The sequence below is a fragment of the Antechinus flavipes genome, chromosome 4 (genome assembly GCF_016432865.1).
Source record: "Antechinus flavipes isolate AdamAnt ecotype Samford, QLD, Australia chromosome 4, AdamAnt_v2, whole genome shotgun sequence".
NCBI lineage: Eukaryota > Metazoa > Chordata > Mammalia > Dasyuromorphia > Dasyuridae > Antechinus > Antechinus flavipes.
This window is the reverse complement of record NC_067401.1, coordinates 180,806,789-180,878,877: the sequence shown is the minus strand read 5'-3', so window position 1 is coordinate 180,878,877 and position 72,089 is coordinate 180,806,789. Positions and strand designations below refer to the sequence as shown.

General features: G+C 35.1%; 1 protein-coding gene and 1 long non-coding RNA gene across 2 annotated transcripts in view; one reads left to right on the top strand and one right to left on the bottom strand.

Moving 5' to 3' along the window:
• LOC127561401 (olfactory receptor 2Z1-like) overlaps positions 1 to 5,603 on the top strand; it is a 7,130-nt gene extending 1,527 nt beyond the window's left edge. Inside the window, 3 exon segments of the mRNA XM_051996658.1 lie at positions 4,703 to 4,739; positions 4,742 to 5,140; positions 5,143 to 5,603. Of these exon segments, the coding sequence (XP_051852618.1) occupies positions 4,703 to 4,739; positions 4,742 to 5,140; positions 5,143 to 5,603 (897 nt within the window).
• A 27,773-nt stretch (positions 5,604 to 33,376) lies between these two features.
• LOC127560795 (uncharacterized) lies at positions 33,377 to 56,760 on the bottom strand. Its single transcript, XR_007953407.1, has 3 exons — positions 54,696 to 56,760; positions 35,062 to 35,164; positions 33,377 to 33,857 (listed from the first exon to the last, which is right to left on the bottom strand). It is a non-coding gene; the product is annotated as an uncharacterized LOC127560795 (long non-coding RNA).
• Positions 56,761 to 72,089: the final 15,329 nt, after the last annotated feature.

Sequence of the window (72,089 nt, the reverse complement as noted above, 5' to 3'; positions counted from 1 at the left end):
CGAATATGAACTATTAGCATTTTTGTTTTTCTTGCCGGATTATTTATACTTTCTGAATCCAATTCTCCCTGTGCAACAAGAGAACTGTTCGGTTCTGCAAACATATATTGTATCTAGGATATACTGCAACATATCTAACATATATAGGACTGCTTGCCATCTAGGGGAGGGGGTGGAGAGAGGGAAGGGAAAAATCGAAATAGAAGCAAGTTCAAGGGATAATGTTGTAAAAAATTACCCTGGCATGGATTCTGTCAATATAAAGTTATTATTAAATAAAATTAAATTTAAAAAAAAAAAAAGAGAGTCCCTCTCTGCAGTTACACAGTGGATCAAGGACTGGGAGATATCTCAACACCAATCAATGTCTTGGTATCAGTCACTTTTCAATTGCTTCTCCGGGTAACCTCACTTGTGACCTCCCTGATAGGCTCTCTTACCCTATTTCTGCTAGCTCTACTGATTGCCCCTTTTTTGATTGTTTAACGATATATATTTAACCACATATATCAGGAAAAGGATCCAAGCTGTTAAATTGTTTGTCGCCAGGGTCATTAACTCTCCCCTAGCCTCTGATGAGTCCAATGGTCTCAAGAAAAGGGGGAAATGAAGTGGAAAGACACCCCAGATGGGACCATGAGAAAATAATCTTGAAACTCTTTAGTTAGAAGTTTGAAGCTTTTTAGTTAGAAGCTTTTCATGCCCTAATATAGATGGTATTTTTACACCTCCCAGATGCAGTGTCCTAAAAAACCTAAAACCTTGACAATTTGATAAACATAAAGAAATACTGTCTTATTGCCTTGTCTGGCAATGGCACCCTTAGTGTGATAATCATTGCCTTCTGTCTAGAATAGAAATTCCTTTTATTATGACAGATGTATCAAGAAACATTTTGATGTCTCTCTCTTTCTATAAATATGTGGTTCTGAGACCACTCATTAGCTGACTCTCTTGTTCTGGTGGGGCTTAGTTGCTAGCTAGCAATAAATTTTAGCTCTTAAATTTTCATTATTTTGGCTGTCCTGTATTTTCTTTCACGTGGGCACTTCAACATCTCCAGGAATGCTTCTTCCAAAAGCTCTTGTACCAATTCTAATCCTTACATTGATCATTCAACATCATATTAGCATTCTTTCCAACAATTAGAATTTAAGTCTGGATGCACAATCAATAGCCACAAAACATCAATTAATACTTTCTAGACACTGTGCTGAGTGCTGGGAATACAAATAAGAAAAAAAGAAAGACAGTTCTTTTCCTCAAGGATAATGGAAAAAGACAGCATACAAAAATAAAGCTAAAAAGTGAAGGAAAAGAGGGAAAGGTATCTTGTGTTGAGAGAGGGAGGCATAGGGAAGAATTCAAAGAAGTACAGAATAAGAGCATCAAGTAAGAAAAAATGTCTGAGGACAGGATCAGACCTGTTCCCTCTTCTTAAAAGCTGTAATTTAGCTATGACTCAATCTTTTTTTTTTTCAATTTTTTTATTATTATTTATATTTTAATAGCTTTTTATTTACAAGTTATATGCATGGGTAATTTTACAGCACTGACAATTGCCAAAGCTTTTGTTTCAATTTTTCCCCTCCTTCCCCCCACCCCTTCCCCTAGATGGCAGGATGACCAATACATGTTAAATATATTAAAGGCTAAATTAAATACAAAATAAGTAGACATGACCAAACCGTTATTTTGCTGTACAAAAAGAATGGAACTCTGAAATATTGTACAATCAGCCTGTGAAGAAAATCAAAAATGCAGGCAGGCAAAAAAATGATGAAAATTTCAAATCAGGGAAATCTGAGGTAGATACTCATCAAACTGGAAAGAGACAGAAAAAGAGGCTGAAATTTCCCTTTTCTTACATAAGAGATCACTTTTATATCACCTTTAATCAAAAAATGCCTTCAACTGGCAATAGTTTCCTGGAACTGAATGAGATTCCAATTATTCATCCACTCCAGAATTTTAAAAATCAGATTGTGAATTCCTTCTGAAAACTCACTGTCCTCTCTTTTACTGCATTTTACTCTACTGGCTAACAAGGTTATATTTTTCAATTACAAATGGACAGGTTAATGTGATATTAAAATACAATTGATTATTCAGGAATTACTATACTGTGCTAGGTGCTGGAGAAAGATATAAAGACAAAAATTAAATAGACTCTGCCCTCAAGAAACTTAAGTTTTATTGCAGGATCATGATGTGTACAGAGTTAAACAAATGTAAGGTAATTTGAGAAGGGAGACTCTTCTGGGCCTCAATGAGTGTTGAGTAAGATGATCACTAAGAATATGTTTCTGTGAGATGTTTTTAAGGACCTTAACATTTTACTGCAATTTATAGTTTGACTGAATCCTAGCCTTATTTTGTTATTAATCATGCAAATATATTTGCATGTAATATGTCTATATAAGCAACAACGGCCATAAAAGATTAAGTCAAAAATTTCTTTGATGTTCTTCTAAATGGTGGCAAACCTTTCTAAGGTTGAGTAATTTTTGTGAATGGATTGTCTTCCGTGCTCAATTCCATTCAGTGAAATGGCATTCAAGATTTCAGAGTCAAAAAGACTTGAACCTATTTTTGAACCTCAGTTTCATCATTTATACTATGAACAAGGTGTACTTGAAGCTATAAATCTAAGTTTCCTTCTAGCTCTAATGCTAAGGTCTGGGTTTCCCATGTTCTGATCATAATTTACATTGTAGCCACACTTCCACTTTACAAAGCATATTCACACCCAAAGGCAATATGTTCTCATAGAAAACATATTTCTCTTAGAAAAAGAAACTCTGGGTTTGAGTCTTGCTCTTGTCATCCTCTAATTGTATAATTTTGGACAAGTTATTTTATTCCCTCACTCTAATTTCATTATCTATAGAATGAGAGTGAAAATATTTGCACTAATAATAATAGCTAGTATTTATATAGCACTTTAAGGTTTACAAATAATTTTACATGTAATATCTTATTTCATCCTCACAACAACCCTGGGAAGTAGGTACTATTATTATCTCTGTTTTACAGATGAGGAAACAGGCTGAATGATAAGTGCTTTGTCACATAGAAAATAACTTTCTCAGAATGAATTTGAACTTTGTTTTAGTTTATGCACTCCCTAAGTTCCTAGTAAATCTTAAAAGCACCATATAAATGTGATACATTTTTATCACATGATTCTCACTGACAAAGAGGCACAAATATTATTTTTATTTTATAGATAAGGAAACCAAAACTCAGGTCCACAAAATAAATTACTCAAAGTCACACAACTAAAAAGGAGCTGAACCTGGTTTTCTTTTTACTATGCTATGTTGATCATTATTATAAATGCCTACACTACTATAAAGGCCTACAGCCTCTAGTCTAGCTTTCCCATTTTATAGATGACGGGAGGGAAGTGCTTTGGAGAACACACAAATGTTATCTGGAGGTAGAAGATCTAAGTTCAAATTCCATCTCTCATACTTCATACCTGAATAATCTTGGATAAGTTATTAACCTCTCTGGATATCATTTCCTTATCTGTAAAATGAGAAGATTGTAATTGATGACCACTAAGATCCTTTCCAGTAACAAATCTCATAGTCTATAAACAGGTATAAAATATTAGCTTGCCCAAAGTCATACAAGTACCAAATGGCAGAAATCAAACTTGAATCTAGGACCTCAAATATTATTGTATTTTCTACTGAATTTTTTGTTTCTCCCATTGACTCTTGATAACTGCCATTTGTCAAATATCTGAATCAGACTTTAAAAGCTGACTTTCCTCTGATAGTTACTGTTTGAGCTATTTTGGGGGGGAAATGTTTTACACAAGAATTTTAAACCTCTTGCTATTTTCTTGCCAATATACACTGGTTATTTATTGCCTTGCTATATGTTCCACAAGCATTTGGTTCACTTAATTTAAATAGTATCCTAATTCATTGTCAAGATAATTCATTTATTGATAGTTCATATGATAGTCCACATTTAACTTAAATCTACCTTAAGTAAACACAATGTCTGATACATTGTTGTTGCTTAATAAATGCTTATGGACTGACTGATTTGTACAACTTAATTTACAAGATTATTTTGATGGATTGGCATAATGTTTATAAAGCATTCTGTAATCTGATACGCAATGTTAAGATTTCTGAGCTTTGTGATCTCTCTATCAGTCTATTTTATTTTTCCTATTTATTTTCAGTGAGAGTAAAACTATCTATGAATAAACAAACACAGTCTTGAATTTATGAAAGAAAAGAAAAAAGGCATGTGTACTAGGTCTAGGAATGCCCCTGGAATGTAAAGAGCAACTAAAACACAATTCCCACGTCCAGGCAATCATAATTATGGCCAGACAGAGAAAAGGACAAAGAGAAAAAAGAAAAAAAGAACACTTGCCTCAAGCAGAGTAAGTGTTAGGGTATTGTTAATGTTCAGCCATCTTCCTGACTTCATTAGCTTATAGGTGGAAATTGTGGAGAGGGGGAACTTGGGAAACAGAAATGAATTTTATTACTATTGATTTAGTTGTCAACCTTAAACCAATAGATTAAGTAGAGATATTTTATGGAGCATAAATTAAATCCCTTGTATAACTGTTTTTATTTTACATGTTAAGATCTGGAATATAAACACAACCAGAGATCTCTCTTTGACTAATAATAAAATGTCCTGCTTTTCTTTTTTTTAACCATAGAAGGAAGCAGTTGCAGACCATTGGAACTATTCCTTCACATCTTTGTGCTCATAAGCCTTTTTAACCACACTCCAATGCATCTATTCTTCTTCAGTACTGTTGTGTTGATCTATGTTCTTGGTATGACTGGCAATGTAGCAATGGTCTTTCTGATCTGGGTGGACTTAAGGCTCCATGCACCTATGTATTTTCTGCTCAGGCAACTCTCCTTCCTAGATATTTTCTTCACCTCAGTCACAGTCCCCAAAATGATTGTGGGCTTCCTCTATGGCTGGACAAGCATTTCTTATGGGGATTGTGGAGCCCAGATGTTCTTTTTCATGTTCTTGGGAGCAGCTGAATGCCTGCTCTTAGCCCTCATGGCCTATGACCGCTATGTTGCCATTTGTAACCCACTTCAGGTCTGCTGCCTCATGATGATCACCTCATGGCGTGGTGGATCCAGACAATTCTGATCTTACATTTTCCCTACTGTGGCTCAAAAAAGATTGCTCACTTCTTCTGTGAGGTGCCCTCCCTGCTGCAACTTGCTGCTGTCTATGAAAAGGTGCTATTTGTTACAAGGGTGATAGTGCTGCTGGTGCCCATTGCTTTTATCAGTACCTCTTATGCCCTGGTCCTGACTACTGTGCTTTGAATGAAGTCAATTGAGGGGCGCCACAAGGCACTGACTACATGCTCCTCCCACCTGACCATGGTCAACCTTTTTTATGGGTCACTCATCTATACCTACATGTTACCAGCCTCCTATCATTCACCAGGACAGGATGATGTAGTATCTGTCTTTTACATAGTTTTCACACCTATGCTTAATCCTATCATCTACAGTCTGAGAAATAAGGAGGAATCAGGAGCAATGAAGAAGGTGATAAAGAAGTATATGGTCACTAGAAATGTGTGAGAATTCAAAGAGAGGAGAATATTTTATTTATTGGGACCCATTAATCATCTATACTGGCAAAGAACTGATCCAGATTGTATTTTAAGGTTCTTTCCAACTCTGTGATTATAAAATTCTAATTTGAGATTTTAATATTTTATTCTAGATTTCTATCTGTGATATTAAAATCCTATCCTATGATAATATTCCCCTGGGAGGAAAATTCAGTCTTATCCCTAAATTCCAGATAAATAAACCTGGTTTTCAGTTTTATATAAGAGCAGTCATCTTTGGGTGAATTCAAAATGTTTCATACCACAATTTCATTAAATCACCTGTTTTGATGTCTAACAGACTTGAAGACCTGGAAATTTTTCCTTTAGGTGTAAAGTACTTCTGTTTCTCTGAAGTTGAAATCTGTCTTCTATAGTTTGGTCTTCAGCAGAAATGAAAAATGACAAAAACAAGTCTAGTCCCATCATAACAGTTCCTCAAATTTCTCTATTCTCAAAGGACAACACAAAAATAAAATTCTTATATCAAAGTAAATTCTCTTCTATAAGATTGTATTCAATTAAATAAGCTCCTATGTACAGAAATTGGAGGGAAAAACAATGTTTAGATAATTCACATTTATGTAAAATTTCTGAATCACAGGATCATAGGGACCCCAGAAGCCATCTAATTCAAATTCTCCATTTTATAGATAAGGAAACAAAAGCCCAGGCAAGTTAAAGTCTTAACCTTAACTTAAAGTTAAGGTCTTAATCTTAACTTAAAGACTTAAACTTAGGTTCTCTACACATAGAATTAGATCTTTCCAATGTACTTCGCCACCTTCTTTAAGATTTACCAAGCACTTTCCTCATAAAAACCCTTTTAAATAGATAGATAATAATTATAATTATATATATATATATCATAGAAATGAGAAAACTGAGGCCTGAGAAAGGTGAAATGAGTTGTCTGAGGTCACAAAGCAATTAAGTATTAGTACTGGGACTTAAAAAAAATTGCTTTCTCCCCACATATACCCTGAAAGAAATAATGCTTACTGCTATAAAGTTCTGATGTTTCATTCAATCAATAAATATTAAGTGGGGACTATGATGAGCATTGTACTCCTCCTATAGTACTCAGTATTCTACCTGCTCCATGATCATCTTAACTTCTTCCTCATTGAGCCCACACTGGGGAAATTCTCATTCATTTCCCCAAACCTCACAATATGGAAAAAAAAAATCTTGAATTTTATAGTGAACATCAATGTGACAAATACATGCTTTACAGATATTCTCTTTACAATCAAGTGAATTAAAAAGGTATTTTTCCCTATGTAGTGAGGTTTTAGAGCATGTCCACATTACCTAACATGGAGATACTCTACTTCTCTGAATTCCCCTGGCACATAGATGAAAGTATTTTCCTTCCAATGTCTCTATAGTCAGAAGAGGCTGTATCTTTAAAAATTGTCAGACTGGAATTCTAGGTCATGAGATAACATAGTGGAGGACTGGACATTTGAATGATCTCCTAAATATCTCCGATTTTTTCAAAACTGTAATTATGTGGCAAAGATAAAGCTTCCTCTGCTATCACCATGGATCCCTGGAATCCAAAACAAGGTTTTAAAAAAAGTCATCTATGAATGGACCCCACCACCAGTGAGACTGTACTGGCTGACCCAAAGGACCCACACATGTTTTGCTTGATCTCTCCTCCCTCTGCCCAGTGCCATAAAGATGATGGTTTAGTTTAGACTAAGGCTGTAGTTTAGACCAAGACAGTCAGCCAGCACAATGGTAATGAATGGGTCAGGCTGCAAAAGCTTGCCACCATGGATGCATTGTCTACTGCCAAAGATTTCTGTAGGACACCTAAGGAACAGTGGGGAAAGCACAGGGCACATATCCAGGTTTGAAGTTGAACTCAACCGCTATACTTTACAACCCCTCTTCCCAGAAACTTGGAGACCCAAATTATGCAAATAAGCCTGTAAGCACCAGCAATGCCAAAGCAAGGAATTATCAAAGACAGTAGAAAAACAGGAATGGGTCACTTTGGGGGGGGGAAGAAAAGCGGGGAGGTAGAGAAGGGAAGGAAGGGCGAGGGAGGAGAGGAGGAGGTTTTGTTGTAAGGGAAAAGATCTAGCTTTCCGTGGTTGAAGTATCATTCTCTCAAAAGTTACTTGTTACAGAGATCTAGGATAGTGAACCATTAAGTACCCAGTGTGGGAAAAGGCAGGGACACTTTGGGATTCAGTAGAAAGAAATATAGTCTCCAGGAACACAAACTAACACTTGATGAGACAGAGGAGCCTATAGAATTTGGAGAAAACATGGAACTGTGACATATTCCTGGTTTAAAAAAGAAACAAAAATAATGACAACAGAATTTATGGCCTAGTCAGCAAAAATAATGAGTCAATTTAAAAAAATGTAATCTATAATGTAAGACTCACCAAAGAAATGGCTTCACAATGCAAGTATACAAAAGTGAAAGACAACAAAAAAGAATAAAAAAAAAACATTAAAACTATGCATACTGATTTTGAAGACAGAATGTATAGACAACAGAATTATAGATCTCTAGAAAGATGATAGAACAAAAAAACCTGAATACCATAATGCAAGAAATAATACAAGAGAATTCTCCAGAACTTCTAAACACAGATAATGAAATACCAAAGAATTCATAGATCAGCTCCAGAAAAAAAAGGCTTCAAATTTCCAAGATAAATAGTGATTAAATTTAAAAATTTATTTCAGAAACAATTTCTATAAACAATTAGGAAAAAAGATATTCAAATAAAAAGGAAAGGAAATTTGAATAACACAGGACTATTCTGCAATCACCATTAAAAAAAAAAAACAGGAATAATGCAGTATTTTGTAAGGTGGAAAACATAAAATAAGGTGGAAACCCAGAGAAAAACTCCTGGTTTGATTAAAAATACAAAAACATAAAACACTGAAAACTTGAAAACAACCTGACAGAAATTTGGCATAAATCAAGACATTACACCATACTCCACAATGTATTCTAAATGGATATATGAACTTAATGTTAAAGATCGTTCTGTTTTTTAAAAAAATAGAAGAGAAACAGATTACATATCTTTAATAGTTATAGATAAGATATATATTCTTAACCAACAGATAGAGGCAATTAAAAAAGATAAAACAGGTAAGTCTGATAACTAGAAACTGAAAAGTTTCTATATAACATTAATATATCTAGAGAAAAAAGGAAATGGCCTAAGGAGGGGGAAAAACTACTATCAGACTTCTCTGATAAGTAATTGGTATCCAAGATATATTAACAATTGACATATGTGTGTATATATAATGTATATATATGTGTGTGTGTGTGTGTGTGTGTGTACATTTATATATGTGTGTATATAATATATACATATATTAATCATATACACATATGACTAATAACCATTCCCCAATAAATCAGCAAAAGATATGAACAATTTTCAAAAGAATTGCAAATTATTGACAATGACATGAAAAAAATACTCTGAATCACTAATAATATGAGAAATACAAATCAAAATAATCATGAGGTTTATCTCATATCTGCAAATAGGAAAAAAATAACAAAAATTATAACAATCAATGCTGGAGGGCTTGTGGAAGGATGGACAAAGCAATACATTGCTGGTGGAGCTATGAAATGGTACAATGATTTGGGAAATCAATTTGGAATTGTGTAAAGTGACTAAAATATTCATATCTTTTGAACCAGAGACTTCAATCTTGGGTTTATACCCCAAGGAAGCTATTAAATGTTTATTTTCACTTTACTTTTTTTAATGTGCTCTTTATTTTTTCCAGTTAACAGTATTTTTTCAATTATATGTAAATATAGTTTTCAACATTCACATTTATAATATTTTGAGTTCCGAATTTTCTTTCTTCCTTCCCTCCTTCCCAAGAGAGCAAACAATCTGATATAGATTATACAAGTATAATCATATTAGTCATATTTCCACATTAGTCTTATGATGAAAGAAAAATCAGAACAAAAGGCAAAAACCATGAGAAAGAAAAAAAAAGTGAAAATAATATGCTTCAATTTCCATTTAGATTTGATAGTTCTTTCACTGGATATAGAATAATATTTTCCATCATGAGTCTTTTGGAATTGTCATTGTATTGCTGAGAACAGCTAAGTCGATTGACTTATAGGTGATCATCAAACAATGTTGCTATTGTTCTGTTTTGTTCACTTTATTCAGCATCAGTTCGTGTAAATCTTCCAAGGAAGCTATTATTAAGAAGACAGTCCCCATAAATACTCACATTTTTCTAGTAGCATTTTTGTATTAGCAAAGAATTGGAAACAAAATATTATTTATCATTAATTTGGAAGTAGCTGAATGAATTGTGGTACATGAATGTAATGAATGTGCTGTGAGAAATGATGTGGACAAAGCACAGAAAGATGAATGTGAAGTGATTCAGAGTAAAGTAAATAGAGCCAAGAAAACAATAAGTATAATAACTACAGCAATGGAAACAGAAAGAACAACCAAATACCAACAATTCAAAAATAAGTGTAACAAAATTTGATCAAATTTGAATAAAAAGATATGAGAAGATATGCCCAATTACTCAATTTGTGAAGGTGGGAAGTTCATAGTTATTAAATATTGCATGTTTTTGAACTTTTCCAAAGTATTGATTTTTTCCAAAGATTGATTTTTCCCTCTTTAAAATCTATTTGTTATATGAGATTCCTCTGGGAGGAAGAGGAAGGACTATATATAACTATGATGATGTAAGAAACAGAAGACATTCATTAAAATAATCCATTTTTAAAACTGCCATGCTTAGATGATATCTCTTTCCTGTGTACTTTTATGTGCAGAATCCTGAAAGTGAAAATCATATATAATTCAGTAACAATGCAGGTTCCATGAAGGATTACCTTCCCATCTTTCTGTCTTTTTAGACCCCATAGCCTTGGAGGTTTTTATTTCTGTTGGAGTTCATTTATCCTTCTCTATTTCATGTGCCAGCAGAGATCCCCACCAGATTAGGGAGATTAAGCCATGAAGACTTTAGAGTCTGGCAGGATTTCAGGTAAAATTTTATAGCCAGTCAGACTATCAGAGAAGCCCTGAGAAGCCAGTGTAACTAGAATTTGAACCTGAGTTGAGTTTTGAACTCAAACTTGGAACTCTATAGGAAATGAGTAAAAGCATAAACCTAATCTTCCCCTTCCAAAGACATTAGGAATATAGAAGGGGATTAAGGTCCATATATTTAAGGTAATAGGTTAGTATTTTGTTATTATTCCTTTTGAAGCAAATATTCCTTTGTAAAGGCTAGATCAAGTATTAGTGGTTAAATGGAACTAGGGTACAAGGGATCTACCCTTATATTTAAGTCACTACCACTGGTGGAAGATAATCAAATTATATAGAGATAGATTCTATATACTATCTCTATATGTATTTATAATTATATGTTTATATCCATACACATGTATATTATTTTAGTTTCAGACTTACTGAACTTATGAAAAATAAAGTTTATATATATACACACAGATATATGGTATATATGGTACATGTACATATATATATGTGTATACACACACACACATATGGTACATGTACATATACATATACATACTATCCAAGAACAGAATAGATGCCTTGGGAGGTCATGAGTCTTCAGTAAGACTTCTTGAAACTTTAAATGAAACCTAGATGAGCTACTCATCAGAGATCTTGTAAAGAAAAAAAGAAGGGAAAGAACTAAATATTAAGCGCCAGGGACTATGCTAAATATTTTGTAAATATTCTCTTATTTGATCCTCACAACCTTGAAAGGTAGGTGCTATTATTATCATCCTCATTTACATTTAAGAAAACTGAGTTTAAGTGACTTGCCCAGGATCACACAGCTAGTAAGTATCTGAATCCAGATTTGAACTCATGTCATCCTCTCCAAGCCAACATTCTCCATTGAATCACCTAGGTGTTGCATACTTCATATATGGATTGGGTGAAACAATCACTGAAGTCCCTTCCAAATTTGGAATCTATGATTTGGTAATTCAGAGATTTTTAATTTGTATTACCCAACCTGTACCTTAATTCATCTTTTTATTCCAAAGGACCACAGCTACAACAACTGTTATTGTTTTCTATTTATTTTTTTTTAATTTTTACATTCATTTGTAATCTGTCTCTTCCATCGCTTCCCTGCCACCTCAATTAGTAACTGAATGTAAAGAACAATGATAAAATAATTCTCATCATAAAAACAAATTCCTACACTGGCCATAATTTAAAATGTAGACATCTCTGCCTTTTATCACCTTTATGTCTAAAAAAGGATGTATGTTTCATCATCAGTTTTCGATACTCATGTTTTGTCATTGCATTAATCAGAATTCCAAAGATTTCAGATATATTTTTCTCTACAATGTTCTAGTCATCACATAAATTATTCTGCATCTGATTACTTAATTCTTCATCAGTTCAGAAAAGTATTCCATTTCCTCTGAAATGTTCTATGTAGTAATTTTGATGTTGTAATTTCTTATGGCAAAACAATAATCTATTACATTCATATAGCTAATTATTTTAGCCATTCTTCAATAAAACTCTACTCCTTAGTTTTCAATTTTTAGCTACTAAGGAAAACATTGAATATATTTCTCTAATTATTAGTAATTTAGAACACTTCTCAGAGAGAAGGCACCAATTTTAAGCAGGATGAACAAAGGCTTTTTACAGCAAGTGGGACTTTATTAGAAGGAATCTATGAAATCTAGGGGGTAGGGTAGAGGTGAGAAGGGGAAAAGTTCTAAACACTAGGTCAGAAATGTAGCGTGTTGGGAGGAGTGTCATGTTCAAGTGCCAGATCATTTAACATTAAGTATGTGAAAAGGGCTAAAAATATAGAAATGGGACAGTTTACAAAATAAAGGCAGATATAGGAATTTTTTTTACTTGATCCTAACGATGATAAGAACTTACAGGAGTTTCTTCAGGTAGCAGATAACATGATCAGATACACACACTTTAGGAAGATAAATCAGTCAGCTGCGTAGAGAAGGGCCTAGAACAGGGAAATATTTGAAGAAAGAAGACCAACTAGCAGATTATCATAAAGGAGTTGAAGGAGTTGGGAGAGAGGGGAGAGAGAGCGAGAGAGAGAGAGAGAGAGAAGGAGGAGGAGAAGGAGAAGAAAAAGGAGGAAGAGGAGGAGGAGAAGGAGGAGAAGGAGGAGGAGGAAGAGGAGGAGGAGAAGGAGGAGGAAGAACAGGAAGAGGAGGAGGAGGAAGAGGAGAAAGAGGACGAGGAGAAGGAGGAGGAGGAAGAGGAGGAAGAACAGGAAGAGGAGAGGAGGAAGAGGAGAAAGAGGACGAGGAGGAGGAGGAGGAGGAAGAGGAGGAAGAACAGGAAGAGGAGGAGGAGGAAGAGGAGAAAGAGGACGAGGAGGAGGAGGAGGAGGAAGAGGAGGAAGAACAGGAAGAGGAGGAGAGGAGGAGGAGGAGGAGAAGGAGGAGGAAGAACAGGAAGAGAGGAGGAGGAGGAGAGGAGGAGGAGGAGGAGGAAAAGGGGGAGAAGAAGAAGAAGAAGAAGAAGAAGAAGAAGAAGAAGATGACGACATACAGAAGCATATGACTCAGGGACAGAGGAATAGGAATAAGGCAGGCATTATAAGAAAGAGGATGGAGCTGGAATGAGTCACTTATATAACTGGTTTGGAGCTGGGATCACTTAAGCAGGATGGACACTTAGGAAATGAGTGCTCTGGTGGAAGAAGTGTGAAGCCTCATTTTTGTAGGTATTTTGTTGTTGATGATTTTACTTGTTTGGTTTTTTTGGGGGGGAGGGGGAAGAAGAGCAACTTCTATCTTGAGTAACTTTAGGATTAGTTCATCAACACATCCAAATCATATCAAAGATATTGGTAAAACTCCAGTCATTATCCCAAAGTTGTGAAGCACCTTTCTGATGTTCTATTGTTAGGGAGTTAGATTGTTATCCTTTATCTAAAAAATCATGGAATCAAAAGTTCTTATGTAGAACTTTGGAAAAGCAAAAAACTGAAAATAAATATAATAAATTATATTTGTTGATTAGGAAATAGATATGCACACTTTGGTACATTGGTGTAATGGAATTTTATTCTATCATAAGAAAAAATGCTTATGAAGAATATGCAAAGTGAAAAGAATCAGAAAAACAACATATGCAATGACTACAACAGGATTTAGTATATGCTTCAAGATATTTTTGTTTCATTCTGAGTTGATTTCATTGAATCAGATAGAGACAAGAAGCAATTACATGCTGCTTGTATTATTTATCTTGTAAGTAGAGTATTTATAATTTTAGCTATTAATAAAAATTTTCCTATAAGGAAATAAAATTTGAATCATTACATTAAAATGCTAAAAGATAAGATAATAGAAAGTCTGAGTTCGCATTTCTGATGTATTATTTACTAGCTCTACAATACCAAGAAAACTGTTTGACATCTCTCCATATCAGTGTATTTATCTTTGAAATGAGGATAATAATATTTGCATTAAATAAAATCATTTATGTAAAGGTATTCTATGAATTTTAAACTTCAAATAATAAAGTAAATAAACATTAGATAATAGGAAATGAGACAGCATGATCAACAAGTCAACAATTTTTTAGATACTTAAAGAACACTAGAAATGTTATTAGACAGATTTGAATCTTATCTTTGCACTTTATTAACTCTCTGTAAAATTAATATGATGACACTTGTATTACCTCGGAAGTCACATTAGAGAGCATACAATCCCATGTTTACTTCATAGATTCCAGGTCAGTAAGCATCATTTGCTTCTAGTTGTTTCATTGGTTTTATACTTAGGCTAGGTCTGCATTGTATTTAAAATGACCAGAAAAATATATTTTTAAAATATCAGTTATTAGTGTGGAAAAATGATGTAAACTCAATTATGTAAATGCATTTTAAAATCTTAAATATGAATTATCGTTAATGATTATGTTAGAAAAGAGCTTTCTAAGAAAGGAAGACTATATCTTAATCCATATTAGTGAGTTTCCATGTAGTACAAAAGACATGAATTTAAAAATAAATTCTACTAGTGCTTGTGTGATATCGGGTAATCATTTAACACTTTGTAGATATCAATTTCATTATCTGTAGTTATCAAGGTTGAATATGATGGTTTCTAAAGCTTTGGGATTTTATGAAAAAAATCCCTGAACTTTTAAGTTTAAAGATCAAAGTTCAAATTCCAACTTTCATACTTGCTGTATGAACCCTCCCCTCTCTTCTCCATAGAAAAAGACATTTCATCTCTCAGAATCTGCTGTTTTCTTAACCATAAAATGGGAGTATATTATATTACCCATTCCACAAGGCTTATATAAAGAAAATCATTTTGTAAAACTTAAAGTGTAATATAATTATGAACTAATTTTAATTTTCTAAAAATAAGTCAATCTATCTTACTGATAATGAATGATTAGTCAACAAATCATCTGGATGGAAATACTTCTAATTTCCCTAATTAGCAATTAGCTTTATATTATATCTCTTTCTTTCTTCTTATCTGCCTTTAGCGGCATGAGTAACACATTTCTACCTCTTTGGAACAAGATATGGAGAAAAAGAAAGTTGGTAATTGATCATGAAAAAGACCTCTGAGTAAGGAAGATGAAAAAAATTACTAGAGGTGAGAGAATGGAGGGAATGAGAAATGGAAGTTATATCAGAAGTTGTGATAGTCAGGAAAAGGAAAATAAGAGTATAGCTCAAAGACAGAATGGATTTGATAAGGAAGAGAATAGAGACTGTAATGTCAAAGACTGAAAATGAATGTGAGTGAAATGGGCAATATGAAGCTAAAAGAAGGTAGGTATATATTAATGAGTGAGAAAGTCAACAAGTGGTGAGAAAAAGGATAGGGGTGTCAAAAGGGAAACTCTAATTCCTTCCCAGATACCTTTCCATTGGTCTTTTGCTAATGCTTAAAATTCTATTTGTGATTCATGCTTTTGGTTTAAGCCTTTGTTCTCTATTATGTTACAAATACTCTTTAAAAAATTAAAGGTCCAGAATGAAAAATAAATTAGATATAAGCAAAGTGTTGGTTTGCTTTTTTTAAGTAAAGGCTATTGCCACAATAAAGTGTATGATAAGAATTAAAGTGTAATAAACCATAAAAGAAAATTTGGAGTCAGGTGGTAAAGGGCTTCAAATGACATGGAAGTTTTCATTAGATTTCAGAGCAACAGTGAATCGTTTGAACTTACTGAAAACGATGACATAGAGATCTATGCATTAAAATTATCTCTTTGGCACATCTGTGGAGGATTGAATGGATAGCAGAGAGTCTGACTGTGTGATTGATAAGAAGCTTTATAAAGAATTCCACTGAACTGGCCTGGGCAAGAGGACTTGAACTTGAGTGGTAGTCTTTCCTTTGTAAGTGAAGAGAAGATAGATATGAAAGACATTGTGGAAGTAGAAATGACATAACTTACCAATGGATGAGATATGTCATATGAAGAAGAAGGAAAGATGCAAGGATAATTACAAAGTTGTCAACCTATATGACTGGAAAGTGCTATCTCCAAAAGAAACAGGGGAATTTGTAAAAATTTGGAAGGCTTATTTGGAATGATGGTCATCTTCTGATAGCTGGAAGTTATACCTCAATTAATGTAGCTCGAGATTTGCTTTGCCTGCTGATTCACTATTGAGCTTGAAGCCCACAAAACCCTAAATATTTTTGAGATAACTAATTAAGATGTCTCCTCCATAGCCAGATGACTACCCCCACTTCCATTTCTAGTCATAGATCTTTAATCTTAGAATTTCAAAGTTTTAAGGGAGTCCAATGGTCATCCTGTCCAACACATAACAAAGGAAAAAAAACTCTTTATAATACATCTAAAACATTGTCTGAAAACACCTGAGGGAGTCTTTGCTTTTGTTTTTGTCATTCAATTGATCCAACTCTTCATGAGCCCATTTGGAGTTTTTTTTCCGCAAAAAGGCTAATGTTGCTTATCTTTTTTTTTTTTCTTCAGATCTTACAATGAGGAAACTGAATCAAACAGGATTAAGTGACTTGCTGAGGGTCATACAGAGAGAAGCTTATCTGAGGCCACATTTAAATACATGAGATGAATATTCTTGATTCCAAGACCAGTGTTTTATTCATTGTGCCACCTAATTGCACTTGCTTGTCAAAAATAGGTACTTAATAAATGTTTATTTATTCCCTGACTACTAATAGCTCAAATTTACATATGATATTATTAATAATAGAGTACTCTAACTCACAATAACCATGTGAAATAGGAAATACAAGTATTATCATCCCTATTCTATAGAAGAGAAACTAGACTCAGAAAAATTCATTTGTCTAGGGTCACATATAAATGTTGGTAAGATTAGAAACAAAATTTAAAGTCAAACCTCCAAACTAGAAGTCTAGGGCTTTTTTTGCTATATCATGCTGCCCAAACAACTTGATTGGATGGGAGAGTTATTGAAACAAAGATGCCTGAATTTTTAATACTTCATAAACAGCTAATAATATGAATGAAAAAGTGATGGGAAATGCATATTTTAGGTTACTAGCTACAACTTAGTTTTTTAAAACTTAGTTACTTAGTTTTCAAAACAGAAGGGGAGAGAGAGGAAGCCTGTTTTGGTGGATAGAGACCTGGCCTTGTAACTAACAAAACCTGAGTTCAAGTCCTATCTTTGACATATTGGCTATATGATTTTGGGCAAGTCCTCTGAGCAACTCTGATAAAACTGAAGTTGCAGAGAAGTTACTGAATTGTAGTAGCAGAGGAGTTTCATCATTTGAAGAGATCCTTGTACCAAGGAAATTACAGGTCAAAACAAACAAACAAACAAAACCAAAGAAAAATCAAGAAAACAATGCCAAAAATTTGAAATAGGGATAGTAAATTTCTCAGCGTTGAATGTCAAGTTTTAAACTTCTTTACTTTTTACAGACTAACAAAAAAAAGAACTGATTAAGTTGATCTCTGATCTATGAGGCAGGTGTAGACATGAAGAATATTTGAGAAACCCCATGTCATTTACTAATTCTACCAATCAGAAAGTTGAACTCAGGTTGGCCCCTAACACTTGTAGCTAGTGACGGCTCTTTCATTTAATAAATTGCATGTCAATATGAACCACTACATAGAATTGCAATCCCTCTATTTTTGTCTGCATGCATTTTTTATTTCCTTCACAGACTAATTATATACTATTTCAAAGTCCAATTCTTTTTGTACAGCAAAATAACTATTTGGACATGTATATATATATATATATATATATATATATATAGTATTTAACTTATACTTCAACATATTTAACATGTATTAGTCAACCTGGTATCTGGGGGAAGGGGTGGGGGGAAGGAGGAGAAAAGTTGGAACAAAAGGTCTTGCAATTGTCAATGCTGAAAAATTACCCATGCATATATCTTGTAGATAAAAAACTATAACAAAAAAATAAAATATTTAAAAAAAGAAATTGCATGTCAAACAAAATGAGCCTATATACCATCTTTGGCACACATGACATTTGTACATTCCAGTAGTACAGATAACAAATATCTGTGACATAAAAAGATATTTTATACAGTTATACAGTTTATATAGTTGTACAGCTGAGATTGCTGCCAATGTTACACCCACTCATACCCTAGATCATTCCTCTTCTTTTGGTACCCTACAAAGAATATCCAGCTCTCATATAATTATTTAATTTGATTAACTAGCCAGCTAGAGATTAGTATAATGTTTGGCCAATAAATAACTCTAAGTTTAGGCTATTAAACCAGTAACTAATTTAAAGGGTGATCAAAGAAGTATAATGACTTTTCCTAATAGCTGAGCATCCTTCACTGTTCACCAAAAGATGATGACATCCTGACTCTAGATAGGTTAATCACTTTCCCTTTACTCTCAGGTCAGCGTTCTATGCAGATCTAAAGATGAGAATGAAATATATCCCCAAATGACCAAAACAATAGGAAAAATCTCTCAGCTCTTTAATCTCCAATTACTGATCCAAAATACTGATTTCAGTACCAACTTCATTCAGAATAGAATTTATTTTTAATGGTCATATGATTTACTGAGGTAAGTTAACAAAAATAAAGCAAATCATAAAGAACTTTCAGACAGCCATGTACAATGTAATTGATGTACAAAATCAATTGCCCTTTCTCCCCACAGTTCTCCAGAAGCAATCCCAAACATTACTAGAACAGTGAGTGGTTTGGTCTGATTAGAAGACAGAGAAAGTGAAAAAGAGTAACAAATGAGAAAAGTTAAGATGATGCCAGATTGTGGAGAACATTGAATATGTTGCTGACCTCTTTCCTAGAGAAGAGAAAGAGAGAAATTGGGAAGTTGGACTAACAGTTCAATAACATTTCATCAGACTTCATACTTTTGGTTTGCTTCTGCCATATTTTTCTTCAGCTTGATCAGTTAGAGACATGGAAAGAAGGAATGAGACACTGAACACTGATTTCATTCTTCTTGGACTCTTCCCAGGCAGAAACATGTCATCTTTCTTGTTTTTGTCATCCTTATGATATACATTGTGGCTCTCACTACAAACACTGGCTTGATTCTCTTGATCTGGCTAGATCCCCAACTCCATACTCCCATGTACTTCCTGCTAAGTCACTTGCAATAATGGATTTGAATCTAATCTCTAGCACTGTCCCAAAGATGGCCAATGACTTTTTTCTCCAGAAGGACAAATATCTCACATGTTGCTTGAAATACTCAGATCTTTTTCTTCCTAAAATTAGGAATTGCTGAATGTATCCTTCTCACCCTCATGGCCTATGACCACTATGTGGCTATCTATAACCCACTGAGATACCCACCCCACCATCATAAGCCAGAGGATCTGCATAGAGATGATTTGTGCCTCCTGGCTTGGAGGTACCCTCACTTCCCTTGTTCACACAACCTATGTCATGCATTTTTTCACCTATGGCTCCAAGAAAATTCCCCATTTCTTCTGTGAGGTCATGGCTATTGAAAACTCACCTGTGAAAATACTTCAGCCTATGAGAAGACAGTGGTAATAACAAGCATTGTGGTGTTCTTTCTCCCATTGTCACTCATCCTCTCTTCTTATACCTTCATTTTCCTCAATGTCCTCCATGTGAATTCACCTAAAGGGAGAAACAAAGCCCTAGCCACCTGTTCCTCCCATTTATCTCCCATCTACCATAGTTCAGCCACTGTAGTCTATATGACCACAGATCCCAAAATAGACCAGATTCTTTTTGTTATTCTAATTCCTATGATGAATCCTCTCATTTACAGTCTGAGAAACAAATAAGTTGTGAAAGCACTGAAGAAAATTCTGGGATAGGTCCTAACTACAAATTAAAATTGAAATGCATACTAATCATCATATCAAGGATTATTCACCACATTAGAATGTCACAAGATCTAGAGTTTAAAGAAATGTGAAAGGTGAAAACTGAACCTAAGAGAAATTTAGTGGACAATGTGGACTTGAAGTCAAGAAAATCTGGATTTAGCGCATACCTTATATGTTTCCTCGCTGTATAACCATAGGCAAGTTGTTTAACTTTTCTAACTTTCAGTTTCTCCATCTATAAAACAGCACATACTTCCCAGGATTGTTGTGAAACTCAAATGAGATAACATATGTAAAGAGTTTGTCGAACCTTAAAGTCATTATTGTCATGTCTCAATCTCTCCTCAGTAAGATGGGAATTATACATCATAGTTCTTTTTTTTTAATATTTTATTTTATTAATAATAACTTTATATTGACAGAATCCATGCCAGGGTAATTTTTTTACAACATTATCCCTTGCACTCATTTCTGTTCCGATTTTTCCCCTCCCTCCCTCCACCCCCTCCCCTAGATGGCAAGCAGTCCTATATATGTTAGATATGTTACAGTATATCGTAGATACAATATATGTTTTTTTTATATTTTTATTTAATAATTACTTTATATTGACAGAATCCATGCCAGGGTAATTTTTTTTTTTACAACATTATCCTTTGCACTCATTTCTGTTCCAATTTTTTTCCCCTCCCTCCCTCCACCCCCTCCCCTAAATGGCAAGCAGTCCTTTATATGTTTGATATGTTGCAGTATATCCTAGATACAATATATGTTTGCAGAACCAAACAGTTCTCTTGTTGCATAGGGAGAATTGGATTCAGAAGGTATAAATAACCCGGGAAGAAAAACAAAAATGCAGATAGTTCACATTCGTTTCCCAGTGTTCTTTCTTTGGGTGTAGCTGCTTTTGTCCATCATTTATCAATTGAAATTGAGTTAGGTCTCTTTGTCAAAGAAATCCACTTCCATCAGAATACATCCTCATACAATATCGTTGTCGAAGTGTAACGTGATCTCCTGGTTCTGCTCATTTCAATTAGCATCAGTTCATGTAAGTCTCGCCAGTCCTCTCTATATTCATCTTGCTGGTCATTTCTTACAGAACAATAATATTCCATAACATTCATATACCACAATTTACCCAGCTATTCTCCAATTGATGGGCATCCATTCATTTTCCAGTTTCTAGCCACTACTAGGGCTGCTACAAACATTTTGGCACATACAGGTCCCTTTCCCTTCTTTAGTATCTCTTTGGGATATAAGCCCAGTAGAAACACTGCTGGATCAAAGGGTATGCACAATTTGATAATTTTTGGGGCATAATTCCAGATTGCTCTCCAGAATGGTTGGATTCGTTTACAACTCCACCAACAATGCATCAGTGTCCCAGTTTTCCCGCATCCCCTCCAACATTCATCCTTATTTTTTCCTGTCATCTTAGCCAATCTGACAGGTGGGTAGTGGTATCTCAGAGTTGTCTTAATTTGCATTTCTCTGATCAATAATGATTTGGAACACTCTTTCATATGAGTGGTAATAGTTTCAATTTCATCATCTGAAAATTGTCTGTTCATATCCTTTGACCATTTATCAATTGGAGAATGGCTTGATTTCTTATAAATTTGAGTCAGTTCTCTCTATATTTTGGAAATGAGACCTTTATCAGAACCTTTAACTGTGAAGATGTTTTCCCAGTTTGTTGCTTCCCTTCTAATCTTGTTTGCATTAGTTTTGTTTGTACAAAGGCTTTTTAATTTGATGTAATCAAAATTTTCTATTTTGTGATCAGTAATGGTCTCTAGTTCATCTTTGGTCACAAATTTCTTCTCCTCCACAAGTCTGAAAGATAAACTATCCTATGTTCCTCTAATTTTTTTATAATCTCATTCTTTATGCCTAGGTCATGGACCCATTTTGATTTTATCTTGGTATATGGTGTTAAGTGTGGGTCCATGCCTAGTTTCTGCCATACTAATTTCCAGTTATCCCAGCAATTTTTATCAAATAATGAATTCTTATCCCAAAAGTTAGGATCTTTGGGTTTGTCAAACACTAGATTGCTATAGTTGACTATTCTGTCTTGTGAACCTAACCTTTTCCACTGATCCACTAATCTATTTCTTAGCCAATACCAAATGGTTTTGGTGACTGCTGCTTTATAATATAATTTTAGATCAGGTACAGCTAGGCCACCTTCTTTTGATTTTTTTTTCATTAATTCCATTGAGATTCTTGACTTTTTATTGTTCCATATGAATTTTGTTGTTATTTTTTTCTAGATCATTAAATATTTTCTTGGAAGTCTGATTGGTATAGCACTAAATAAATAGATTAGTTTAGGGAGTATTGTCATCTTTATTATATTTGCTCGGCCTATCCAAGAGCACTTAATACTTTTTCAATTATTTAAGTCTGATTTTATTTGTGTGGAGACTTTTTTGTAATTTTGCTCATATAATTCCTGACTTTCCTTTGGTAGAAAGATTCCCAAATATTTTATGCTATTAACAGTTATTCTGAATGGAATTTCTCTTTGTATCTCTTGCTGTTAGGTTTTGTTGGTGATGTAGAAACATGTTGAGGATTTCTGGGGATTTATTTTGTATCCAGCTACTTTGCTAAAATTATGAATTATTTCTAATAGCTTTTTAGTAGAATCTCTGGGATTCTCTAGGTATACCATCATATCATCTGCAAAGAGTGATAGTTTGGTTTCCTCATTGCCTACTCTAATTCCTTTAATCTCTCGACTCTTATTGCAGAGGCTAGTTTTTCTAATAAGATATTAAATAATAATGGTGATACTGGGCAACCTTGCTTCACTCCAGATCTTATTGGGAAAGGTTCCAGTTTTTCCCCATTGCATATGATGCTTACTGATGGTTTTAAGTATATGCTCCTGACTATTTTAAGGAAAAGTCCATTTATTCCTATGCTCTCAAGTGTTTTTATTAGGAATGGATGTTGGATTTTATCAAATGCTTTTTCTGCATCTATTGAGATGATCATATGGTTTTTGTTTGTTTGGTTATTGATATAGTCAATTATGCTAATAGTTTTCCTAATATTGAACCAGCCCTGCATTCCTGGTATAAATCCTACTTGGTCATAGTGTATTATCCTGGGGATGATTTTTTTGTAATCTTTTTGCTAATATTTTATTTAAGATTTTAGCATCAATATTCATTAGGGAAATTGGTCTATAATTTTCTTTCTCTGTTTTCAGCCTACCTGGTTTAGGTATCACTGTCTGTGTCATAAAAGGAGTTTGGTAAGACTCCTTCAATCCCTATTTTTTCAAATAGTTTATTTAGCATTGGAGTTAATTGTTTTTTAAATGTTTGATAGAATTCACATGTAAATCCATCTGTTCCTGGGGATTTTTTCTTAGGGAATTGATTGATAGTTTGTTCTATTTCTTTTTCTGAGATGGGACTGTTTAGGATATTTACTTCTTCCTCTGTTAGTTTGGGCAAGCTATATTTTTGGAGGTATTCTTCTATTTCATTTAAGTTGTCGAATTTATTGGCATAAAGTTGGGCAAAGTAACTCCTAATTATTGTTCTAATTTCCTCTTCATTAGTGGCGAGTTCTCCCTTTTCATTTTTAAGACTAACAATTTGATTTTCCTCTTTCCTTTTTTTAATCAGATTTACTAAGGGTTTGTCTATTTTGTTGGTTTTTTCATAGAACCAACTCTTAGTTTTATTAATTAATTCAATAGTTTTTTTTTACTTTCAATTTTATTGATCTCTCCTTTTATTTTTAGAATTTCAAGTTTAGTGTTTGATTGGGGGTTTTTAATTTGTTCCTTTTCTAGCATTTTTAGTTGCAAGCCCAATTCATTGACCTTCTCTTTCTCTATTTTATACAAATAGGCCTCTAGAGATAGGAAATTTCCCCTTATTACCATTTTGGCTGCGTCCCATACATTTTGGTATGATGTCTCATTATTATCGTTTTCTTGGGTGAAGTTATTAATTATGTCTATGATTTGCTGTTTCACCCAATCATTCTTTAGTATGAGATTATTTAGTTTCCAATTATTTTTTGGTCTACTTTCCCGTGGCTTTTTGTTGAATGTAATTTTCATTGCATCATGGTCTGAAAAGGATGCATTTACTATTTCTGCCTTACTGCATTTGAGTTTGAGGTTTTTATGTCCTAATATATGGTCAGTTTTTGTATAGGTTCCATGAACTGCTGAAAAGAAAGTGTACTCCTTTCTGTCTCCATTACATTTTCTCCAGAGATCTATCATATCTAACTTTTCTAATATTCTATTTACCTCTTTGACTTCTTTCTTATTTATTTTGTGGTTTGATTTATCTAATTCTGAGAGTACAAGGTTAAGATCTTCCAGTATTATAGTTTTACTGTCTATTTCTTCTTGCAGCTCTCTTAATTTCTCTTTTAAGAATTTAGATGCTACACCACTTGGCGCGTATATGTTTAATAGTGATATTTCTTCATTATCCATGCTACCCTTTAGCAAGATATAATGCCCTTCCTTATCTCTTTTAATTAGATCAATTTTTGCTTTAGCTTGATCTGAGATCAGGATGGCTACCCCTGCTTTTTTGACTTCACCTGAAGCATAGTAGATTTTGCTCCAACCTTTTACCTTTAACCTGCATGTATCTCCCCGCTTCAGGTGTGTTTCCTGTAAACAACATATTGTAGGATTCTGGTTTTTAATCCATTCTGCTAACCGCTTCCTCTTTTTGGGGGCAGTTTACCCCATTCACAATTTATGGTTAAAATGACCAATTCAGTATTACTTGCCATCTTGTTAACCCCGGTTTATGCTTTTCTCCCTTCTTTCCCCTTACCCCTCTTCCCAGTATTAAGCTTGTGAGCACCACTTGCTTCTCACAGCCTTCCCTTTTTAGTATTCCTCCCCCCGCCTTAGAGTTCCTCCCCCTATCTTACCCCTTTCCCTCCCAGTTTTGGTACTCCCTTCCACTTAGCTTATTCCTTCTCTTTTCACTTTTCCCTTCTCACTTTTCAATGAGGTGGGAGAAGTTTCACCATAGATTGAATATGTCTAAAATTTTTCTCTTAAAGCCAATTCTGAAGGCAGTAAGATACCCACTATATTCATCCCCCTCCATTCTTTCTCTCAGATATAATAGGTTTCCTTTGCCTCTTCATGAGATATAGTACCCCCACTTTACCCCTTTTCTGGTACAATGTCCTTTCCACATCTAGTTTCTAGAACAAGGTATACATGTATTCTTTATACATCTTTATAGCTGAAATATAGTTCCCAAGATTAATCTTTACCTTTTTAGATTTCTCTTGAGTTTTATATTTGTAGATCAAACTTTTTGTTAAGTTCTGGCTTTTTCATCAAAAATAGGTGAAATTCGCTTACTTCGTTGAATGTCCATCTTCTTCCCTGGAAAAAGATGCTCATTCTAGCTAGGTAAGTTATTTTTGATTGCATACCAAGTTCCTTAGCCTTTTGGAATATCATATTCCAGGCCCTTCGATCCTTTAATGTGGATGTTGCCAGATCCTGGGTGATCCTTATTGTGGCTCCTTGATACTTGAATTGGGTTTTTCTAGCCGCTTGCAATATTTTTTCCTTCATCTGAGGGTTCTGGCATTTGGCCACTATATTCCTTGGTGTTTTGATTTTAGGATCCTTTTCAGTAGGTGATTGATGAATTCTTTCAATGTCTACTTTACCCTCTGTTTCTATGACTTCTGGGCAGTTCTTGTTGATAATTTCCTGGAAAATAGTGTCCAGGCTCTTTTTTTCATCATGCTTTTCTGGGAGTCCAATGATTCTCAGGTTGTCTCTCCTGGATCTGTTTTCCAGGTCTGTTTTCTTCCCCAGAAGGTATTTCACATTCTTTTCCATTGTTTGATTTTTTTTGGATTTGCTTGACTGATTCTTCTTGTCTCCTCAAGTCATTCAATTCCAATTGTTCAATTCTGATTTTCAATGAAGTATTTTTTTCACTCACTTTTTTAAAATCTTTTTCTAATTGTCCAATTGAGTTCTTTTGTTCTGTGGAATTTTTTTCCATTTTGCCAATTTTGTTTTTTAGAGAGCTGTTTTCTGTTTCCAGTTCACTAATCCTATTTTTCAAGGATTTTATTTCTTTATCCAGTCTCTCTTTAAATGAGTGGGATTACTTCTCCAGGCTCTTTTGCCAAGCCTCCCTCTCCTTTTCCCATTTTTCTTCTAGCTCTCTTGTGAGAGCCTTTTTAATTTCCTCCATGAGATTCATCTGTGCTGAGGAACAGGTGATCTCCTCCTTTGGGGATTCACCTGGAGATAGTCTGTTTTTAGTTTCCTCAGGATTTAGAGTCTGCTCTCTGTCTGTATAGAAGCTGTCAAGAGTTAAAGTCCTCTTCAATTTTTTGCTCATTTTGTCAAAGAATCAAAGACAAACTAGCAAAGAAACAAAAGAAAAAAACCCTAAATGGAGACTGCTTTCTTTGGGGGAGGGGCTGGGTGGTGTTACCGAGCATCCTCTACAGACTGTGGGGGCAGCAGTAAGGCACTAGCAGGACTGTGCTGCGCCTGTGCTCTGAGACGTCGAGTGCATGCTGAGACACTGTGGGGGAGGGGTGGCCAGGTCCAGCTGTTTGGGATTGTATTCTTCACCACCCCCTCACTCCCCCCACCCCCCCCCCCCCACCCCCTGGTGTTTTTAGCTTTTCTGCTGGGCTGCTGACTTGCTACCAGGGCAAAGTATCCAATCCTGTAGCAAAGCTCTCCCCCGCAGAGATGGCTGCAATCACACCCCACCCCCTCTCCAGTCTGCTCCCGTGCTCTCACTGGCGCTGCCCTCAGCCTGCGCCCGATCTAAAACCATCCCAGCCCTCCAGTAAAGACAGACCTTTCCTGGTGAATCTCAAGGATGGCTTCTCTTGGTAACTATTTATGGGTTTTTTTCAGTCAAGCATTAATTCAGAGGCTTGTAATGAAATGGATAGTGAGAGAAAACGTGGAGCTTACACAGCTGTGTGCCTCCTCTCCGCCATCTTGGCTGGAAGTCCCTACATCATAGTTCTTGTGAGATTTAAATGAAATAATGTATGCAAAATGCTTTGCAAACTTTGAAGTGGTATGTAATAGCCAATTATTATTGTTTTGCTCAAAATCATATAGGCATTAAAATCTATTATATGATTCTTGCACACAAAATTGCTGTGGGATCATGGGAAAGTCATTTGATTTTTCTGGGTCTCAGATTATGATAAAAATAATACTTTTATCCTCTCATTCTCCTAGGAATGTTAGGATCATAGCCTCTACTATGAACTTTGAGGGAGTAAGTGTTTTATAACCATCATGAGTCAATACTTTGTTTAACCAATGAGCAGCTGTTGTTGTTGTTGTTAAAGCTTTTTGTTTTCCTAACTCAGTTTCAATTGACCAACGATGGACAGAAGCAGCTACACCCAAAGAAAGAACACTGGGAAATGAATGTAAACTGTTTGCATTTTTGTTTTTCTTCTTGGGTTATTTCTACCCTCTGAATCCAAATCTCCCTGTGCAACAAGAAAACTGTTCAGTTCTGCACACATATATTGTATCTAGGATATATTGCGACATATTTAACATATGTAGGACTGCTTGCCATCTAGGGGAGGGGGTGGAGGGAGAGAGGGGAAAAGTTGGAACAGAAGTGAGTGCAAGGGATAATATTGTAAAAAAATTACCTTGGCATGGGTTCTGTCAATAAAAAGTTGTTGTGATTTTTTTAAAAAGCTTTTTGTTTTCAAGACATATGCATGAATAATTTTTCAATACTGACCCTTGCAAAACCTTGTATTCCAAAATTTCCCCTTTCCCTAGATGGTAGTACAATATATGTTAAACATGTTTAAAATACATGTTAAATCCAATAAATGTATACATATTTATACAATTATTTTGCTGTCCAAGAATAATCAAATCAAAAAGGAGAAAATGAGAAAAAATGCAAGCAAACAAAAACAAAGAATGAAAATGTTATATTGTGATCCACACTTAGTTCCCACAGTCCTCTCTCTGGGTGTTGATGGCTCTCTTTATCACAAGATCATTGGAACTTGTTATGTCCTGTTTTCTAGAGCCCCAAGTCAGGGTGATTAAAATATTGAGTCCTGCTTTCTAGAGCCCCCAAGATGGGGTGACAAAATATACCATTGCTTTCTAGATCCCCCATACCAGGGTGATTAAATATACCTTCCTAGTAGAAAAGTAATGCGGCCAAATTCCCGGGGATGGTGGGAGAATGGAGTCCATTTATTTCAAGGGCTTTCCCCATTTTATAATGTAACAAAAACAACTCTGAGCACATAGGACCATATAAACAACTTGTTATTGTAGTTTGCCACCTGGTATCACTCTTCCACTTGCTATCACTCTGCTTCAATCTCAACACAGGTTGTCACCACCTCCTGACTTCTCAGGAAGGCCAAGAGCACTTAGGGGAGATTGGGAGCCAAACCAGACATTGTTAGCAGGTTCCCTCTGAGCTGTAGGGTCTTATATACCTTACCCAGAGTTTCTCCACTGACTGTGACCCTCTACAGGAATTGGCCTAAATCATCTCAATGTTGAAAAGAACCACATCCATCAGAACTGATCATTGTATAATCTTCTTGTTGTGGTTATAATGATCTCCTACTTCTGCTCATTTCACTTACCATCAGTTCATGTAAGTCTCTCCAGGCCTCTCTGAAATCATTCTGCTGATCGTTTCTTATACAACAATAATATTCCACATTCATATAACATAACTTAGTCAGCTATTCTCCAACTGATAGGCATCTACTTAGTTTCCAGTTTCCAGTTAGCCACTACAAAAAAGGGCTGCCATATACAGTTTTACACATGTGGATCCCTTTCCCTTCTTTAAGATTTCTTTTGGATATAAGCCCAGTAGAAACACTGCTGGTTCAAAGCATATGCACGTATTGATTGTCCTTTGATAGTTCCAAACTGCTGTATGACATATTGAAATAGTCCTACCTAGAAGATATATGCATTCTGATTCAAAGCTAACAAGAAAGACATTTTGGGCTAAACATATATAGGGTTTTTAAATAGGGACTGGTGTGCCATTAATACAAGATTTCCATTTAATCAATGAAGCCAGAGAGTAGACTAATCTGGAATCACTGAAATCAGGGTATTCTCTGAATTGCCTTAATAAGGGATGAAGGAAGTTTAATTCTAATTGTGCTACTTGTGAGCAAATGGCTAAGGAGGGGGTCAGTGGCCAACCTTTGGGCCTGTTAAGCCTTAGCACCAATCCTGGAGGGAGAGAGGAAAGGAGGGAGAGGAGAGACAAAGACAGAGACAGAGACAGAAAGGATTTATTACATACATCTTATTAGCCAAACATTATGCAAACAAGATAGTGTAAATCAGGAGAGGAAGTGTTAGGAGTCATGTGATTGGCAAGGGGAAAGAGAAATCCAGGGAGCAATTGAATCAAAGTGTGAGTAAGGGGAACTAAAAATTGGGGCATTTCTTGAAAAGGAATGCCATTGACAGAGTTACCAGTTAGGAGAACTAGGGTAAAGGTTTGTTCAGAGGAAGAGATGGCTGGGGAGGAGTAGGAGAAGAAATGTGGAAAGTGAGTCAAGTTATGAATTAAGTAAATAAACATATTTATAGTCTCTCAGGTCTTTTGTAATTTATAAATTCTATAATTTATGTAATTTAATAGTTATTGGTGAAGACGGACAGAAAGGAATGAAGGAAAAGAAATGAAATGAAAGAAGAATCTTTAGTCAGGCCTTTTTGAAAAATATCAGATTCATTGTACAGATAAATAGGCAAAGGGTATTAGTAAATAGTGAAGATGACCAAAATTCTGTTTTGGTTCAGCACAAAAAGGAATGGAAAAGCCATCCAAAATACTCAGGAAGAAGTTTTTGATCAGATGAAATGAATAGTTTTTCCTATTTTATTGGTAAGGAAACAAATTCCCTAGTGAAAGATGTATTTTTTCCAGAGCTTTTCTCTAGGTGATGAGGTTAGAAAATCCAAAATTCTAAAAATGAAGTTAGCTCCTTTAGAAGAAAGATGATGAAGAAATAGAATTGAGGAAAACGCATTACTATGTGATTCTATAGGTCTCCCTGTATAACAATTTTTTTTTTGGTCTGAAGCATGAATACAAACATCAATAGGGATTTCTGTAGGTCTCTATTCTACAGCAAGCACAAAAATGTGAAATATGTCATCTTCCATGCATGAAAAAATGTACATAGCAGACTATTGTTTCATGAACTTTTGCAAAATTGAGTTACATAATTTGGACCACACAGTATGAAAAGAATATTGGATTAAGAAATTAGAAACCTAGATATAAACCCATTTTTGCTACTAAGCAGCTATATTACTTTGGCCAATTCTTTTAAATCAACTTTGACAAACAAAAAACGTTCTCATAAGCTTTATCCTTATTAATTTCTACTATATGTATCACATTGCCTCTTGTAGGGCATTCAATAAATATGTATTAATGTCAACTTGAAAGGAATCAAATTAAATAAAATCATACATATCAAGGGACCTACTCTACTGTAAATAAATTTACAATTTACATTATAACATTTTTCATTTTTATATTCAAATACTATAAACATCTTAAGAAGCTAGCAGGGCTGAGATGAAGGTTTTTCATTTAGTAGGCTTAAATATTGATTTATTTATTGAAATGTTTATTACATACTTCCTATGTATATATAAAAGTACATATAGCCAAGTTCTTGCCTTTATAGAGTTTGCAGTTCAGTAAAAGAGCATGAGATTTATAGAAATAACTAGCCATTCCACATACAAGAGCCTTAGTTTCTTCACTTGTATATTTTATAGATAAAGAATAGGCTTGATTTGAAGTCCCTTCTATTTCAGGTATTTAGGGTTAAGAAGTAATCAAACATTTAGCCGTATTAAAAGTCAATTTATAAGGTTGTTTGTAGCATCTCTTAATGCTACCCTAACCTTGTAGCTCCCCTTTAAGCTACTCTTAATGCCCGTCCGTTGACGGCATGACTGGGCCTCACTTACTTCAGACACTAATCTGGATGACATAGAGACAGACTACCAGGAGGTAGGGGTGAAGCGAAAGAGAACTTTATTCTTAGATAACACATATTTATACTCCCCTGAAGATCTGGGGGAAGGGGGAGGTCCTCTAGGAACCTGGCATAATGGGATGGCCCTGAGAAGAGGGAGGGAGGTGTGCTAGGCTTTGAGAGCACTAAAGAGGGAGACATGGTACCTGAGGTCAGACACCGCCTCCTGGGGCTATGCCCCACCTACACACACGTAGGACTCCCCGTGCCTCAGTACCTCTCATCCCTCAGGTCCTCCCACATGCCTTGAGCCACATTCCTTGCTTCTAGGGGCTTTTTAACCCTAGTAGTTGTTAAGCATCATACAGTATTACCCGGCCCACAGATTAAAAATTAGTGACATGAAGCTATGTGTAGAAGTCTACTGCAGTTTTATTTGAAGTTCCAAGAATTCAACTGAATATTGTTGCCTACCACCAGCACAGAAATCAGGTCGGGCAATAAACCTTGCTAGAGGTTCTTACTAGTTTGCTGAAGACAAAAGAATCTTAAATAGAGGAGAGAGAAAATTATAAGAGATAGCAGAAAATCAAATGTTAAATTATGTGGCAATGTGTACATATGTGCTAGGGATTATCAGGGAGGGAATGAGTCAGTGTGGCTAGAAGTTTTCCAGAAAAAAATTTCAGAGGCTTGAACTGTTTTGTTTTTGTTCTGGAATTCTTTACATGTTTTGTATATATAGTAGGTGCTCAATTAATGTTTGCTGAATTGACATTGAGATTTGAACTTGACCTTAAATTGACTATTTACCTTAATGGAATATTTGCTGAATAGTTAATTCCACCAAAATGGTATTTGTTTATGTAGAATCTGACAAATCATAAATTTAAAGGTTATGTAAATTCAGATATAAAAAATGTCAAATGACAGAAATATTACATAGCAGAATTTGATCATATTTTATCTGTGGAAGTATGGAGTAAAAGCGCGTGCTTGCGTGTGTGTGTGTGTGTGTGTGTGTGTGTGTGTGCACGCAATGCAAGTAGATAATTGAAATTACCTAAAAAGAAAAAAATCTATAGTTGACACATTTGTGGGGCTTTTTGATTTGAAACCAAGGAATTTCCATGACACAAAAAAGAATACTTATCTCCATCTTAGAATCTCTAGTCCCAATTTCATAAATAGGTCAAAACTAGTACCCTGGCAAAAAAAAAAAAATTAGATGTAGTAAATACTTTTATTCTGGATCTCCTTTTATCTTAAAAATTGTGTCATCTGAGAGAATCCTTAGTCTTCAGGATAAATAATAATAATAATAATAATAATAATAATAATAATGGCAAGAAAGAGCTGCTATTCTTTCAAAGAGCCAGCACTAATTCCAATTTGTGATGAAAAGAGCTAATAACATCCAGAAAGAGACCTATGGAGACTGAATGTGGATCATCTTTTTTTTTCATCTTTTTGTTGTTGGTTGTTTGTTGTTATTTTTATTTGCTTGGTTTTTTCCTTTCATTTTTTGATCTGACCTTTCTTGAGTAGCATGATGAATATGGCTATATTTAGAAAAACAGCACATATTTAACCTATATTGGATTGCTAGCTGTCTATAAGAGGGGGGAGAGAGGGAGAAAAATTTGGAACACAAGACTTTGCAAAAGTGAGTTTTAAAAACGTTTTTGCATGTATTTGGAAAAATAAAAAGCTATTAAAATGTAAAAAGCAGAGAGCTAGCACTAAATCCCTATAATTCTCCTAATAAAATGAAGTAGAGAGGAGTGAATTTATTGCCCCTAGTTGTGGCAGTAACTATAATATCTAATTATTCTACTGAGACCAAGGGTTTTGCCCTTATCTGCTTCCTCATATAGAAACAAACCAGTGTGAGAAATATCTCTTAAAGATTTACCCAGGACAAGATCTAATCAGACAATAAAAGAAAGCTGAAATTTGGGCTAATAGGGATCATTGATGCTTATTATGTTTGCTCAGATAGACTGGGAAAATATTGATTCTCCCTTTTGTCAGACAGGTGATATGAAAACTGATATCTTTTTTACTAAGATTTGGGTGACCTAAGTCAAATACCCCAAGGCCCTCAATTTAATATAGCCTAAATTCACATTGTATTAATTAGTCAGAGGTAATTAGTACCTCTCAGGAACACCTACTTTTAGAAGGCTATATAAACTCTGAGCCCATTATCATGACTGGGCTTTGGTTCAAGGGAGTCAGCCAGATGACCATTCTTTTATTAGTAAACATGCTGGTTCTATTAATAAAATGATTAAGTTAACCAGAAACTGTCTCTCAATTTTTTATTGTCTCAATTTTTATAGGAAGAAACTAAGTATAATACAAAGAATTGATCTCACATTTCTACAATGAAGGTCATACAGAGTCTTTTGCTTTAAGAGAATGAAATGGAAAAAAAACTGAGTAAATAATTTCTAGAACACGAAACAGAAAATCAAAACTGTCAGTGAAAATGGTAGATGTTAATTTTTTTAAAAAGATGATATTCTCATTAAAAAATGCTGGTTCTGGCTGACTGGCTAGAGAGGGAAATGATCTGTCATAAGTTTACTAAGAAAAGCCAACATCCATGGAAGGATGACCAGTAGAGCTGGAATGGAGAGTAAAATTGGACCTCTGGATTCCTCAAGGGCTTTAGCATTCACACAGATCTTCTCCTTAATCAAGAAGGGAAAACCATATAAAGTTTTAATTTCTCCTTGACAATCTTCTTCAGTGCCACATCTCTTCATTATTATGTCATAGTAAGAATCACCTGCAAAAAAACAGAAATGAGTTATATTTTTATATCCCTAATTTCATTTAAGTCATTCTGTGAAACTTTGTTATTTCCCATATCCTCAGAGACTCTGAGGATCTTGAGGTCTCTGTTTATTTTAAGCTTCTCCAAGGAACAAGTTTCGTAGCTTGCTAAAAGAAGTTTAAGTTTCTGACTCTAGAATTTAATAGCCCTGCCCTATCTCATACTATTCCTATTCACATTTTCTACATCCCAGCTGAACTGAACTATTCCTTTTATAAGACTAATTTTAGTTACAATAATCTTGCACACAAGAATAGTCTTGTATGAGAATGAAATAGACTTTTATCCATTTCATTCTATAGGAGATCACAACTTTATAGTCACATAATTAACTAGAAGATACAAGGAACACAACATCCCACTATTTGTGCAACTGGGTTTTTTACCATAGAATAAAAGAGAACCTTAAAGATTCACCTTCAAGATATCTTCATGCATGTGTTAGTCATGCAAGATTCCTTGAAAGATGTAACAGAAATAACTTTTTCCCATGACCTTCTGCATCATATAAAGTAAAACATAAACATATGAACAAATGTTTACCAAGTGTATTTGGCATTCTGTTAGACATTCTCCATAATGAAGTTCTAATTGAAAAAGTATTACCTCTAAGTAGTGAGACAGTTTAAATACCATTTGTAACAGCATTAGACTGCTAGCACTAATCCCCAGAATACTACAAAGCTAAATAAAATACATAATCACCCAAAAGAGTTTAAGCCTAATTATGTACATAAAAAACCAAATGGTTGAAGAATGCCTATTGTCAAGACTATGATATGCAGCTGAATCCATCAAGCAAGTCTAGTGGCACCATTTTTTGCAATTTCAAGTACTAATACAGTGTGTCTCATTTTTGGTAACTCTTACAATATATCAAACTTCTTTACTATTATATCTACTATGATGTTCTCTGATCAGTGATCTTTGATATTATTATAACTGTTTTGGGGTGACATGAACCACACCCATAAAAAATGGCAAATTTAATCAAAACTGTTATATATGTTCTGACTGCTCCACCAATAAGCCTTTCCCCATCTCTTCATGCCTCCTTATACCCTCAGACACAACAATTTTGAAATTAATCCAATTAATAATGCTATAAGGCCTCTAAGTGTTCAAGTGAAAGGAAGAATCAATCAATGAGCCAAACCTCATTGTTGTCTTATTTTAAAAATTGTCACAGCTATCCCAGCCTTCAGCAACCACCACTCTAACCAGTCGGTAGCCATCAACATCATGTCAAGATCCTCCACCTGCAAAAAGATTATTGCTTGCTGAAGGCTCAGGCGATGATTTTTTAGCAATAAAGTATTTTTTAATAAAAGTATGTACATTTTAGATATATACTACTGCACACTTAATAAGCTATGGTAATAGTGTAAATATAACTTGTTTATGTATTGAAAAACAAAAAAAACTTTTTTGCATCATTCACTTTATTGTGGTGATCTGAAACTAGACTGGAAGTATTTCCAAGTATCTTTAGTAGATGCCACAAATAGGCAAAATGAACTAGTCCTGAAATGTAATGAGATTAAAAGTATAGGCTATGATGCATTTAGAAAATTGTATAAAGCTTTTCATATTAGTAATAATAATAATTGTCAACACATATTAGAGCTTTAAAGTTTACAAAATTCCTATTATTCTCATTTAATCCTTACAACAGCACTGTTAAGGATCCCAAACATTTCCCTGAAACAGAGGCCTCTCTTTTTAGCTTCCAGGCATGCTATATGGCTTCAAATCATGAAATACCAGTCTTCAAAGTATTAAAGTTTCATATCAATGAAAGGATAAGATAAACAATGAATATAAATTTAATCTAGCATGCCATCAATGAAAAAATGCAGCATAAAAATTGTCATCAATATTATTTAACCAAAGTGAGGGGAGGATCAGGTCATAAAAAAAGATCAAGAAACAAATATAATTAAAACTTCAAACTATAGTAAAACTATAAATGAAGACTTCAAAACTGTTATCAAATTGAAAATTGAAAAATCTAAGCCACAATAGATTAAAGTCTATTGCTTTCATGTTGTGTTTGCTATTATTTAATCTTTTTCCAATCTTGTTTGATTCTTCATGACCACTTTTGGAGTTCTTGGCAAAGATATTGAAGTGGTCTGCCAATTTCTTCTCTAGCTCATTTTCAAAATGAGGCAAACAGGGTTAAGTGATGTTTTCAGGATCATACATCTAGTAAGTGTCTAAGGCTAGATTTGAACCCAGGAAGAGAGGTCTTCTTGAATCAGACCCTCTACTCCAGACCCAACCTCCTAGCTAGCCACTGTTTTCATGCTATCAGGAATTTAGAAAGAATCAAAAGTTGTTTGTACTGAGAATATGATAAGAAATGACTCATTTCAGAACATTTGCAACTTTTCAGATCTCACTGGGGCAAACCAGTGGGGCAACTTCAGCAAACTTGCACAATAAAAAATGAACTTAAAAAGTAAGCATTTCTATATGGTCCAACAAAATCCAGCAGGAAGATACAGGGGAATAAATTCCATTTAAATAATTGAAAACAACATAAAATACTTGGGAGTCTACCTGCCAAGAAACACACAAGATTATATAAACACAAATATAAAACACTTTTTACACAAATAAAAATCATTTAAACAACTGGAGAAATAATAATTACTCATGGGTAGGTTGAATCAATATAATTAAAGTGACAATATTACCTAAATTAATTTACTTATTCAGTATTATACCCAAACTACCAAAGAATTATTTTATAGAGTTAGAGAAAAATAATAATAAAATTCATCTGGCAGAACGACAGGTCAAGAATAAAAAAAAAAAAAAAAAAAGAATCAAAGGAAAGAAAACAAGCTTAGCAGTACCAGATCTCAAACTACATGACAAAGCAGTAATATTAAAATAACATGGCACTGAAAAAGATAAAGATTTGTTGATCAGTGGAATAGATTAAGTACATAAGGTACAGAAGTTATTAACCCTGGTAACTTACTTTTTAAAAACACAAAGGTTCAAGCTTGGGGGCAAGGACTCATTATTCAATAAAAACTGCTGGGAAAACTAGAAAGCAGTCTGGCATAAACGAGGCACAGACTAACATCTCAAATCATATACCAAGAAAAGGTAAAAACAGGCACATGACAAGAGAGATAAAAAGAATGATATCCTAAGCAAATTAAGATAGTACGGGAAAAAATGGTTAGATTTCTGGATAGGTGAAGAGTTCATGACTAAATAAGTGATAGAAAAGATCATGGGAATTATATAAAGTGGTTAATTTTTATTATATTAAGTTAGTTTTTGCTCAAACAAAACCAATGCAGCCAAATTTTGAAAGAAAGCAGGAACCTAGGAGGGTAGAATATTTTTATAGCAGATCTCTTTCTTTAATTAGATAAAGGTCTAATTTCATAAATATATAAGGAACTGAGCCAAATTTATAAAAATAAGAGCTACTCATCAATTGATAAATAGTCAAAGAATATAAAGTTTTGAGAAGAAATTAAATTACCAATAATTATAATTTTAAATGCTCTAAAACACTAATAATTAGAGAAATTAAAATTTAAATAACTCTTGAGTACTATCCTACAACCATCAGATTGGCTTACATGACAGAAAAGGAAAATGACAACTGTTGAAGACCTAAAGAGAAATAAGCAAAACTAAGAGAACATCATTCACACTAATAGCCATATTGTAATGATAATTAACTGTGGAAAACTTAGCTACTCTGATTAATACAATGATCTAAGGCAATTCCAAAGGATTCAGATTGAAAAATGCTATCCACCTCCAAAGAGGAAATTGATGAACTGAGTACAGACTGAAGCATGTTTTTTTCACTTTATTTTTCTTGTTTTGTTTTAGGGGTTTTTGCAATATGGATAACATGGAAATATGTTTTACATGACTTCACATGTATAAATAGTATATTGCTTACTTTTGTAATACTTTTGCAATTGTGGGAAATGGCTAGGAGGAGGAAAAGAACTTGGAACAGAATTTTTTTTTAAAGGTGTCACTGGGCAGCCTTGAGATTACATTTTATGTATTACACTGTGTAAGGAATTCAGAATTTCATCAACATAATCACAGAATAGAGAGCAAATACAAAGTTGTTTAACTATAAAAAGTAGCCAAGTCATGTGGTCCCTATGAGGAACAAATAAGTCTACAGAGTAACTCAGAAAAGAAAACTGTATTTTATCACTACAGAACATATCCTCTGGATAACATTTTTAAGAGTAAGCAATGAGCCTAGGAAAAAGCTTCAAAGAGAACATCCATCTTCTGATGGAATGAAGAGAAAATGCATTAAACTGAAGAAAGTTAAACTATAAGAAGCCATGTAAAGCTGGAAAAGTAGAAGTACATCCAGAGATTACTACCAAAGGTAACCACAAACAAAGAAGATAACACTTTATTTGGAATCAGAGGTTATGCTTCTAGAAATACATTTACCATCCCAAGATTGTCCTCCTAAATTTGAATTCTTCACTGTAGCCTGAAGTCTTTTCCTCTAAGTGTTTTACACATTTAGTTTATCTTGATAATGAGTCTTAACTACCACATCTGTTAGTCAGGATATGTTTACTGGAAACAGAGTTGGACAGAGACCCGTGAGGCCAGGAAGAGACATAGATCTAATATTGAGGGATTAGGCTAGAATCACTCTCTGACAAAGGACTCTGAGAAAAAGGCCTTTAACTATTTCTCAGGGAGGAGGAAGGCTTGTACTGGGAAACCTATCTGAGCAACAAATCAATAGCTATATGAAAAACAAATAGAAATGTTTGAACAACACTGATCACTACATCATAACACACACACACCATCACTACTATAAGAAGGGTCACTGAACTTGTTTCCCTGAGATGAAACAATTCTGTTCCTATCTGCAAGTTTTGACATGTATATACTGAATCTAAAATAACTACCTGGATTTATTGTGAGAATACCATATTTAAAAGCCACCAGATCATATCTGCTATCTAAATATCTCCCCTCTCTCCCTCTGCCTCTGCCTCTCCGCCTCTGCCTCTCCTTCTCCCTCTCTCTCCCCCAGCTTCTCTGCCTCTGTGTCTCTCTCACTATTACATAATAATGCTATGTAGTAGCATTATTATGTCAGATGCTTAAGGATACCATTCTACTTGCAATTGCATAATTATGATGATAATTGCAAGATTATACCTTTAATTCTAATAGACTGACTACATGATGCTGAGATTTTTGTTTCTTCACCAGGATAACTGGGGCAGCTAGAGAGCATAGTGGATAGAGTATTGGCCCTGAATTCAAATCTGGCCTCCCAACACTTAATACTTCCTATCCACTTGACCCTGGGCAAGTCACTTAACTCCAATTACCTAAACAAAACAAACAAACAAAAAACAAGGGTAATTAATAGAAAGCCAGTATGTTTCTTTGTTACCTACACAGTGTCAAGAGATTTATGTATAAAATAGAAAAAGTCTCTTCAGTTATTGGGCAGGTAGGTGGCACAGGGAAAGACTCCCAGTCCTGGCATCAGGAAGACCTGAGTTCAAATCCTACATCAGATTCTTGTTAACAGATACTTATTAGCTCCGTGACCCTCAGCAAGTCACTTAACCCTGTTTGCCTCAGTTTCCTCATCTGTAAAATGAGCTGGAGAGAAAATAGTTAAACACTCCAAGCTGTATCTCTGCCAAGAAATCCCCAAATTTGGATCACAAAGAGACTAAATAATAATAATCTTGAATATTGGTGGGGTACCTGTGAATATGTCACAATATATTATCCTTGAAAGTAGGGAAGGAAATAAATATTTATATATGCTTTCTAAACACCAGACATTGTGCTAAGCATTTTACAAATGTTATCTCACTTTATCAAAATAACCCTGGGAAGAAGGTGTTATTATTGTCCACATTTTACAATTGAGACATTAAATGACTTGCCCAGTGTCTAGTAAGTGTGTGAGGTCAAATTTGAATTCAGTTCTTCAGACGCCAGTCTCAGTGCTCTATCTGTGATACTATCTAAGCTGACCCAGAAGGGAGATTCTTTATCAATAATATTACTGATCCATCAAAATACTGAAATTGTTTTCTGTCTTAAATCATTATCTAAATACAATGTTTTTAAAGGCTAACCTTAAACTATCACTTTCAATTCTAGTGCCATACAAACAATAATAATTCTGTCACTCATTTTTACAGGGCTTTCTACTTTCCAAAGTACTTTCATAGTGTTCTATATCAAATTAATTCAATTCCTTTGATTATGTAGAGTGGCTCACCAGGCACCGTGACCTAGTGATTTGTTTTATGAAACAAATTACCACTCTGTTTATGAGTCATAATCATACTCCAGTTTATCGGTTAGCTGGGGGTTGCATTTTTTGTAGTAAATTTTCCTAACTTAAGTCAGAGACAAAGTGGTAGTATTGAAAGAACAATGCATCTGGAATCAGAGAATCTCACTTTGTATCCAAGCAGTACTTCCGAGTTGTGACCTTGAATAAGTCACTCAATTTCTCTGCCTCATTTTTCTAATCTATAAAATGGCAGATTTGGTTGCTAGAACCTGAATTCAAATCCAGCCTGAGAAATTTAAGTGTTTCTTACACCTCTAAATGGTATGATCCGTCTGAAAACAAACATTATTTCATCTCAATGGGGCCACAGGTCAACTATGTCATAAGCCCTATATTCTTATTTCCTGCCCTCTAAAACTCCATAAGTTTTATCTGGCACATGATTTCAAATAAGGGAAAATCAAACCTAAAATATTTGTTTGGGAAAATGCTTTGAAAATGAAATAAGAGAAATGAAAATTAAGAGAAAGATTGGGCTCAATGGTAAAAGCACTGGTCCAAAATTCAAGAGACTTAGGTTCAAGGGTTCAACTAAATGAGTTTGGGCATGGCTCTCAAGCCTATGATTACCTCTTCTATATTGCTTCTTTCCCTGAGGATAGGTGACCCAATAAGAACCTTAAGATGGACTGAAAAGGATATCTTCAGTCTTGAAGGCAACTTTGTGAGCTTGAGGGTTTGAGAGCTATTGAGTCCCTCCAGTCAGTACCAGCTGCACCAAAGAAGGCATACCATCTGTTTATTACAGTGTTATTGCAGGAAAAAATTATCACAGACAGAAAAAGGAGCTCAGTCTCTGACATTGCTTACCAGAAGATATGGACCTTGAGAAATATAAGACAGAACAAAGATGATGGTGAAATTGATTTAAATGTCTCGTATTTTGACATTTTTTAATATCAGCTTCACAAAAAGTACGTTACTGCTTCTTTTGAAAGTTTGCTTTGTCAATGTGCCTTTGTGAGCTTCTTGTCATCAAAAAATCAAAAATTTATCAATATGCTAGAACTTTGAACTGTATCTGATCAAGTGAAAATTAATAGAAATAAATATAAAATCCCATAAAAAACAAAAATCAACTGCATAAACACAGCAGGATGAGGCCCACATGGACAAATTTCTATGGAAAAGAAATGAAGTATTGTTATGCCACAGTTCTCTTTAACTGTTCTGACTCAGTTTCCTTGTACAAGTTTCCCTTGTCTCAGTCTCCCTAATTACTCCCCTAAGCTGTAAATCTCCCTCTGGTCCATGAAGGCTGAGGACCAATTACTCTAAGGTTATAAATTGTTAGCCCAAATAAGATAAACAAGAGAATAGACCTCCTGATTATCTTCTGTCCTCAAGAATTTATTATATCCCTTTAAAATATTCCAAGATATTTCACTGACATCTTTATCTCTGGGTATTCAGACATCATGTCTCTGGGTTTTTTTTTTTTTGGTTTATAGCCTTTTCCAGCTGGACAGGGACTTTCCCGCACTTCTCATCCCTTCCTTTGTTCAGAGAAAAGGTATTTAAGAAGTTGGGGTTCCTCCATTCATTTGCTGGAGTATGGCGGCTGGCAGTTATATGCTGGACTCCTCCAGCCCTGGGACCAACATGAATTCCTTGGTCCCAGTATATCTTTATCTCTGTCTGACTGGATAATTTGAGACGAGAGTCCTGTCCAGTCAATCTTACTCTCCCATTAATAAAATATTAAAAACTCTCTAATCTCTCTCCTGCCTCAGTTTCTCTGGCATTACAGTATGACATAGATGCCAAAAAAATTAATAAAATCAAGCAATATTAAAAAAGGCAAAATGTCCCAAAGTAGAGAGCAAATGGGAGATGGGAAGGATATGAGATCTAACTTCAAGGATATTAAAGAGAAATTAAATTTATTCTTTTCAGTCTCAGAGGAGCAATAGGTAAAAGTTGCAGAAAAATAGAGTTCCCTCAATGTTAAGAAACATTTTAAAATAAAAATATCTAAATGTGATGTGCCCGGGAGAGAGGAAGGAGAAAGGGATTAAGCAAGGAGAGGGAAAATCTCAGTGGGTTCTCCCTAACTAGAGATATTCAAGGAGAAATTACACAGCTATTTAAGAGAGATATCTAGCAGTGATTCTTGCTCAGGTAGGATTGATCTTGATCATTTCTGAAGGTGCTTCCAACTCTTATGTTCTATTTCTATGTATTCCTTAACAATAAAGTGAAGATCAGATTTCTGGGAATTCAGCAATGTTTGTCTTTCTGCCATGGTCAAGTAACTGTTATTATCTATGCTGAAAGAATAAATTGGTCTTCCTTCTTCAACGGAAGGCAAAAAAAGATAAGGTGGCACAAGGGATAAAGCACCTGTCCTGAAGAAACTCAAAAAGGACCTGAGTTCAAAACTATACTTACTAGCTGTGTGACCCTGACAAGTCATTTAAACCCAACTGCCTACATTTTAAAGTAAAGAAAAAGAAAAACAGAAGGAAAAGCAAAGGTTGAGGGCAGAAGAATTCCACAGCTCATCAGGGAGAATTGAGTTTCCCTTTAAAAATACCAAAGAGTAACTTCAAAGTAAGAGCAAAGGAAAAAATATCTGAAGAGACAGAGAGGAATACTGACTTGTGGAAGGAGTTTAGAATATTGAAAAATGTGACAAAACCAACTACTATTTGACAAATAACTCCAAAGCAGTAATAAGAGAAAAATCAAATTAAAACAAGTATGTTTTTTTTTTTTTTTCTGAGAAGCCATTAGGAAGATGAATTCAAATCCTGTCTCAGACTGGATAAATCACTTTCAGATTTAGTAATAGCACCTACTTCACAGGGTTGTGAGGAAAAAATGTAAATCATTTTGTAAAGCCCTCAAATAAACAAATCTTATAAGAGCTAAATAAGTTTAGTTATTATCTATTATTTTCACAACTATCAAACTCGTGAAGATGACAAAAAATTTGAAACAGTCAAGATGGGGGTGCTCAGGGAAGACAGACATTCTAATACAAATAATAATAATAATATAGGCAGAGATCTGGATTGTTTCATTTATCTTGGAAGAAATTATAATATTGCTTGATTATTATTGAAATTAGAGTAGCAATGAAAAAAGTAGGGGCTCTACAACCTAGAAGTAACAAATTGTGGTATCTGATAACCAAATGGTAACCAAATATTTTGTTGTATGAAATGGTGAATATAAGGGATTCAGAGAAACATGGAAAAATCTAAGTAAAATTCTGTAATGTGAAGTAAATGGATACAAATATTTGCAAAGATAACAATTTTTAAGAGTACAAAAAATAGCCAAATTCCAAGAATTTGTAATGGCCAATCTTGATCACATAGAATATACAATGAAAAATAGCATCCTTCTCTTGGAAGAGAATAAGGGGATCATGGGAACAGAATTTTGCTCACTTTCTCAGGAAAGAGCCTAGAAAGTATTCCTGAAGATTATGAAATTCTAGATTTAAAAAAATTTTTTAAGGTTATGTTTTCATAGGTTTTCATAGGTTGTATTCTCATCACTGCTGCTTATTAAAGAAGAGAAATTAAGAAAATAAAAGAAAATTAGTGAAATTAAGAAGATGGAGTTTGAGAACAGGATTTGGATTTCTGTATCACAGCTTAAAATAAATAAATGGCAAATTTAAAGTCAGGGATGAAGTATATCTAACAAAGATTAATAAGGTTGTATGATTAATAAGATTGTATTTCTCTTCTTGAAACCAAAATGAAACTCAATATAAAGGACATAGTAAGAGAGCAACTGAATGCTCTTCATGAATTCCAATTATCTCATCTATATGAATTATATAGGTTATTAAATGAACTGGAAATATGATCCCTGAAGCCAGTCAGTGATCCTTGAAGATTGCTGAAAATAAGACAGATGTCATAAGACTTCAGAAAGGCAAATGTCCCTTTTTTAAGGGTAAAGGGGGGGTCTGCAAACTATAGCAAGTAACTTCTATTTCCAGAGAAAAGAAAGATAGCTAGAAAGATAGACAGAAGGAGAGGAGAGGAAAGGAAGGGGAAAGGAAGGGAGAAAGTAAGGAGGAAAGTAAGGGGGAAAGGAAAGGGGAAGGAAGGAGAGAGGGAGGGAGGGAATAAGAGAAGGAAGAAAAAAGGCTTAAAATGCATTAATAAAGAGAAGTATATGGTGTAGTGGATAAAAAGCCACCCTTGAAGCCAAAAAGATTTATATTCAATTCCTACTTCTGATATATACAGTCTTTGTGACCTTTGGAAAGTAACTTAGCTTCTGAGTGTACTAGACTACTCTTGAAAACTAACAATTTCCTCATTTTCTTATGCCAATGAAATCACAGGTCAAACCCCTATAACTATCATTATAGAAATGATTACTGAATATCCAGGAAAGGAAGTAGTGATCAAAAGTTAACATGGCTTCATTATGAATAGACCAGGTCAAACTAACCTCATTTTCTTCTTTGAAAGAATTATTCATACTATGACAGTATGACATAGTATTGAAATTATAGTTAACTACATTTCCAAGTGTTTGCTAATATCTCCTAAGCCTTCCTGGGGATATGTGGGCTACTTCTAGGTTGAATATAGCTATGTAGAATATAATGGCTGTATGATTAGATTTGTCATTAATGACTTTCTGTCAATTTGAAAAATCTTGAGTGGAAAGTGTCTAAAATAGAAATAATTGTCCCTAATGCTGTTTAACATTTTTTCAGTGATTGGAATAAAATGGTGAAGTGGCTAAATGGCAATTCATATGAAAGAGACCTGGGGTTTTAGTGAACTATAAGCTAAATTATATTACATGGTAACCAAAAAAGCCAATATGTGTAAGCTACATTGAGAAAGATCCAGTCAGAAACCAGGGAAGCCATAGATCTATAATTCTGCTCTGGTCAAAAAACTACTGTGTTTAGTGCTGAATGTCACATTTTAGGTAGAGTGCCTACCTAAGGCACTCTTAAGTGCCTTTAAGAAGAAAATGGTTGGGAGATCATGACATATAAGGATTAATTGAGGGCCAGGTCAGTTTATAACAAATTAAGAGTGAAGAGATAGATGCATCATTTACATTTAGATATTAGATAGGCTCATATAGAAAAGGAATTAGATTTATTCTATTTGGTTCCAGAAGACAAAACTAGGGGTAGATTTTGGTTTAACGTAAGAAAAAGCTGGGGGCAAAAGCAAGATGGCACATTCTTCTTTTTGATCTTTTTTATGACCAACAACAAATTAGAAAATTCAGCCTTTGAATTGGTTTTGAACTGGCAGAATCCACAAATATTGGGAGTACAGCAAATTATTTAAAAAGATAATTTTGAAGATCACCAGAAAAGATCTGTTTTAGTGAGGCACAGAGGGAGGTGGCCAGGTTCAGGCAGGGAGGCAAAACATGAAGGCTGGCACACACACTGTGCAGACCCCAGGCAGGGTGAGGTCTCCACAGGGCAGTGCAAACTGCACACAAGAGAGAAACTACAGGGAGGAATCTACACCAGTGTTAGCTACTCTGCCCTGGCTGCAAGCCAGTAGATCAGCAAAGAAGTTATAAAACATCCAACACAAACACAAAAGGCAAATAGTAAACCCTGAAGGGCTAGAGTCTCACTGAATCTGGCCACACCTACCTAGCTCTGAGAGTGAATCAGCACAATCCCAACTCAGCTGCAGCAGCTTGGCAGCCACTTGTAGAAGAAACTTGGAAAACCTCCCTTGCCTAAAAAGCAGATCCCAACTTTAAAAAAAAAAAAAAATGAGTAAAAAATCAAAGAGAATTCTAACCATAGATAGTTTTTGTGGTGAAAGAGAAGAACAGATTTCAAACCCTGAGGAGACTAAAAGCAGATCATGTCCAGATGAAGCTCCAAAAAGTGATATAACCTGGTTCCCATTACACAAGACTCTCCTAGAAGAAAGTTAAAAGGATCTCAAAAGAGAGCTAGAAGAAAAATGGGGAAAGGAAAGGGAAATTCTGAAAGAGGGTTTGAAAAAGGTATATAACGCATTAAAAGATAGATTTGATAAAAAGGAAAAATAAAACAACTCCCTGAAAAACAGAATTTGTGAAATGGAAAAGGTAAATAACTCCCAAGAAAACAGAATTTGTGAAATGAAAATGGTAAATAATTTCCAGAAAAACAGAAATTGTGGAATAGAAAAAGAAAATAACTCCATAAAAAACAGAATTTATGAAATGGAAAAAAATTCCATAGAACTAAACAACTCATTTCAAAACTCAATTGGACAAATACAAAAAGAAGTAAGAAAAAAAAAAGTAAATGAAGAAAATAATTCGCTAAAATTCAGAACTGAACAAGTGGAAATGAATGACATCAAGAATCAGTCAAGCAAAACCAAAAAAAAGAAAAAAAGAAAAAAATAGAAAAATATGTAAAATACCTATACTTGGGGGAAAAAAAACTGACCTGAAAAATAGATCTAGAAGAGGCAATCTAAGGATTATTGGACTCTCTGAAAACCATGATGAAAAAAGAGCCTAGCCACTATTTTTCAGGAAATCATCAAAGAAAACTGCCCTGATGTCATAGATTCAGGAGGTAAAATAGCCATTGAAAGAATTCACCGAACACCTCCTAAAAGAGACACCAAAATTAAAACTCCCAAGAATACTGTGGCTAAATTTAAGAACTATAAGACTAAGGAAAAAATATTACAAGCAGCCAGAAAGAAACAATTCAAATACCAAGGAGCCACAATAAGTATTACCCACGATCTACCAGTTTCTATCTTAAAGGATGGAAGGGCCTGGAATCTGATATTCCAAAAGGCAAAGAACTTGGAATTCAGTCAAGAACAAACTACCCCACTAAAATGAGCATTTTCTTCCAGGGAAGAAGATGGGCATTCAATGAAATTGGTGAATTCCATTTATTTCAAATGAAAAGACTAGAGCTAAACAATAAAATTTTACCTCCAAATATAGAACTCAAGAGAAGTATAAAACAGTAAAAGAACTCTTGAGAACTGTATTTCTGTTATGGGTACACTTAGAGAATGCATGTATAATTTGATTTTACCTTTATAATATAAAAAAAGGAATTAGAAATAAAAAGGGAATGGTACCAGAATAAGGGAAGAGTGAAGATAAAATGAGGACAATTATATTTCACAAAAAGGCAAAGGAAACTTATTACATGTGAGGGAAAAAATGGAGAGGGATGAACATTGTTTGAATCTTACTCTCATCAGATTTGACTCAAAGAAAAATATCAGATGTATTTGGTTTATAGAGAACCTGCTCTCTATTTAAAAGTAGGAGAGGAAAGGCAAAAAGGTAAGGAGTAGGCTAAATAGAAGGGAAAACAGAAGTAGTAGGGAAAAGGTATAAGAAAGAGGGAGGAACTTTAAAGAGATTTTAAAGGGAGGTGGACTGCTTGAGATAAGTGGTGCTCATAAATTAGATACTGGGGAGGAGAGAAAGGGGGAAAGGAAAGAGAAAGGTATAATCTGGGGATAATAAGATGACGTAAATACAGAATTAGTTAGTTTTAACCATAAATGTGAATGGGGTGAACTCTCCCATAAAGTGGAAGTGGATAGCAGACTTGAGTAAAAGTCAGAATCCTAAAATATATTGTTTACAAAAAACACATTTAAAGCAGAGTGATACATACAGAGTAAAGGTAAAAAACTGGAGTAGAATCTATTATGCTTCAGGTGAAGTAAAAAAAAACAGGGGTAGCCATCCTCATCTCAGATCAAGCAAAAGCAAAAATTGATCTAATTAAAAGAGATAAGGCAGGAAACTATATCTTGCTAACAGGTACCATAGATAATGAAGCAATATCAATACTAAATATATATGCACCAAGTGGTATAGCATGGAAATTCCTAAAGGAGAAGTTAAGAGAGCTGCAAGAAGCAATAGATAGCAAAACTATACTAGTGGGAGATCTCAATCTTGCTCTCTCAGAACTAGATAAATCAAACCACAAGATAAATAAAAAATATATTAAAAAGGTAAATAGAATACTATAGAAGTTAGGTATGATAGATCTTTGGAGAAAATTGAATGAAACACTAAAAAGTAAATTTTCTTATCAGCAGTTCATGGAACCTATACAAAAATTGATCATATATGAGGACATAAAGACCTCAAAATTAAATGCAGAAAGGCAGAAATAGTAAATGCATTTTTTTCAGATCAAAATGCAACAAAAATTGCATTCAATAAAAACCCAGAGGAAAACAGACCAAAAAGTAATTGGAAACTAAACAATCTCATCCTAAAGAATGAATAGGTGAAATCTCCCTAATGAATATTGATGCTAAAATCTTAAATAAGATATTAGCAAAAAGACTACAGAAAATCATCCCCAGGATAATACACCATGATCAAGTAGGATTTATACTAGGAATGCAGGGCTGGTTCAATATTAGGAAAACTATCAGTATAATTGGCCATATTAATAATCAAATTAACAAAAACCATATGATCATCTCAATAGATGCAGAAAAAACATTTGATAAAATCCAACATCCATTCCTATTAAAAACTCTTGAGAGTATAGGAATAAATGGACTTTTCCTTAAAATAATCAGTAGCATCTATTTAAAACCAACAGTAAGCATCATATGTAATGGGGACAAACTACAATCATTCCCAATAAGATCAGGAGTGAAACAAGGTTGCCTACTATCATCATTACTATTTAATATTGTATTAGAAATGCTAGCTTTGGCAATAAGAGTTGAGAAAGAGATTAAAGGAATAAGAATAGGCAATGAGGAAACCAAATTATCACTCTTTGCTGATATGATGGTATACTTAGAGAACCCCAAAGACTCTACTAAAAAGTTATTAGAAACACTCCACACCTTCAGCAAAGTTGCAGGGTATAAAATAAACCCACATAAGTCATCAGCATTCTTATATGTCACTAACAAAACCCAACAGTTAGAGATACAAAAAGAAATCCCATTTAAAGTAACTACTGATTGTATAAAATATTTAGGAATCTATCTGCCAAGGGAAAATCAGAAACTTTATGAGCAAAACTACAAAACACTTTCCACACAAATTAAGTCTGATCTAACCAACTGGAAAAATATAAATGCTCTTGGATTGGGCGAGCAAATATAATAAAAATGACAATACTACCTAAATTAATCTATTTATTTAGCGCTATACCAATCAGACTCCCAAAAAACTACTTTGATGAACTAGAAAAAATAACAACAAAGTTCATATGGAAAAACAAAAGGTCAAGAATTTCAAGGGAATTAATGAAAAAGAATGAATAGGTGAAACAGCAATAATTTCATCCAAGAGAATGACAATAATTAGACAACATACCAAAATTTATGGGATGCAGCCAAAGTGGTAATAAGGGGAAATTTTATATCTGTAGATTCTTACTTGCATAAAATAGAGAAAGAGAATATCAATGAATTGGACTGCCATCTAAAAAAGTTAGAAAAAGAGCAAATTAAATACCCCCAATCAAATACCAAACTTGAAATTCTAAAAATAAAAGGAGAGATTAATAAAATTGAAAATAAAAAAAAACTATTGACTTAATAAATAAAACTAAGAGTTGGTTTTATGAAAAAACCAACAAAATAGATAAACTTTTAGTTAATTTGATTTAAAAAAGGAAAGAGGAAAATCATATTATTCATCTTAAAAATGAAAAGGGAGAACTTTCCACCAAGAGGAAATTAGAACAATAATTAGGAATTACTTTATCCAACTTTATGCCAATAAATTTGATAACCTAAGTGAAATGGAGGAATGCCTACAAAATATAGATTGCTCAGATTTAGGAGAAGAAGTAAATTATTTAAATAGTCCCATTTTAGAAAAAGAAATAGAATAAGCTATTAATTAACTCCCTAAGAAAAATCCCCAGAACCAAATGGATTTACATGTGAATTCTGCCAAACATTTAAAGAACAATTAACTCCATTACTACATAAACTGTTTGAAAAAATAGGAATTGAAGGAGTCCTACCAAATTCCTTTTTGGATACAGACATGGTACTGATACCTAAACCAAGTGGGTTGAAAATTGAGAAAGAAAATTATAGACCAATCTCCCTAATGAATATTGATGCTAAAATCTTAAATAAAATATTAGCAAAAAGATTAGATAAAATCATCCCCAGGATAATACACCATGACCAAGTAGGACTTGTATCAGGAATGCAGGGCTGGTTCAATATTAGGAAAACTATTAGCATAATTGACTATATCAATAACCAAATTAACAAAAACCATATGATTATCTCAATAGATACAGCAAAAGCATTTGATAAAATCCAACAGCCATTCCAAACACTAGAGAGTATAAGAATAAATGAACTTTTCCTTAAAATAGGCAGTAGCATCTATTTAAAACCAAAACTGTCACCAAGCATCATATGTAATGGGGATAAACTGGAACCATTTCCAGTAAGATCAGGAGTGAAACAAGGTTGCCCATTATCATCATTACTATTCAATACTGTATTAGAAATGCTAGCTTTGGCAACAAGATAAGAAAGAGATTAAAGGAATTAGAGCAGATAATGAGGAAATCAAATTATCACTCTTTGCAGATGACATGATGGTATACTTAGAGAGAGAATCAATTAAAAAGATATTAGAAATAATCCACAACTTTAGCAAAGTTGCAGGATACAAAATAAATGCACATAAATCATCAGCGTTTTTATACATCATTAACAAAATCCAACAGCAAGAGATACAAAGAGAAATTCCATTTAAAATAACTGCTGATAGTATAAAATATTTGGGAATCTGTCTGCCAAGGGAAAGTCAGGAACTATATGAGCAAAACTACAAAACACTTTCCACACAAATAAAGTCAGATCTAAACAACTGGAAAAATATCAAGACTTGGATAGGTTGAGTAAATATAATAAAGATGACAATACTACTTAAACTAATCTATTTATTTAGTGCTATACCAATCAATCAAACTCCCAAGAAACTATTTTACTGACCTAGAAAAAAATAACAACAAAATTCATATGGAAGAACAAAAGGTCAAGAATTTCAAGGGAACTAATGAAAAAAAAAAAAAAATCAAATGAAGGCAGCCTAGCTGTACCAGATCTAAAATTATATTATAAAGCAGCGGTCATCAAAACCATTTGATACTGGCTAAGAAATAGACTAGTTAATCAGTGAAATAGGTTAGGTTCAAAGGACAAAATAGTAAATAACTATAGCAATCTAATGTTTGACAAACCCAAAGATCTCATCTTTTGGGATAGGAATTCACTATTTGACAAAAACTATTGGGAAAATTGGAAACTAGTCTGGCAGAAACTAAGCATTGACCCACACCTAACACTGTATACCAAGATAAGGTCAAAATAGGTTCATGATCTAGACATAAAGAATGATATTATAAACAAATTAGAAGAACATAGGATAGTTTACCGCTCAGATTTGTGGAGAAGGGAGGAATTTGTGTCCAAAAAAACTGGAATTAATAACTGAAAACCAAATAGATAATTTTGATTATATTAAGTTAAAAGGGGTTTGGACAAACAAAACTAATGCAGACAAGAATAAAAAGGAAGCAATCAACTGGGAAAGCATTGTTACATCCAAAGGTTCTGATAAAGGCCTCATTTCCAAAATATATAGAAATTTGACTCAAATTTATAAGAAATCAAGCCATTCTCCAATTGATAAATGGTCAAAGGATATGAACAGAAATATGAATTTCAGAGAAAGAAATTGCAGCTATTACTAGCCATTTGAAAAGGTGTTCCAAATGACTATTGATCAGAGAAATATAAATTAAGACAACTCTGAGATACCTACATACCTGTCAGATTGGCTAAGATGTCAGGAAAAGATAATGACGAATGTTGGTGGGAGTGTGGAAAAACTGGGACAATGGGACACATTGTTGGTGGAACTGTGAATGGAGCCAACCATTCTGGAGAACAATTTAGAACTATGCTCAAAAAGTTATCAAACTGTGCATACCCTTTGACCCAACAGTGTTTCTACTGGGCTTATCTGCTAAAGAGTTCTTAAAGGAGGGAAATGGACCCATATGTGCAGAAATGTTTGTGGCAGCCTTTTTTATAGTGGCTAGAAACTGGAAATTGAATGGATTTCCATCAATTAGAGAATGGCTGAATAAGTTGTGGTATATGAATATTATGGAATAGTATTGTTCTGTAAGAAATGACCAACAAACTACTAGGCTTATATCCCAAAGAGATTTTAAAGAAGGGAAAGGGGCCTGTATGTGCAAGAATGTTTGTGGCAGCCCTCTTTGTAGTGGCCAGAAACTGGAAACTGAGTGGATGCCCATCAATTGGAGAATGGCTGAATAAATTGTGATATATGTATATTATGGAATATTATCATTCTGTAAGAAATGACCAGCAGGATGATTTCAGAAAGGCCTGAAGAGACTTACATGAACTGATGCTGAGTGAAATGAGCAGGACCAGAAGATTATTATATACTTCAACAATACTACTATATGATGATCAATTCTGATGGATGTAGCCCTCTTCAACAATAAAGATGAATTAAATCAGTTCCAACAGAGCAGTAATGAACTGAACCAGCTACACTCAAGGAAAATCTCTGGGAGATGACTATGAACCACTACATAGAATTCCCAATCCCTCTATTTTTGTCTGCCTGCATTTTTTATTTCCTTCACAGGCTAATTGTACACTATTTCAAAGTCCAACTCTTTTTATACAGCAAATTAACTGTTTGGACATGTATACATATATTGTATTTAACTTATACTTTAACATATATAACATGTATTAGTCAACCTGCCATCTGGGGGAAGGGGTGAGAGGAAGGAGGGAAAAAGTTGGAACAAAAGGATTTGCAACTGTCAATGCTCAAAAATTACCTATGCATATATCTTGTAAATAAAAAGCTATTAAAAAAAAGAAGAAGAAATGACCAACAAGATGATTTCAGAGAGGCCTGGAGAGACATGAATTGATGCTAAGTGAAATGAGCAGAACCAGGAGATCATTATACACAGCAACAAGAAGACTATACGATGATCAATTCTGATGGATGTGGCCCTTTTCAACAAGGACATGATTCAAACCACTTCCAATTGTTCATTAATGAAGAAAGCCATCTACACCCCGAGGGCGGACTATGGGAACTGAGTATGGACCACAACATAGCATTTTTACTCTGTTATTTGCTTGCATTTTTGTTTTCCTTCACCAGTTTTTTTTTCCTAGATCCGATTTTTCTTGTGCAGCAAGATAACTGTATAAATACGTATACATATATTGCATTTAACATATATTTTAACATATTTAACATGTATTGGACTACCTGCCATCTAGGGAAAAGGGAGGAAGAAGGGAAAAATTTGGAACAGAAGATTTTGCAAGGGTTATTGTTGAAAAAATTACCAATGCATATGTTTTGTAAATAAAAAGCTATAATAAAAAAAGACATATATTGGAATACTTGCCATCTGGGGGAGGGAGTAGAAGAATGGAAGGATAAAATTTGGTACACAAGGTTTTGCAAAGGTGAAATTGAAATATTTTGAAAATAAAAAGCCTTATAAAAAAATATAAGAAAAAGCTTGCTAATAATTAGAACTATCCAAATGTCAAATGAGTTGCTTCTCAAGATAGTGTGTTCTCCATCATTATTGGATACATGTTAGAGATATCATATACACTAATTTTCTATCAGGCGTGTTCTGAATTGTGTGACTTCTAAGTTTCCTTCTAATTCAGACAATAGTTCTGATTAAAATTCTCCATCCTAGGAAGCTTAATTCAGAGTCATTATCAGAATTTTTCTAACATAAGCCTCATAATCCTTCTGGTCTCTCTAATAAACCAAGTATCAATAGGATTGTTCTCAAATCACCAACTATGGTGCTGAAATGATTGTTCTTCTGGACAAAGGCAGAAAAGCATAGGTATTAATTACCCAAAAGTCAGTTTTTCTCAGTTCTCTTTTGGGAGTTTGGTTTTTAAAATCAACACGCCCCCCCCCAAAAAAAAAAAAACTCAACTGTTTCTTCCCATCCTTGTTCAAACCCAGAAAAGATTCCCATGTTGCCAGAATGAAAGAAACTGAAAAGCTTAAGTTTATATCTGCAAGTTCTCTATAATATACTCTCTAAAGCAGTTAAGTACATACCCAGGAAGTCAGAAAATTGACCTAGGTATAAGATCTCAGACCACTACTGTTACTTCCCCACCCTCCCTACTTTCTACCTTCTCCAAAGGTACTATTATCACTATCCCATTTCCTTCTCTTATTCAGCTTTCCTCTTTCTATTCTGCTTTATTCTTCCAGCCCAACTTTTTCTATCCTACTCTCTTGCCCCTATCAGCACATACCTAAATTTCCTCCCCTTTATCTATCCACAAACTATTCATTCCCCCATGGGTAAGCTTCTCCCCAGGAGTGGCCCAAAGAAGTGTAAGGATTGAAAGAAATACCCATTTTTGTGTTCCCGTAGATAGTGAGGCAACTCTTGTTCTTGTGGGTACACCATTTGAATTCTTTGTTGCAGATTCGCTGAGTTCCTAGTGCATTGCAAGATGGGCAGAATAGGCCGTTGGAATCATTTTGGGGGATTATTTCCTCCTCTAATACAATGGGTGATAACGGTCTGTTCCATTCCTCTTTCAAGTCTTGCCATGAAAATGGTGGCACCAAATGATGCTGCTGCGAAAGGTTGGATACAAGAAGTTCATCTATCTTTCCTTCAGCATTTCTTTTTGCTTTGTCTTCATTCCTGGCTTTTACACATGATAGGCAACTCAGATTACTAGAGCTGTTATTTTGAACTTCTCTATGTACCCTCTTAGGTCCTTCAAAGAGAAAGAAATAGAAAGGAAAATGACTAAAATATCTCTTTTTCCTTATGTCCACAATGAACCATATTTAGAAATTTTTTAGCCTTTAGTAAGATTGAATCTCTATCCACATAAAAACCAATTCTACCTCAGCCCCTAATTAATACCATTTAAGAATCACGACACCTTTCATTTTTATATAGTGCTTTATTACCTCCCCAGTCTTTTCACAAATACTATTGTATTCCATCTAAACAATCTTGTGAGGAAGGATGTAAAAGTAAGATCTCCATTTTACAGATAGGGACTCTGAGGTCCAGAGAGATTTTAAAAATTGTTAAATATCACAGAATTATCCAATGTCAGAGATAGAATGCCATTTAGTCCCATCTATCTCTGAACAGGGATCCCTTCTACAATATATCTGACAAGTATTTATTCGATACCCCCTTAAAAACCTGAAGTGATAGGGGACTTGGTACCTCTCAAGGCAGTCTACTCTTAGCTCTAAGTTCCAGAATGTTTTTCCTTATATTCAACTAAAACTGGCTTCTCTGTCACTTGCATTCAATGCATTTCAGGGATTTTGCTACCTTGGACAAGACATTTAACTTCTCTGGGTCTTTAAATTCCTCAATTGTTTAAAAAAAAAAAAGAAGAAGAAGTTTAATTCATTGTCTTTGAGGCTTCATCCAGCTCTAAATCTATGAACCTGTCATCCTGAGAAAGATAAGAGAGGGAAAGAGATTATATAAAATATTTTGGTTTGTTTTTACCTATTTATTCCCAAAAGTACAATGAAGAATCAGACCCTATCCCACCTCAAAACTCACTGCTTAATCCCTTTCTTCCATAAACAAACAATTCTAACAACGTCAAAAGCAGTGATAGCTGGGGAGAATGGGAAGTATGATATTTACAGGTCTTTCTTGTTCCCCTTCAATACCCACAATAATGAAGGAGATATTCTCCTTAAGCTAAAATTCAGAGTAAGTAGGAATCTTAGCATGGCATGAGTATCATCTTAGCATGAGTCTCAATTGGGATAGAAGAAGACCATTGGTCAAGGATGGTTACTTCCTTTTAGTCTATCTAATGAAAAGACTTGGGTCTTTTACTATTTAACCAGATGTTCTACTTCCTACTGGTCAGGTTCAGGAGCATATGAATGAATCCCAGATGCATCTGGACTTCTCCCTGCTTTTTCTTTGTACCTGAAGATGTCTCTGATTGGTTAATTTAGGAAAGGGGTTCTAGCAATGCCCACACAACATAAAAAAGCAGGTTGGACTAGATAATCTCTAAATTCCGTTCTAGTTCTAACAGCTCTTTGAGGGTAGAAACCACTTAAAGTGTTAAAATTTCTAGTACCTTGCACATAGTAAGCTTTAAATGAATATCTTTTTAAGTTGAATTGACTTCTGAGATTCTGGGCAAAAATCATGTAGTTAATTATAAGATTTTACATTAGAGAAAGTTGAGTTTAGAGTTAGATAGAGCTACCTACTATGATTATAGGGAAAAGGGAATTCTTTTAACCTGCCCTCTGATGCCCTCAATGTCAGTCAAAAAAGCTTAATTTAATGATCTTTTAGCTACTAAAGTAACTTAAAGTTAACTTCCCCTGGAAAAGAAAGTCTTAAGTTCTATATTACTGATACCTAAAGTAGGAATAGTTCCCTTTCTTCATCATAAGATTCCTGAAGAGGAAGAGATGAGAAAGAAGATTAGTCCCTCGAATGGCTCCCAGCTCATAGGCCTGGGAAAACCCTGAAAATGCCTCAGAAGGCTAAATAAAAGGGAACTCTGAACTCCGAATCTTTGTAGACATTCTAACAGAACCTTGCCTACTGCTGAAGATCTTTTCTTTGAGTAACCCACCTTTGCTATATGTGTTGCCCACTAAGAAGTCTGTCTTCCTGGCAAGCTGGCTTCTTAGTGTAATTAAATACCATTCTCTGCCATAAACCTTGTTCCTATGTTCACTGGGATTTGCGAATTCTTTCACAAAGCCTGCCACCAGCCAAGGGGATCCCATTGCTGTTAGGGGATCTCTTTCTATTCTCGCATGTAGAGGGCTGAAACTCTGAAAAAGGTATGCTTGAATCAGACAAAAGAGCACTTAAGGCTAATTACATATTTGATGTAAGATAATGGCTCTATAAGCATATATTTAGATGATGAAATTGCTTCTGCTGCTATCAAAGCATTCAACAAGCCCCCAGTCCTCATGATTGGGGCTTGCTGAATGCTTGGTGGTGAGGTAATCATATGCAAGAATTAGAGTGCTGAGGGAGAGAAGTCAGGATTATTTGGTGGCAGGACAAGGAGGAGAGAGGACTGGAGACTGGACTCCAGAATCCAGGATACATCTTTGACAACTTGCCTGCCTCCTTCACTTCTCCCCCCAAAGACCAAGGACTTTGAATAATCCTGACTCTGACTGATCCCAAGGCCCTCCAGGAAGCTAATCCATACTTTAACTCGCATCTCATCATTTGCACCTCATCAGAAGGAGAGATAATGCACAGGTGCCATAGTGGGGAAAGTTCCTTCTGCTCAACATCCTGTTGGCATTACTTTATTGGCTGATTTCTATATTATATTTAAACCAAATAGTGTGGTCACAGTGAATGTTGACTTGCTTGTTGCTTTAGTGAGGTCCATGATTAAGGATTTCTATGAGGTTTGGAGCTGGGGGGCAACAATTAGAATCCCATCAAAGAGACTTTTGGGTGGAAATATTCTACCAGAAAGAAGGAAAAACTTAAAGAAGGATTGTATGGAACAGAGGGATGGGAAAATAAAAACTCTCCTTAATTTTAAAAAAATTTTTGGAAGGTGGGTATAGATCTGTGATTTCATTGGTGTGGGGTAATAATCAGTATGTAAATTTCTATCATGAATCTCTAACACTTCATAGTAACTAATAATCTTAGAGAGTTTCCTTGGGACATTAAGAGGTTAAGTGGATTAGAGGACTTGCCTAGAATCACACAACTAGTAAGTATCTAAGATAGAACTGTGTTGAGGTGTGAGAACTGAGGGATTAGAGATCCTCCCACAGCAATGGGATCTCCTTTGGCCAGTCTCAGGCTTTGTGAAAGAATTCGCAAAACCCAATGAATACTCGAGGTTTGTGGCAAGAATGAGTTTATTTATTTACAAACACACACACACACACACACACACACACACACACACACACACAGCTTTCTTAGTGAAAAAACTCCTGATTAGGAATTAGCAGAAATGGATTGATAGGCCTTCAGTTTTATCGGGTTTGCCCTGGCCCCAAGCTGGGAGCAGTTGGAGGAACCAATCTTCAACTCAATAGTGAGGCCTTGGCTATGCCTCAGGCTGAGATTTCCAATTGAATGAGATTACTTATCTGGGAGTTTCCCTCATTAATGGGTGGGCCCCTCGTACAGGCCAGGAGGGTTTGAGAGTCAGAAGTACCCTTCCCCCAAGATTCCTTTCCCACCCTTCCCCCAAAGATTAAAGGGAACACAGTTTATATCAACTGGAAGCAGGTATTTCTAACTTCAAGACCAGCTCTCTAATCATTATGCTAGATAACCCTCATCAGAATTAAAGCCACATAATTTTAAAGTTATAATGGATGTTAGACATCATCACATTCAGATCCCCTTATATTATGAGAAACTGAGATCAAGAAAAAGGAAACACCTTATCCAAAGTCAAGTAGTTAATAATTTTTAGTGCTTGACTCCACTTTCAGAATTCTGATTGTAAATTCCATGAGGACAGGTACTTTATTGTATTCATCATTGTATCCTCAGAGATTAACAGTACCTTGTTCATAGTAAATATATGATGAATGAATAAATGGATTATAATTAATATGAATGAATAGTATAAATATGATAATATAAATAAATAAATTTAAATTTATGATTTGCATTTAATTTCTCTCTATACTTCTCCCATTCCTCAACCAGAATAAATAATGAAATAATGTTGATCTTTTCTTTTGTTCATTGAGGGGCCCTGAAATTTGTTTCCTAATTCTTCTTTCCTTTTGGTGAGGTATGAGAATAGAGAGAAAGAGATTCCCTAACAGCAGTGGGATCCCCTTGGCTGGTGGTAGGCTTTGCAAAAAAATTTGCAAACCCCAATGAATACAGCCATGAGGTTTGTGGCACAGAATAGTATTTAATTACACTAAGAAGCCAGCTTGCTAGGAAGACAGACAAGTGGGCAAGGGATATAGCAAAGGTGGGTTATACTGAGAAGAAAATATCTTCAACAGTGGGCAAGGTCCTTCTAAGACATCTGCAAAGATTCAGGGTTCAGAGTTCCCTTTTATTTAACCTTCTGAGATTTTTTCAGGGTTTTCCCAGGCCCATGAGCTGAGAGCCATTCAAGGAACTAATCTCCAGTTCAATAGAGGGTGGTGATTATGTCTCTGACCAAGATCTCCAATTGAATGAGACCACTTAACTTGGAAAGGCTGTAATCTGGGAAAGTTGTGCTTTTTCCAGGGGAGAGCTTGAGACCTCCAATCACCCTTCATCCACAGATTAAAAGGGACACAGTCTCAGGGCCCTTTCCCCCCCATCAATTCAGACCAAAATTTACTTGGGGTAATGGGATGAAGGTCTCATCTTCAGTAGTTATTTCAAACTGACAAGGGTTGTAGAGCTGTCCCTACTTTCACTGGGGAACGGCCAGGAAGGGAAGTGTGAGATCTGAAGACAGTAGCAGCAGCATCTAAGGGATGTTGTGTGTCCCAGTCAATTATCCCATGATCTCCAGACTGAAGGAGCAGTTAGAGATTTGTAGCTTAAAGCCTAAAAGAACCAAATCTCAGAGCAAATTAAAAGTGGGGTGTCATCCAGGGTGGAAATGATAATGCGAATGGGACTTTTGCAAAAAATGCATCAGGTCCCATCTGTGGCCTCCTTTGGGGTGTTGATGGCACATCATCCACATCCACAGAGCTCCCTAGCTGAAATGTTAAGAAGGAGTAAAAATGAGTAAAATAATAATAATAATAATAATTAGAAATGGAGTTAGTATAGAGGTTAATAGAGACCATAGCCAGGAACCCCACCCAGAGGAAGACAGAGCATGGGGGGGAGGGGAAGAGGGAAGGGAGTGAGGAGTTTTCCATGAATGTCTTACATCCAGCCAGCTTTCTCTAAGATTCTCCCAGTATGAAGTTCAACTTTCCCTTAGTTGTTAATATATATAGCAAGAGGTATTGACCAGAATACAAACACCTCTGCTTGAGGAAGAAGATAATCAAGGCCATTCAGTTATCTTAAAACCATGTTAGCAAGAGACTCCAAAGATTCTTGGATCTCCCGGAGAGAGTAGGCAGTTTCATTGGCCAGCTGGTTGATTGTGGCAATCAGGTTGAAAAGGATGTTTTCATGTTCTAAGTATCCCACCCAAGGTACTAGAAATCCTATGCCTTTAAGTACCAAAGAATATTTTCCCCAAATCCCCGTCTTTGACTCCTTGAAGGGGTGGGGGCAGTGTTTGAGGCACTGGTTTTATATATAGTGAAAGGAGCACTTAAGTGGTCTAGAGTGCAAGACCCACCATAGTGCTTAAAAAGGCTTAACCATCAAGTAGAGAGAATTATAGGTTAGGGAGAGTTCCAGTCAGAGGCATTCCTCTTAAAAGGTCCCTTAGAAACATTGAAGTAGAATGGAGAACTTGCTTTACAAAGAAAAGCATATTTGGAGTCAGTATAGATGTTCACTCTCATTCCTTTCCCAGCTCTGGTTAGGGCAATGGATTCAGCCTTCTGGGCAGAGGTCTCAGCAAGCAAAAGCTTAGCTTCTAGGGTGCCATTGAGAGTCACCACAGAATATCCCACCTTTTCCCATTTTCAAGAAAGCTCGACCTATCTGTAAACCATTCACCATCTGGGTTGTCAAGAGGAATGTCCTTTAAGTTAAGTCAGCTGGAGTAGACGAATCTAAAACTTCCTCACAATTATGAATGATGTCTTCCAACTGGGTAGTGTCAGGGAGCAAAGTGGCAAGATTAAGCGTGTGACACACCGAAAGAGTCAGGTCTGGTAGGAGAGCTTGATATCTAGCAAGCCTCTCACCAGCAAGCCACTGATCCTTTGGTTTCTAAAATGCTCTGAACCTGATAGGGGGTTAAAACCTCTAATGACTGTCCCAAAGTTAGTTTTGAGGTTTCTTCTTTAAGGTACAAGAGTCATTCTAGGCAACTGGTCTGGGATCACCCAGGGCGTGGCCCTGTCTTTCAGGACTGTATTTCAATCCTGGCTAAGGCTGGAGCAAAGAAATCTTATTTTCTCCTAGATTTCAGAGGAAATATAGGAAAGTTTTGAGAGCAGCCCAAAAAGATCATCAGGAGATCTGAAAAGAGAAAATTAGGTCCCCAATTTCACCATTAAATCATGCCCCAATAAGGGAGCAGGATAGGAGGGAATAATAAGAAACAAGCATTTAAATGACAGATCATCCAAGCTGGTGAGGCAGAGGAAGAGTCTCAAAACAGTTCTTAAGTTCCCCTGCAATCCCCATTCTATAGAGGGCAGGGGCAAGTCAGACCAGAGTGCTAGAATGAGAAGGAAGAAGTCTCCCCCATAGCAAAAAGAAATTCAATGGTCCTACCAGCCATATCTGGGGATAACCAGGATTCCATTGTCGTGGTGGAGCGAGGGGAAGCTTGACCAAACTTCAAACTCCTGCTGGAAAGCAGGGCATTTGGGCGGGAGGAGGTGCAGCTTGGCTCCTATAGGCAATCCCTCTTCCAGTGCTCCTTCTGCTCAAACTCAGGACAAGGACTGGGGAGTTTCCTCAGACAGTTTCCATGACACCTAAAGCACAAATCTCTGTGGTTCCCAGAAATGTCAACAGCCAAGAGTAGGGACCTTTTTTCAAATCTCGCTTTAATTCTATGGCCTCTCTCCTCTGTTACCGTTTGATCCTTATCATTAAAGACTTCAGCTGTTTCTAGCAGCTGAGGGGGAGAAATTTGAAGGCCCAAAGCTGGCTTCTGCAGTTTCCTTTATATATCTGGGGCAGATTGTTTAATACAGTCTAGAGAATCTTGGGGATCTCTGAAACCAGTTTAGAGGGTCTACAAATTCAAAAATAGTTTTTATTTCCAATATGGTAAATGTCTATAAATACAATCCAGATAAACAAAAATGCTTTGGAGAGATCCTCAATAATTTTAATAGGATAAAGATACTGAAAACAAAAGTTTGAGAACCACTGGTTTAATATTAACATCTCCCCAGAACAGATCAAGGAGGACATTGGCCTTGGACCCCTCAAAAACCTGGGTGGGGTCCTCAAAAGTAATGGCCAGAGTTTTCCTTAGTCTGGGAGAGGTTTGACATTAAAAGAGTCACCTCTACTCTAATTGTCTTATCCTGAGAGTCTGCTATTTCTCCCAGAGGAGAGAGGTTAAAATCAGTATCCTGAGGAGGAGAAAAAGAGGTCCCACTCCATGTAATCAGAGAAATGGGGTTGAGAAGATTCAGGATCTGGTTCAGGTGAGGGGGATAGAGTTAAAGAGATATTGCTGGACATAAGGTCCTGTTCTAAAAGGGATTCAGAAGCCTCCTTATAGAACTGCATAGGGGTGCAGAGGAGAGCTCCCATGTCCCTAGAGGAGCAGAAAGGAGAATATTTGATTTCCTTCCAGCAAATTTAAGCAGCATCCTACAATGCTATTTTAATTCAAGCTTTTTAGTTTTGAGATCTTTTAAACCAAATTTGTCTTTGTTTTTTGAGAGACTTTCTAAGGGAGAATCCTTGGGGAGAGATTGTCCCATTTTGCTACAAGCCCCAGATTTCCTTGATTCTTTAGCACCTTGTCCGGCTCTAAGCATCATCCCCAGAGATGGAGAGATGATAAAAGACTCCCTGATTAAAGGAGGCTTTTGTCAGACCAGAGGAATTCCCATTTTCAGGCATCCTCAGAGAATTCTGCTCAATCTTTAAAGCTCCAATGATGACCCAAATCTTTCCTGGAAATTTTTGGGTGTCCTAGCTATAAAACAGACAACAAGAAGAGGCTTTACCTCGGCCAGATTCTTGAGGATCCCCATCCCCAAATGATGAGGTGTAAATGATGAGATATGAGACTAGAGAGAAAAGAGATCCCCTAACAGCAATGGGATCCTCTTGGCCTGTGGCAGGCTTTGTGAAAGAATTCGCAAACTCCAATAAATACAGGCATGAGATTTGTGGCAGAGAATGGTATTTAATTACACTAAGAAGCCAGCTTACTAGGAAAACAGACTTCCTAATGGGCAAGGAATATAGCAAAGGTGGGTTACACTGAGAAGATGATATCTTCAACAGTGGGCAAGGTCCTGTTAGGATATCTGTGAAGATAGGTTGACCAATGCTTGATTATATTGGGTAAATGTTGGCCTGGGGTTGGGAAGCAGTTTGAGCCACATAATAAAGGACTATTGACTATAATATTTCCAATCGAATGAGATCTTAACTTAACTGGGAGTTTGAGCCACTGGGAGTGATTCCCAGGGACTTAATCTTCAATTCAATAGAGGGTGGTAATTATGTACCTGACCAAGATCTCCAATTGAATGAGATTCCATAGGGTGTTTCCCTTAAGGACAGAAGAGTGTGCCCTTCCCAGGGGAGAGCTTAAGACCCCAAATCTCCTTTCTCTGACAGATTAAAGGAGACACAGCCCCTCCCCCAAAAAAAGGTTAAAGGGAACACAATTTACATCACTTCTCTGCTGTCCTTTGGGTGAACTCATAGTGCAGGCAACCTCCTTATAATATACTTATTATACATTAATAATCCTCTGAGTGGGCTTCACTGCATGCTCAGTTCCACCAAGGCTTTAGGGCTCCCCATGTTAGCAAACCCCTCCTGTAACCTCAAAATCTACCTATCTTATGATGTAATCAGCACAATTTATTCTGTAAATATCCTTGTCCTGCTTTGCTAGTCTGCTAACTCCTTCAAGGAGTCTAGCCTGCCTATTGAGTGCATACACCTCAATAAAAGCCTTTGCTTGGTTTGCAGACTGAATTCTTTTAGCCATCAATGCAACATATGCCTGGTATCCTAACACCTTCTGACTCTGCAGAACTTCAGAACCTCCATGACACAGAAGAGGAAATTAATTTAGGACAAAAACAGCACAATCAGTCCTCATTACTGAGGCAGGTATTGGAATTTCTGCCTAATCTGCCTAATCTCCATGCCCTCCTACACCCCCATCCCCACTCCCACCCCCATCACCATGTGATTTGCAGAGTCTAAACTTCTGCTATGGGTTTCCATTTCTACCTTCTTCTCAATAGCCTCAAAGGCAAGGAAGTGAGCCTCAGGCCACACAAGAAATATTGGTTCACAGGTCCCTCCCAGTATGAGAAAAATGTCACTTTTCCCTATCCCCTGGATTCCAGGTCCCTCCTGAAGGAAGCACTGCCTAATATCCATTTTCTCTCACCGGTGATGATAAGAATGAGGGCAAAGGATACAAAAAGCCACTTCATGATGAATAGCAACTGTCCTGCTTCTTTCTTAGTCTGAGCCTGGGAAGATAGAAAAAGGTAAAAGAAGAAAAAGCCCTTAACAAAGTAAACATATTAGCTTGAATATAGTCCCCATATTCAATATAACATAATATAATATAACAAAATTATAATAAACATCCTTTTAGAGCAATAAGGAAGGTTGATCCCCAGACACAAGGCTTGTTTCAAATTCATAGGGGATTTTCTGTCTAAGGATGGGGGGAGGGGGGATTCTTATGAATTGATATCGAGACAGAACAGCCATGAGAAAAATAGAAAACAGATCTGAAAGATCAGAAAATCTTTTCCCCCAACCCCTTTCTACATACTCTTTCTGGCTTGGGAGCAAGAAAATCTGGGTTCAGATCCTGTCTCTTACCTTTACTATCTGTGTAAATCAAGATCACTTTCCTATAAAACAATTGAAGAGGCAACTAGGTGGTACAAGGAATAGAGCCCTGGCCCTGGAGTCAGGAGGACCTGAATTCAAATGTGGCCTCTGTCACTTGACTCTTACTAGTTGTATGACCCTGAGCAACTCACTTAACCTCAATTACTTCACAAAAAATAAAATAAAATTTAATAAAATGATTGGGGTTGGGCTAGATAAACTCTGAAGTCTCTTCCACCTCTAAATACACATTCTCCTGACTGAGCAGTAAAGAGCTGGGATAAGCTCTGGGTTTTGACCCTGAGCTTTAATTTCCCCAACACACTATTATATGTCTACCATGTTTCCAGAATCACCTCTAATGAAATTGTTCATTTTTAATGTGAGCATTTGTACCTTGAAAATAATAATAATAGTTAATGTTTATATGGAACTTACTACATACCAGGCATTGTGCCAAGTCCTTTACAATTATCTCATTTGATTGTCAAAACAACTCTGGAAACTAAATATTATTATAGTCTCCATTTCAGATAAGGAAATTGAGGCAAACAGACTTGCCCAGGGTTACACAGCAAGTAAGAATCTGAGGCTACATTTCAATTCAGTTCTTCTTAACTCGAGGCCCAGCATTCTATTCACAAAGCCACTTAACTGCTTAAAAAGCAAATGCTACAAATAAGGGACTCATTTATTGCTTTACTGATTGTTCAGTTTTAGAAAGTGGTAAAAATGTTAATGCAGATTAATCTTATAAGTATTTCCTGCATATTTTTTTTTCCTCAGAGAGCCAATTATTAAACATTTACTAGTATATCCCTGAATGTTGGTCTTGTGCTAGCTCCTGGTGGAGACACAAAGATTAAATAAAACATTCCTTCCAGGTCAGGAAGCTTACCATCTGGTGAGCCTTACTGATACATTTTCATTATTCTTTGTTTTCATAGAAAGGAACCTTCTAGATTATCAGGGAAGCCCACTTGATGACAATGGAGAAACTATACCCAAATCTCTTTACAAGAAAAAAATTATAGATTCATAGGATCATAGAGCTAGAAGGGACTTAAAGGCTCACTGAGTTCAACTCCATTTTACAAATGAGGAATCAGAAGCTCAGAGAGATTAAGGTCTAAAAGCCATTTGTCCCAGGTCATCCTGTTCCTATATACAGGATGTCTGACGGTATGCAGAAAGTAACTTGTAATGGCTTCACTCTCATGAAGAAATAAAGGAGAAAATTCTAGAAGAAAAATGGATTTGATGACCTACCTGCAATCTCTTTAAACTCCAGCACACTGGAGTTTCCACCTTTCCAAAAAAGGTCCCAGGACCTCAACACCTATGAGAAATTACCACCTTCAAAGATCTTTCTTGGCTAAAAGAACCAGCTAAAACTTTCTCTGGATTAAGGAGAGAATGAATGTGTCTTGCTCTTAGGGCAAGAATATAGGTCTGTCCTATATTATTAGATAGAACAACAACAAATGGAAAGGGAGAAAAAATGCAGAAACTAAAAAGCAGAAACCTTTAAGCTGGGGTGACAAAGGGATAAGAGCAAGATGAAAAGAAATGCCTAAACAGCAAGACACCAGATATGAAAGTGGGGAAGTGCAGTTTATGAAATTAAAAAGAGTACATGGCAGAGATAGAAAAGATAAAACAAGAAAAAACTGGGGGTCAATTTTTCAAAAACTAAAGAAAGGAAAGAGGGACGAAGAAACATCTAGAAGAATAATCAAAAGAGACACAAAATCCTGCCCAGAAACATATATTTTACATACCTGCACTGAATTTTCCTTCACTCAGAGACTCAGCAGAATTTATGTCAAAGGCAGAGGAGAAATGACTAGAATTAAGTAAAAAAGGAAAAAGAAAAATCCCAACTTCACTTTCCTGGGTTCTCTTAATGGTAGCCTGATTTTCAAAAAGTTACATTGTCTATAGTTTCAGGATCTGTTGTTTGCTTTCACTTATCCCATTGGTCCCTAGATTGCCCCTTCCTTGACCCTGAACCAATGAGGTTTTCCCTGTCTCAACCTTTCCTCTTTCTCCTTTCCCATTTTCACTAAAAATCAGGATAGCATAAAGTCACAAAATGTTCAAGTGAAAGATCATCTAATCCAGTTTACAAGTGAGCAAACTGAGATTCACAAGGTTAAATAAAATTGACCAAACCAATCAATAGTATAAGTGAGTAATTGGCCAGCAGCTGACAGATGGAGACAAAGCTGCTAAGGACTAGTAGACCAGATATTCTTTCTCTATATATCAACATCTATGTTGATGAATCATTTTAGTTGTTTCCAACTCTTCAGGAATTTTCTTGGCAAAAATATTAGAGTGGTTTGCCATTTTCTTTTCCAGCTCATTTTACAGATGAGGAAACTGAAGCAAACAGGGTTGTCATTTGCCCAAGATCACACAGTAAATGTCTGAGATCAAGTTTGGTCTTAGATCTTCAGGATTCCAAGACAGCACCTGTCCTTTCAATGTTTCTGTCTCGTGTAAAAATAACAAAAGTGAACAAGCTAATTTTTCTCTTCCTTGTAAGATAATTTGACTCATTTAACTTCTTAGCCCTTGACTTATTAATCTTTTTTTTTTTACATTCTTTATTTTTCTTTTCTTTTTCTTTAGGCATTCATATTTATGTAATTATCTTGCTGCACAAGAAAAATCAGATCAAAAAGGGAAAAATGAGAAAGAAAACAAAATGCAAGCAAACAACAAGAAAAGAAATGAAAATGCTATATTGTGATCCACATTGAGTTCCCACAGTCTTCTCTCTGGGTGCAAATGGTTCTCAACATCACAAGATCATTAGAATTGGTCTAAATTACCTGATTGTTGAAAAGATCATGTCTGGAGCACCTAGGTGGCGTAGTAGTGTACCACTCCTAAAGTCAGGAGGACCTAAGTTCAAATCTGGTCTCAGACACTTAATACTTCCTAGCTGTGTGACCCTGGGCAAGTCACTTAACCCAAATTGCCTCAGCTAGGAAATAGAAAGGAAAAAAAAAAAAAAAGAGCCACATCCATCAGAATTGATCATTTTATATTCTTACTATTGCCTAGTAAAATGATGTCCTGGTTCTGCTCATTTCACTTAACATCAGTTCCTGTAAGTTTCTTTCCATAACATTCATATTTCATACCTTATTCAGTCATTCTCCAACTGATATGCATCCACTCAGTTTCCAGTTTCTTGCCACTACAAAAAGGGCTGTCACAAACATTTTTGCATATATGGGTCCCTTTCCCACCTTTAAGATCTCTTTGGGATATAAGCCCAGTAGAAATACTACTGGATCAAAGGGTATACACAGTTTGATAACCCTTTGGGTATAGTTTCAAATTGCTGTCCAGATCAGTTCACAATTGCACCAACAATTAGTGTCCCAGTTTTCCCACATCCCCTCCAACATTCATCATCATCTTTTCCTATCATCTAATAGTGTACCTCAGAGTTGTCTTAATTTGATCAATAGTGATTTATAGCACCTTTTCATATGACTAGAAATAGTTTTAATTTCTTCACCTGAAAACTGTCCATTTGACCATTTATCAATTGGAGAATAGCTTGAATTCTTAAAAATTTGAGTCAATTCTCTATATATTTTAGAAATGAAACCTTTATCAGAACCCTTGAATATAAAAATGTTTTCCCAATTTATTGCTTCCTTTCCAATCTTGTCTGCATTAGTTTTGTTTGTACAAAAATTTTTTAACTTAATATAATCAAAATTATCAATTTGGTGTTCAATAATGAGTTCCAGTTCTTCTTTGATCACAAATTCCTTCCTTCTCCACAGATCTGAGAGGTAAACTATCCTGTATTAGAAGAATATGGGATATAACAATATCACTTATAATATCACTCTTTAAGTCTAAATCATGAATCCATTTTGAACTTATCTTAGTATATGGTGTTAGATGTCAATGCCTAGGTTCTGCCATACTAGTTTCCAATTTTTCCAGCAGTTTTTGTCAAATAGTGAGTTCTTAGTTCAAAAGCTGGGGTCTTTGGGTTTGTCAAACACTAGATTACTATAGTCTTTGACTGTTTTGTCTTGTGAACCTAACCTATTCCACTGTTTGACTACTCTATTTCTTAGTACCAAATGGTTGTGATGACCATTATATACATATATATTATATAATATAATATATGTATATATAGTTTTAGGTCTCGCACAGGTAGGCCACCTTCATTGGCAATTTTTTCCATTAAATCCCTTTAAATTCTTGACCTTTTGTTCTTCCATATGAAATTTGCTATTTTTTCTAGATCTGAAAAATAATTTCTTGGGAGTTTGATTGGTATGAGACTAAATAAGTAGATTAATTTAGGTAGTATTATTTTTATTATATTCACTCAGCCTACCCATGAGCACTTGACATTTTCCCAATTGATTAGATATAACTTTGTGTGGAAAGTCTTTTGTAGTTGGGTTCATATAGTTCTCAACTTTGCCTTGGTAGATAGACTCCCAAATATTTTGCATTATTGTCAGTTATTTTAAATGGAATTTTTCTTTTTGTATATCTTGTTGCTGGACTTTGTTGATAATATACAAAAATGCTGACGATTTATATGAATTTATTTTGTATCCTGCAACTTTGCTAAAGTTGTGAATTATTTCTAGTAATTTTTGGTTGATTCTCTAGGATTCCTAAGCATACCATCATATCATCTGCAAAGAGTGATAATTTGGTTTCCTCATTACCTACTTTAATTCTTTCAATCTCTTTTTCTTCTCTTATTGCCAAAGCTAACATTTCTAATACAATACTGAATAGTAATGATGATAATGGTTAACCTTGTTTCACCCCTAATCTTATTTCTAATAGTTCTAATTTGTCCCCATTACCTATGCTTGCTGATGGTTTTAAATAGGAAAAGTCCATTTATTCCTATGCTCTATAGTATATTATATGTATATATTATTATTATTATGTATTATATGTATGTATTATTAGGAATAGATGTTGGATTTTATCAAATGTTTTTCTGCATCTATTGAGATAATATGGTTTTTGTTAATTTGGTTATTGATAGTCAATTATGCTAATAATTTTCCTAATATTGAACCAGCCCTGCATTCCTGGTATAAATCCCTTTTGGTCATAATGTATTGTCCTGGGGATAATCTCATTGCTATTATTTTAAGATTTTTGCATCAATATTCATTAGGAAAATTGGTCTATAATTTTCTTTCTCTGTTTTCACTCAACCTGGTTTAGGTATGGGTACCATAGCTGTGTCAGAAAAGAAATTTGGTAGGACTCCTTTTCCCCTACTTTTTCAAAGTATTTTTCATAGTATTGGACTTAATTGTTCTTTAAATGTTTGGTAGAATTTACATGTAAATCTATCTGGTGCTGGAGACTTTATCTTAGGGAGTTGATTAATAGTTTGTTTTATTTCTTTTTCTAAAATGGGACTATTTAAGAAATTTATTTCCTCTTCTGTTAATCTATATTTTTATAGATATTTCTCCATTTCACTTAGATTATCAGATTTATTGACATATAGTTGAGCAAAATAACTCCTAATTGTTGCTCTAATTTTCTCTTCATTAGTAGAAAGTTCTTCCTTTTCATTTTTTGAAACTAAAATTTTGATTTTTTCTTTTTCTAATCAAATAACTAAAGGTTTGTCTATTTTGTTGGGGTTTTTTTTAATAAAACCAACTCATGATTTTATTAATTCAATAGTTTTCTTTCAATTTTATTAATCTCTCCTTTTATTTTTAGAATTTCAAATTTGATATTTAATTGGGTTTTTTTTAAATTGTTCTTTTTCAAGCTTTTTTAGTTGCAAAACCCAATTCATTGATCTTCTCTTTCTCTATTTTATGCAAGTAAGCATTTAGAGTTATAAAATTTCCTGCACCCTACAAATTTTGGTATGTTGTTTCATTATTATTATCTTGGATGAAATTATTGATTGTATCTATGATTTGTTGTTTCATTCATTCATTCTTTAGGATTAGATTATTTAGTTTCTAATTTTTTTTATTTTCCCCTGGCTTTTTATTGCATGTAATTTTTATTGCATTATGATCTGAAAAAAATATATTTATTATTTCTGCATTTGATTTTGAGGTTTTTAATGCCCTTATGGTCAATTTTTGTATAGGTTCCATGAATCACCAAGAAAAAAGTGTACTCCTTTCTGTCTCCATTCAATTTTCTCCAAAGGGGGCAGCTAGCTGATGCAATATAGAACACCAGCCTTGAAGTCAGGAGAGCCTGAGTTCAAATCTGGCTTCAGACATTTAACACTTCTTAGCTGTGTGACCCTGGGCAAGTCACTTAACCACAATTGCCCCAGTAAAAAATAAATTTTCTCCAAAGACCTATCATACCTAACTTTTCTTATATTCTGTTTACCTCCTTAACTTCTCACCTACAAGTTTCTCTGTGAAACCAAAAATGTCTAATATTCTCTCTTTGATCCAAATCTGTCGAGAGTAAGATTCACACAATGTTCATTCCCCCCCTCCCTTCTTTCCCTCAATTATAACAGATCTTCTTTGCCTCTTCATGAGATGTAATTTCCCTCATTTTACCTCCATTTTCCTCTTTTTCAGTACAATCCCCTTTCCACCTCTAGTTTCTTTTTCATATTATCAAGTAAAATCAAATTATACCTAAGTATACCTATAACAGATATATAGTTCTCAAGAGTTTTTTCCTTTGTACCTTTTTATGCTTTTTTTGAGTTTCATATTTGGAGGTCAAATTTTTTGTTCAGCTCTGGTATTTTCATCAGAAGTAAATGAAATTCACCTGTATCATTGAATGTCCATCATCTTCCTTGAAAGATAATGCTCAATTTATCTGGATAGTTGATTCTTGGCTGCAATACAAGTTTCTTTGCCTTTTGGATTATCAGATTTCAGGCCCTTTGATCCTATAAGGTGAAAGCTACTAGGCCCTGGGTAATCCTGATTGTAGCAATTCGTAATTGAAGGCTTTCTTTCCCGCTGCTTGCAATATTTTTATCTTACTCTGATAATTTTGAAATTTAGCTATAGTATTCCTTTGGAGTTTTCATTTTGAGGTCTCCTCAGAAGGTGATCAGTAAATTCTTTCAATGGCTATTTTATCTTCT